Source organism: Carettochelys insculpta, chromosome 5 (genome assembly GCF_033958435.1).
Source record: "Carettochelys insculpta isolate YL-2023 chromosome 5, ASM3395843v1, whole genome shotgun sequence".
Taxonomy (NCBI): Eukaryota; Metazoa; Chordata; order Testudines; family Carettochelyidae; genus Carettochelys; species Carettochelys insculpta.
In genome coordinates, this window is record NC_134141.1 from 46,933,561 (window position 1) to 47,005,649 (window position 72,089).

Here is a 72,089-nt window from a genome sequence, read left to right on the forward strand (position 1 = left end):
ACCACCAGTGAACTTCAACTATATTGCTCATCTTCAATGAATGGATCAAGTGACTGTAGAGGTTGATTTGCATCAAACAGTATTTATATGAAGACTATAATGTAGAGAATAATTCCAAGGAAAACGCTCTAGACGTTGAGTGCAGTTTTTTTGGCTTACTGTGATTGGTAAAGAGTACTTTCAGTCAGCATATTAACAAATATGTTATTCTGAAAGTGCTGGAAACATATTACCACAGTCAGTGAAAATCAGTTTTAGTTGTTTAATTTTGCATTTTTTCTTCCTTCTCAAAATTCCAAGTCTCTGCCTCTTAACTCTGAAAAATCTTCAGGTCCACAAATGAGAAAACAAAGCCCAGCTTTCATCTAGCAAGCACTGTCATTTGCATTACCGTTCTGAAAAGGATCAAAGCCCCAGGAATTCTTCCTTATTTGCTGTCTTGCCTCCTTCTTCAGTACCCGTGGACATACATAAGAAGCATTGCTGACATCTTTCCAACAGCAGCATCTGGCTCTTTGGCAATTGTTTCCACTAACTGTTCTGACCTACTGATGGCTCCAGGACTATTTATGCACATTGTGTAGATTGGCCAGAGTATGCCTGAGACATTTCTTTTCACTCATCTTCTTGGGAGCTATTTTATGTCACTTGAATTTGACTCTGAGGAATTTACTCTAACAACTTTAGTCAATTTGAGAACAAACAGGCAAACTCCTAATTACCCCTTTTTAAATAGTATAAATACATAAAAAGGATTCTCAGCTCTCTAGTATCATTTTAAAGTACTAACACTGCTGATTAGAATTTGTTTCCTAAAATTATTGACACCACAGAATCAGAAATGAGCAAGTTTGCAAAGGCTGAAGTTTTCACTAATAAAAACAAATCTTCAGGATTGTATTTAAAAGAAGGATATTAAAAAGTGCATCTGCTTGTTGAATAAAGAAATGGGCATCCAGTCACTGGAAACCTGAGTTGTCTCTTTTTCATTGACTGCAAAGCAATGCCTGAAGTGCCACATAAGCACTTCTGTGATGTTTTGGCATAATTCTCCGCTATGATTAAGCACTGATTCCTTCTCTTAAAATATATATTAATAGCAACTGTCAGACATGTTATTTACATGGGGCATGACATTCCTTATGCTCTTGTATTCTAAAAGCACAAAATATATCACTGCATTTCATGAATGTCGATTGAGTGCAACTGGCTCAGAAGACCAGCACAGAAGGGGTTAATAGAGCTTAATCATAGAAACAAACATTGCTTCTGATCAGTTTTGACTCATAAATACCTCACATTAAACAAACGTGTTCTCTCATTAACACTAACAACATGGCCAGGCTTTACTGTTATCATCAGTTTGACTGCAAGGGACCTAAATAACTGGTAAATGGGAATACTTTAATAATATCTATGATATGCATGACATGAATTAGCTCAGAGAAAACCCAGAATCATGGTTTTTTGGCAAAGATCACTTGTCAAGAATCATGAGGGGTAAAAATTCCACCCTGGAGAAGAGACTTCTTTACTGACCCAAAAAGTATAACAGCTCTGGTTAAGAATCAAGTCCTGACATTTTTTCTTAATGGTTGGTATGCAGTTCTTGCTCTCTTGAACTATGCTTCCAGATTTTGAATTTCAAAGTAAGCTGCTTTCAGATATATTTATAAAGCTGCATCACTGTGAATGCTTATTCTATCAAATGCCTGAAAACAAGAAAATAAAGCATCTTTGTTTAAGTTAGGACAGCTCAATGCAATTAAGGAAAGCTCCTATTCATTTTCTCTCTTTCCAACATGCAGCATCTGACTGTAATCCAAACCCATAAAATGTGGATGGTGAACAACAGGTTCTGTGAAGAATATTAGCCTGAAGCTTTTGCACTCTTTCTTCTTGCTTTCTAAATATTTCCCCATATGTGCTGCCAAACTCTTGCATTTAATGAATTGCCCAAATCTTTTCCCCATATACCCTGTAGTGCTATCTGTGAAAAAAATGTATAAATCCCTAATATGTGAACAAAAACAAGTCACATGAAGCCTAGGATTTCAAGCCAAATTCCTTTCAAAAATTGGATCTGAGAATATGAATTTTTTTAAAAAAAAAGATATTATTTATTGAGTATCATACGCATTGCAGGACTGAATCTACTCCATCATATTTAGAGAGTGCCAGCCAGTAACAATTTCTGGTGCCAGACAGGCCTAGAAATAATTGATTTGTTATTTGTAATTTTAATAGGCTGTTTCTTTCCTTTTATTTAAAATTTGATCTTTGCCAATGGTGAGGAAAAAGTAATATTCTTCTCTATGGCAGAATTCTAGGGAACAATAAAAACTGGTAATCTAACCCTTTTCTTTGATCAATCTCAATGTGATTTAAAAGGAAGATAAATGAGATGGGTAAATTGAAGAATCAGGTCCCGGAGTTTTTTATTTGGGTTTATCTGTTTAGACCTTGCTAAGATATTCACAGTGTAGATTTTGATCAATTTTATTGTTTTTGAGTTTGCAAAGCTGTCACATAATTGAAAAATCTTGGTTTTACAAAATTGCTCTGTTAAGCATTTTTGTTGCTTTTAAAATTAGTGGAAATATTTTGATAATTTTTTCAATTCCTTTATTGTGATGGATTTGCTGGTTGTGATTGGTAACACAAAGTATTGGTTTTGATTCTGACTTGCTAAACCTATCACATATGAGGCTTGTCTACACTAGCTCCCTACTTCAAAGGGAGCATGATAACTAGGTGTCAGGAGATTATTAACAGAGTACTGCAGTGCATATGCAGCACTTCATTAAGCTAATTCTCCCCTGTGGCAACTCCTAAGTGTTAAACTTTGAAATGCCAGCTCGTGTCTAGTCGCGGCTAACCCACTGGTACTTTGTAGTGGTATTTTTGAGGAATAAAGGGACTTTGAAGTTGCCCAGGCCTTTTGAAGTACCAGCAGGTTAGCTGTGGTTACATGTGAGCTGGCACTTCAAAGTTTAACACTTCGGAATTGCCGCGGGGGAGAATTAACTTAATGAAGTGCTGCATATGCAGCGCAGACCTTCATTAATAATCTCCTGGCACCTTGCTTACCATGCTCTCTTCGAAGCAGGGAGCTAGTGTAGACACAGCATGGGTTAGTAACAGAGAGGTGGCCTTGTTGGTCTGTATTGTACAGAGCCTAGTTTGACTTGATTATAGGGAGGAAGTAGATGTCTTCTTTCAGAAAGGACGTCTTCTTTAGAAAAGTGACTGTAGGGAGCAGTTTTATGCTACTCTTTGATGCACTGTGGGAGGCAGACTGCTTGTCACCCCCCTTGAATACCACCCAGTATTCTACTGATTAGTAGTTCTGCCTGCCATGGGTCCAAAGACACACAAGGTGAGAACATCCAACAAATGTGCCACTGAGCCTCATAACGGGTTTCCAGTGCTTCAATACCACCAGGTAAAAATGAGGAGGGAGAGTAGGCCATGTGGCCTCCTAGAGTCCCTGCACATTTTGATGGGCCTCAAAATTCTGACTCTAGATTTCTATGACATTGCCTGTGTGGTGGTTGGTTTACAGCATGTTCTTATGTATTAGTTTTGTTAGGCTGAACTGGTTTACATATAGGTAGCTGGGATTTGCTTCTCCCTTTATGTTACCCTTCTTTACAATTCTGAGTGGTGGAATGCCCATCTATATGCCTGGTTAGGGCAGAATGTGGACTCAAGATTGAATGATGCCCACTATATTTTGCAACCGCCTTGAAGACAAAGTATGATAAAATGCTTTCGTTCTTATGCGCTATGACAGCTATTGACAAATACCCCTAAATAGAGAAAATAAAATTTGCTGGGGTATTCTGCTCTTGCAGCATCTTGGCAGTGCTGAAAGACTGATGATCCTTGCTTTATTTTCAATGTGTAATCAAAATAGCCATTTGGGGTTTTTGCTGCCCAAACACTGGTGTTCTTATTTTCTTATATCAGAGAGGTAGACACGTTAGTCTGTAGCTTCGAGAACAAGAAGTCTTGTGGCGCCTTATAGACTAACAGATATTTTGGAGCATAAACTTTTGTGGGCAAAGACCCACTTTTCTTAATTTTTTGTTCCCAGACATTTTTTAAGCCTACATATGTACATGGTACATATACAAAAATTAAATTTCACAGATGTGAAAAAAAATAGAAGGGGAGTGTTTGGGGCAGGAGGTGGCAGGAAAATGTGAGAATAGGAGACATTCCAACAGGTTAGCCTTTTAGCTAGCGGTCAATTTTTCTGCATGGAAAGACTGGGAAAAGATATAAGTATGTTGATATGTAGATTTGTAAAAGAGAACTACACAAGAATGCAGATGTTTTTTAGCTGATATTGGAGGGAGCTGTGTCTGCTCACCACTAGTGCACTTCCTCCTGATTGCTCTGGGGACTATCCGATTCTAGGTCCGACAACTCCTTTCTGTCTCTTGTTATATGACCTGCCTTCTCTTCTTGGCTCAGACCTCCAGCCAAGTCAAACATGTCATCTCCTTCCAGGGTATCCAAGTCTCTTCTTATGAATGGACTCAGTGTCTTTCCCTTCAGTGCTCAGCCAGTGTCACTTGCCCTCTACTCCAGGTTCTAGCTCAGGGACTCTCTAGACTGCAGACCATTTCCCCCTACAGCCTCTGCTTTTACCACCATCCTCCTGTCTTTATAAACCTTGTCCAGCTTGCTCCTCCTCAGCCAGGCTCTGTTGTTGGTCAGTCAGGGGATTATTTAAGACACCTGATTCTCCTCAGCTATGGCCTAATGAACTGGCCCCCTCCCTAATCTATATTAATCCCTTCAGGGCAAACATGATGGAGACTTTTCAAAAGTACCTTAATTAAGACTCAAACTAAAAGCATCTCCCAAATCAGAAAAGACAATGAAAGAACCAAAAATATGCCCCTAAGGCAAAGCAAGAGCATAGTGGAGGCTGTTAGAGGCAAACAGGCACCATTTAAAATGTAGAAGTCAAATCCTATTGAGAATAATAGGAAGGATCAAGTAGAATATGGCAGAACAAGAAAGAGTTTGAGAAGCAATTTTCTAAAGATGCAAAAACTAACATTGTGGGGAAGCTAGATGAACTATTTGTATCATTCATCTCTGCAGGGGATGTGGGGGAGAATTATTCTTTTGCGGCAACTATACCGTACTGTCACAATTAATGTGTCGATAAAAATGGTTTTAGAATAAATTGACAAATTAAACAGTAATAGGTCTCCAGGATCATTCATCAAAGACTTCTGAAGAAATGCAGCTATGTAATTGCAGAACTACCAACTGTAGTATTCAAACTCTTTCTGAAATAAGCCTTTACTAGATGACTGGAAGTAGCTAATGTTATAATGATTTTTTAAATGGAGTCATAGGCAAGCCTGACAATTACGGTCTAGTGTGCCTAATTCTGCACAGGGCAAACTGATAAAAGTTATAGTAAAGAATAATATTATCCGACATATAAATTAACACAACTGACTGAGGAAGAGTCAACGTGGCTTCTGAAAAGAGAAGCCAAGCGTCACCAATCTATTACAATTTGTTGACAGTTTCTAATAAGCATGTGGACATGCGTGAGCCAGTGGATATAGTATATTTGGACTTTCAGACAGGTTTTGAGAAGGTCCCTCCCTCACCAAAGGCCCTTAAGTAAAGTAAGAAATCATGCAATAAAAGGGAAGGTCTTATCGTGGATAATTAACGATTTAAAAGATAGTAAATAATAGGTAGGACTAAATAGTTTTCCCAGTGGAGAGAGGTAAACAGCAGGATCCCACAATGATCTCTACTTGGACCTATGCTGTTCAGCATATTATAAAATAAAACAGGGAAAGAACAGTTAATTGGCAAAGTTTTCAAATAATGTAATTTTTAAGGCAGTTAAGTCCAAAGTTGAGTGCAAAGAGTTACAGAGACACTCCCAAAATTAAGTAATGGGCAACAAAATGGCTGATGAAATTCAAGATGGATATTTGCAAAGTGATGCATATTAGCAATAACAATCCAAATTATACATATGCAATGATGAAGTCTAAAAGAGCTCTTACCACTCAAGAAAGACGTCTTGGAGTCACGATGGATAACTCTCTGAAAACTTCAGGTCAGTGTGCAGCAGGGGCACCTCAGTGATGAAGGCCCCATCTGTGGACTCATCCTCAGATGGGACCTCCAGCTTTGGGTCTTGGCACACTGGCCTGGCTGGTGGGTCTGGGTCGGTCCTCGTCTGGTTCTGGCTTCTGCTCTGGGGCAGCAGGGGGCTCTGGGGCTGTCATGTCCAGGAGGCTGCAGGGTAGGGAGTTGTCCTCGCTGGAGATGCACCCATGCAGCTTCCGATAACACTGGCAGGTGGCAGGGGCCTGCCCAGCTGTGTCCTGGGCCCACATGCATGCCTGCCATATTTCCTTGACCTTGCATCGGACCTCATTGGCAGGCTGGGAAGGGTGGCTTTGGACGACCAAGCTGCTAGCCGTTTTGGTGTAGGTGAGGGCATTCCAACCATGGCCCACAGTGTCCTGGAGGACCTTCTTGTATTTCCAGAGCCCCAGGAGGTTCTGAGGCTCTGGCTCAGTACATGAGGGATCCCTCCATTTTGTGCCCTATGTGGGCTTCTGTGGCTCCTCGGCTGCTCCCTGGGGGGCCCCCTGAGTGTTGTGGGGTGGCTGGGTGATGACTATGGTGGTTCCAGAGATGGCTGGAGGGCATGGGTCTCAGCAGCACACATGCTTATTGCCTCCATACTCTCAGCTTCCTGCCATGGTGTTTCTGGGTCCCTGTTGCTTTGGCTGGAGGCAGTGACCATAGAGCTCTGATAGTGCTCGCAGGAGTGTCTCTGTGCTCCAGCTGACCGGCACCATGGAGGACCCCGCTTTTGAAAGACTCTTTGAAAAGAGCACATTTTGTGTGTAAACGCTCCACGTGCTCTTTTGAAAAAGGGCCGGATTTTCCAAAAGAAATTGCAAGAGTAGATGCGACTAGAGGCACACTGTCCTAACCCAGGGAAGTGACTGATCTTCTTTCTATTCCACTGGCCAGACCACACATGGAAAATTATGTGCAGCCCTAACCTCCACAACAGAAAACCAGAATGGCTGCATCTACAGTAAGCCATAATGCCAGCAGCTTCAGGCAAATGAGCACTCTGGAAAATGCAAATGGACACTCCTTTGCATATTTGCATGGCTAATTTGCATACTTGCACAAAATTGCTGCTGGCAGAGGCTGCTGCCAGCAGAAAACCAGCAGTGTAGATGTGTTTCTATGGGCAAACCCCCCCTTTGTTGGCAGCCCTTTATCCCTGCTTTTTTCCAGGCATAAGGGGCTGCCAACAAAGGGGGGTTTTGTTGGCAGAACCTTGTCTCCACTTCTTGTTTTCTGCTGGCAGCAGACTGCCAACAGGACAATCTCACATGAATATGCAAAATAGTCACATTAATATGCAAACGAGCATCTATTTGCATTTTAGGGAGACCTCTTTTCCATCATACTGCCGGCAGCACAACTCAATGTAGATGCAGCTTGACTGACTGGACAGGATTCAGAAAGCTGCATGTATAAATCATTAAGTGACGGGAGGGGTGACAGATTAGCAATGATTAAATAAAGATATATGGACGTACTGGCAAAACCATAAAATCAGAGCAAGGAGAACAAACCTCAAGTAATATTTCCTGCCAATTTGATTTATAATATAGTATGATATGGAAGAGTTTAGTCAGGAAATTATTGGAAATCTTATTGCTTGGGTACTTTAGAACTGGAGTGCAAAAATCACTGTCAGGAGAAAAGAAAGCTCACTTAATAGGTCTTTTCCACCTCTAACTTCTATGATTATTTCAACTGGAAGCCTTTTGTTTTGCTAGGGCATCTCTCCTTTATGGTGAGACCTTTACAGCCTCATACAGCTGTTGTCTGACTTTCCCCTATCTGGCACTCTGCACAATAAAACTGAACACATGGCACTTGGATTACTTAATATGGTCATAGTTTTTCTCCTGTTTTCAGATGTTCCATTTCTACCAACAAAACTGTACTCTAAGAAAAAATATCTGTTTAAGCCACATTTTGTAACACCGTCTAAAAGTGAATTCTGCTTTTTATATTTGATATCTGAAAATAGGAAATAAATTAATATTTCATGCCAGATTTTTAAACACTAGCCTCCTTTTTCTGCTGGTCTACTTCACACTGACTTTACAATAAGCTCACTGTTTTAATATTATGCTATTAGCCATTGTACATAAAATGTAGGTGGGAGGGTGGGATTTCCAAAACTGCACAATAAAATTTCATTCACTTCAATGGCAGCAGAGTTAGACCAATGAATAGTGCTTCTGAAAACCCTAGCTTTGCATGTGTAGTCCAATGTATAGTACGAGTTGCTCTTTGATTAGGGAAGATGTCTAATGGTATATTAATCAGATCCCAGGCATACTACTGTATAGAGCTCTTTAATACACGTTTTATACAATTATTATATTAAATCTGATCCTCCAAACAAGTACAGTTGTCACTATCATGCGTTCATAAGTGGTGTTTAGTATTTGCAAGATCTATTCCCTGATTTTGAATAGTTTGCAATGAGCGACTGCTGCAGATTAGTATAATGTAGACTATGTATACAAAATAGCTTATTTCTCTATTATGCCTAACTTCCAACCTCTCCTTATCCTTTCTTCCATTCTATTCACTCTGTTCTGCCTTCTTTTTCTTTGATAATATTAAACTCCATCCCCTGTGGTATGTTCCTACTATGTAGAAATTTAAGTAAGACTGTCAGAGTAGGCTTATGAAGTTAAGGGCTATATACTTTACAGTGGAACTCTGGGAGGTAACATAGGGTTAACCTCTCTAGTCCAGCACCCTTTGCACCTGATGGGTGCAGAATGAAAGAATATCCTGAACCACAGGATCTCAGTATTGTCTAGAAGCATTACCAACACTTCAACAGCTTATTGGGCTCTTAGAAGACATTGGCCATGTCTACACTAGCCCCAGACTTTGAAATGGCCACGCAAATGGCCATTTCAAAGTTTACCAATGAAGCGCTGAAATGCATATTCAGCACTTCATTAGTATGCGGGTGGCCGCGGCACTTCGAAATTGACGCGGCTCGTCGCTGTGCGGCTCGTCCTGACGGGGCTCATTTTCGAAAGGACCCTGGCTACTTCGAAGTCCCCTTATTCCCATGAGCTGATGGGAATAAGGGGACTTTGAAGTAGGCAGGGTCCTTTCGAAAAGGAGCCCCGTCGGGACGAGCCGCGCGGCGGCGAGGCGCATCAATTTCGAAGTGCCGCGGCCACCCACATGCTAATGAAGCGCTGAATATGCATTTCAGCGCTTCATTAGTAAACTTCAAAATGACCATTTGCGTGGCCATTTCGAAGTTTGGGGCTAGTGTAGATGTAGCCATTTAGGGGTAAAGTAGAGCTAAACAACAGCAGAGGACACTGTGAGCCAGGACCAGTGGCTGTAAATAAACTTTATGGGACCATGGGAAACTTGGCCACATCCATGAGAAGTGGCCATCTGGCTAACTAAAATCATGCCAGATTATGGCTATTGACAGATGAGAGAGTGCTGGATTAGAGAGTTTCAGCCTGTAGTGTGTCTCTCTCTCTTTCTCTCTCTCTTTGATTCTAGTAGAACCACACCTAGAAGATTCCCATCAGTTCTAGGTACCATTAAATTAGCAAAAGTAACTGAAAAACTGAAGGTTATGAAAAGAAGAAAAACAAACTCTGCTATGGGCCTGGAAGTATTGATTTATGAAGAAAAATCTGAAGAGCTAAATGTACATGTATGGCTTGATTAAGTGGTAACTAAATGGAGACATGGTAACAGTCTATAAACAGCTGTAGGATGTAAACATGAAGAAGGGAGAGGAATTTTTAGTGTTATACCTTACACCAGGGTATAACTAGAAATAACAGGGTACAATTAAGAAAGGCAAAATGTAAGTTGAACACCAGGAAAAGCTTCTTGGCAAAGAGAACAGTTAGGCTGGGGAATAATCACTAGGCAAGTGGAGGAAGCCTCACTATATAAGCCCTTTTAAACCAGATTAGACAAAATTCTAGAAAATATATGTAGAGAACAGTCCTGTGTTGGCAGGGAAATGGATTCCATGGTCAAATATGTCCTTTTCCCATCTCACATCTAAAAACCAAATAGGTGGATTTTCCTTAAGTGCATGCCTGATTTTCCCTACATACTTACTTACTTAAACCCCTGTACTCCGTTTGGAGCATAGGTCATCTCCAAATATCCTCCACTTCACAGAGTGATATTTCTTAAGTGAAGTCCAAAATACATATACAAACAATGGTCTTGCCATAGAAAGAAAATTACAGGCCCCTCAGTTTATTACATTTGTCATTTTCTATGCCTGTAAATAAACATATATGTTAAAAAACATCTTTCCAGCTATCTTTAGCCTTCAAGCTAGACAACTGGTACATTTTGCTGCTGTTTTCTGTCTGTGTGCGCTTTACATTTTATCTGTACATTTCTGGAAGATTTACATGGTTTGTGTGGGCTGTGGGATAGAAAGTGTCCATCTGTCCCATGTTCAAAATGAAGGATGACTCAGCTTATTTGTAAAAGATCTGTTTATTAACATTTATCTTATTTATGTGCTACAGTAATAAACACGTACAGATTGTTTACATTTCTTTTCACAGTTATATTCTGAGAGAGTGCAATGTTATTTATAAGATTTGTGCTATGCTAAAACGTTGGCAAAGAGCTTCAGACATAAGCAGAATTGGGCATGCCAAAACAATCATTAAAATATTGTTATAACATGGTCAGTCTAGTGCCAAAGCGAAAAATTAGTTTTAGTAAAAAGATATTACCAAAAATATAGGACTAGGTGCATATCACAGAAATGAACACTGATGTTTCTGGGATTATTCAGCTCAGTCTAAAGGGGTATTTCATTGTCTAATCTATTACATAATGAATTGAGATACGTTTTTCTATCATATATAAAATAGCATAATGTCTTTCTTCTGCAGATGTTGCTTACTTGCTTTCATTACGTACTTGTCTAAAGATTAATTAAACTTAAAGGAAACTGAGCAGCTGGGTGGCCCCTTATGAGACATTCAGGTGCCACCCAGCCGATTAGCAGAGCACCACAATCACCACACCAAGCAGCATGTGTTTCTATTGGTGGTGCAGACCCACACACGCCTGGATGCACATAACAAAATATATTCTACCTATGGGTGGAAAAAATTAGAGGGAACATTGCTGGTAACCACAGTCAAGGATATGACTGTGAAGAGTTCCCCAAATGGTTGGGAATTTTAAATCCAAACACCTTAATTATCTCACATGAAAGGTTAAAAGAGATGATCAGAAGGCTCTTCTTGATTCACATTTCTAGTATGATTAAACCAGTACAAAACTGAATTCTGTAATTATCCACGGGGCATTAAATGACTAAATCTTCTCACACCTCTTTTATATGGGTGATTCACCCATGATTTCAATGGCAATAGTACTAATAACACAGGTGTTAATTAAGGGGAGAATCTGCCCATACTTTATACAGTGATAGATCACAGAGCTCAATTTATTTGGTTTAACAAAGAGAAGGTTGTAGGGTGAACAGATCACAGTCTATAGGTATCTTCATGGGGAACAAATACAAGACTCTCTGGCTATGTCCACACTATGAGATAAATTCAAATTTAAGGCAGTTCGCTCGATATTACCACGTGACTGTCTTCACTGTAAATACCGTTAGCTTGATTTAGGGAGCATTAATCTCAAGATTACAAAATCGCAGTGACCTGACGGGTACAGCGTCAAGCTTGAATTCATAAGTTCAATTAAAGGCCAGTGTGGAAGCACCACATACTAAAAGCAAACCTACTAGCCTCCAGCAGTGTCCTCTATGTAACCCACAATGCCCTCCTCAGTGCTCCACTCTGATTGCTGCTCTCCAGTAAAAGGAAGACCATGACTTTCCAAGTGGGAGCAGCAAGCTTTTAGCTGTGAGCTCATGTTTGTATGAGAGCCTGAGAAATGTCTTTCTTTCTTTGCTATTAGCACTGTGAGTGCATCTACCCATTCAAACAGCCCTGCAGGGAGTTCACAGCATTGTCTCTACACTCGGGTTTTGTTTTTTTTTCTGTGCTGCCTAGTGCCAGCTCATGCTCCGCTGTACCACATGTCAACAAGGCTGTGCTGGGCATCGTGCTTGCATAACATGCCAAGAAACTTCTTCTCAGAGGTTTACATTTGTGGGCAACCCCCCTCCCTCCCCCACAGGTGTCACACAGTTTGGGTCTTTCCCACACTCAGGCACATCACTTGGGTAGCCCTCAACCCAATAAAAGGATGTGCCTGCTGTTCGGTGCTGACCATGCTGCCAGTCATGTGTTTAGGGCTCTGAGGGTGAGAAAGATATTCTGGGGCTTTGCCGTTGCTGTGGGGAAGGACCACTTCAACTGGCCTCCCACTGGAACCCCCCCACCTTCACGCATACTGAGGCTTGCTGCTGCCATGAGGAAGTCTCCCTTAGTGGCTAAGGGGCTTGCTGCTGCTGGGAAAATGTCTCTCCTGGCAGCTAAGATACATGGGTATCTTTGTTGCTGCCTGGGAAAAGCCCATAACAGGGCTTGCTGCCACCAGGGGGAAGTCCCATGAGCTGGGGGGACTGATTCCCTATGAAAGGACCATGTCAACTCGGCCCTCAGCACTTGCCCTCCCACCCCCGAAAACATCAGCTGCTCCCCCTCTGCCAATGAGATTTGGTGCTTCCCTATCACCTTATTATGCCTACTGTGACATTCCTTCTGTGTTGTTCTGTTTGTTCCAGTGATCCCAGTTGAGAACACGGTCATTCCCAGATGAGAACATGGTCGTTCCACAGAAGCCTCATAGTGCACCAGAAAGCCAAAGACTCTTCCTAATACCAACATAATGAACGGGGAAGCCAAAAATTTTTTCCTAAACTTTTCTATCCTTGTTCTTCTCACTTTAAAATGCAGTCTGGGCCCCTGTATTATTTTCAAATATTACATGCATTTAATGATGGGAAGTGGGACAAGTGGATGGCCAGTTGAGAATACAATTGCTGCACCTGTCTTGGCAACGTAATGTGGGGGGAAACCAAAAATTCTTTTTCCCTAGGCTTTTCTATTTTCTTTCTTCTAACTTTGAGGGTCCCTGCATTATTTCCAGGGATTGGCATATTTTCAGGGATTGGGAGGGGAATGAGGAAAATGCAATGGGGAAAGATGACATCAAGACCAGCGAGCATACCCAGAATGCTACAGGAATGAGGGAACTGTGGGACAGCTTCCCCCAATGCACAACTGCAACAGTCAATGTTTGGCAATTTGAGTGTGGCAGCAATGACTCGACTTTGTGAGGAGCACTTGGAAAGTGAGGATGGTCAAATTCAAATTTATAAATCTCAGAATTAGAAAATCAATATAAATAAATTCTAATTTATTTCGTATTGTAGATGTAGCCTCTGTCTAGCAAACAAAGGTATAATAAGATCCAATACAGGGAAGATGAAGTGGGACAAACGCAGACCAAAAATGTGCACATATTTGACAATAAGTGTAATTAACAATCAGAACAACTATCATGGGCTGTGATGAATTTTCCATTATTTGACATTTTAAAATCAAGAGTGGAGGTTTTTTTCTTAAAAGACACACTCTTTTTCAAGCACACCATTTGACGTGACACAGGAATTAATACAGGGAAGTCCTATGGATTGCACTATGCAAGAGGACAGACTATATGATCACAATTGACCTGTCTGGATTAAAATCTATTAATTTCACGTTTGGCAATGAAGGCCGAGCACAAGGTCTCCTTTGGTAGTCCTCGAGAGTGGGGCAAAAAATACGCACAATTTTTCTTCAGAATACATTGAGGAAGCAAGATGTTTTTTACAAGTGTTGTTTTGCTATAATAGGTTCATTACAGTTCAATTTCATTTATGCATCAATGGGAATAGTTAACCTAAATGTCTTTTGTTACAGAGAAGAGAAAGAACACCATGGTCATTTACAGTTTATGCAGTCTCCCATTAATCATTAGACACAGCTGCTATAGAAGGCTCTGAGGTAGACCTCTGACTTTGTTTGGCAGTGAGGTTTAATTTTAGATTTAACCAGTTATATAAAAAGGGAAAAAATGGAAAAGAAAATTAGAATCTCCTGGTGAATTCAATTAATTTCCTTTTTGTTGTGGAGGAATTTTATTAACCTAGAATTTCTGAGTGAATTTTGGTAGTTTTTCTGACTATGAAGCATACAGAGTATTGGTTAGTGCAGTGTTCCCCAAATGTATGTGGCCACAGAACCCTTTTAAATTCAAAAGAATTTTGCAGAACCCCATTCCCAGGCTCTATGCACTTTTGCCCCCCAAACCCACCCCCCATCTCTAGGCTTTACTTGCTTCAGCCCTCAGCCCCCAAATCCGCTCCCCACCTGCAAGCTTTACCTCACATACTGCAAACCCCACCCCCAATCCCATGTTTAAACCCTCTTAGCCTCAAACTGGTCCCCAGGACTGACCCATCAATGGCACTGGGTGGAGAGCCTATGCCAGGAGGCCATGTGCACCCAGCAGAAGGAAGACGGGTGTACAGGTGTTCTGCTGGTGGGGCTGAGCTGACCCACACCCACCAGAGGGATGTGGCCACTTGGACAGCAGGGCATATGAAGTGCTCCCTGCCCTGCCACCACTGGAAAAAATGGAACTAAATTCAGTTGGTTTAATGGCTGGAGCCCTCCCACTGCCCAGCTAGCCATTAAACCAATTAAATTTACTTCTACTGATTCAATGGTAGCAGGACAGGGGGCCGCAGAGGAGTCAGCTATTGTAATGGAATTTTCTCACAGAACCCTTAGTTTCACACTGTGGAACCCTGCAGTTTCTCAGAACACCATTTGGGAACCACTGGGGGTTAGTGTCTGGCATGCAGACATGGACTAGGCAAGTATCTTACTCCAGCTATGGCATTTTTATCCTGATCTGGCTGGTCCAGGCTTCAGCATAGTCATTCTCTTGGGTCAAAATGTTTGTTGGCTCTGTGTTGTGGCGAAATGTACATTAACAACTAGTATAGGGCCACCCAAACAATATTTTGCCTGTAAAGTTAATCATTTTTGGCTCAGGATGCTGCAGGGAAAAAAGTCTAATGCACTTTTGCACCTATTGTAATATCTACACAAAACACTTTTGAAATACCTGGCCTATTATTTGCAAGTACAATAAACCACACTGACGGTTGCATTATCCTGTGTTAACAGGCAATTGCACCATGTCATGGCTGTACTTATTACAGCTTACATGCGTTCTAAATGTATCCTCCCACCCATGCAAACAAGAGATAGCTACATGGTTTTCTTCAGTATAATTTCTACTTTATCTTCTTTTCATTTTTTTTTAAATCTGCTGGAGAAGGATCATGAATTGTACTTCATATCTGCTAACAATCAGTTCCCATATTATCATCTTGTAAACACACAAGAAAGGTTACAATAGCAACTGACCACAACCGCAGCTGCAGAGAGGTGGTAACGTTATTTTTCATACAATTTACATTGATTTAGCTACAGACTTGCATAGCCTAATAGTTTCATTCCCTCAGCTCCAGATATACTGATCTTCTCTTTCTAGCAGGAAACGAGCATTACATTATGTACCAACATCTGTGCTTGCAAAGATAAAAATAATTGCTGCCTTAATTCCTCAGAAAATATACAGGAAGGTTGTATAGTTCTTTGTTTAAGGTTAAGACTCATTGCAGCACCTTCCTGGTAACATCTGTAAACTTTTCATCCTACAAGAGAGGTTCTGTAATGGGGACAGACCATTCCGGACAGAGTTGTGTAAAACTAATGCTATTTTATATGGTCAGCTGTTTATAAAACACCCACAAGCACAAGCAGCATTCTAAAGGTGTGGCTACACTATGGTTCTGTAGCAATGTGTAATCCTCATAAAAAGATACAGATATCCCATTAGGGATGAATGGGTTAGGATCTCTTCTTTACATTGCTATCATGGAATTGTTGCACAACTGTCAAGTCACCTGCAAAATTTAAGGCTTTAAAGCTAGAGCTGATTCTTATGTCATTCTTGTTGCAAATTGTCATTGCTGCAGTGGTTTCTAACTGGTCCTTCTACCATATACAGAGCCATCTCAAAGATATTGATAAGTACTGGTTATAAGAGCTCCAAAAAAGCAGGTGGATTCTGCACAATAACTGACTGCTGAGTCTGGTGATCTGTGTGTCAGCTAGCAATGTCAAACAGAGCCTCATAAGCCCATGTTCTTTTGCTTAGCCCACTCAAATGTATAATTATTTTATACAGCAAAATAAATATACAAGTAAAAATCATTAATATTAAGAGCATCATTCATAGGTGTCAGGATCCCATAATTTGAGAACAAGATTCCTGAGTTTTAATTCTAGACCTGACACAGAAATCTTCTGTAGCCTTTGGGAAATAATCATGGAATGTATTTGCCTGGGTCTCCACATCTGTAAAATGAAGATAATACTTACTTGCTATACCGATATTCTTTAAAGATTAACAGTGCTTTTTTTGTTTAAAGAAAAAAAGAGGAGCTGGTACTCAGCCCCTCCTCTCCCCACCCAGCCAATCCCATTGCTGGGGCTGTCGAGGTGCCAGTACTCAGAACCAGCAAGTACGAGCACAAAAAGCACCAAAGATTAAATATTTAGGCTACACCTACACTAGTCCCTTCCTTTTAGAAGGGGCATGGTAATGAGTAAGTTGGGCAGATGCTAATGAGGTGCTAATGAATATACAGCGCCTCACTAGCATAAATGGTGGCCGCGCACTATTCAATCTGCTTTCGAATTGCATGCTGCCCATGTAGACTGGGGCCTTTCAAAAAGACTCCCCAGACTTTGAAAGCCCCTTCTTCCTAAAACCAAATAGAAAGAAGGGGTTTTTGAAGTCCGGGGAGCTCCTTTGGAAAGACCCCCCCACCATCTACATAGTGGTGCGCAATTCAAAAGTAGCTCTTTTGAATCGCACACAACCGCCATTATACTAACGAGGCATTGCATATTCATGACAGCACGTCATTTGCATCTTCCCAGCTCACTCATTACCACGCCCCTTCCGAAAGGAAGGGGCTAGTGTAGACATAGTCTTAATGTTTGTTAAAGCAATGTCAAGATGGAAGAATACTACATATCAGCTAAGCATATTCTATATTATTATTCTATATTATTTATTATTACAATTATATCTACAAGAGTAAGCTGCTAGAAAGAACTGGACAAATAATTCACAGTGACTATTATATTCAAGAAATTCTACCATCTTTTATTTCCTCCTACTCTCGGAGTAATTTCCATACATGATTTTTCATCTGTAGCTCATTCATGAAGGCTGGGTCTACACGTGCCCGTTTCTTCAGAAAGAGGCATGTTAATGAGCGGGTTTGAAAGATACTAATGAGGCGCTGCAATGAATTAGCATAATGGCGGCTGCAGCAATTCAAAAGTGCAGCTTTTCGAATCGCGCGCCGCCCATGGAGACGGGACCTTCTGAAAGGACCCCCTGTTAGCCGGTGGCCAGGTAATGTGAGGTGAGGTACTCCCCTGGGTCCTAAGCAACCCAGTTTTTTACTGTTAGAGCAGGCAGCTCCTAGCACACTCACCCACAGCCAGGCTGTAGTAACCAAATGGTTAAAGTTCTTTTGTTGTGCCGGCTGTGTTGCAGTGACAAAAGGGTTAACAAAACAGTTAGGCTTGGATCTTAACTAGTTACAAGTTTATTAAGCTACAGTTATAAGCGTGCGGTTACAAAAGGCTATTGTTTACTTCTTATATGCTAGCAAAGTACAGGTGTTTACAAGTTACGTTACAATCCAATACAAAGATATCTGTTACCATCTAACACAATGATATCTTGATACTAGTTACAGAGCTCTAATTCTTTAGCTGTGCACAAAAAAAAGTCAGAGACCTAGCATGGGTGTATCTTACCCTCTCTGCGTCTCTCGATACCAGCGTAGCCAAGCCGGATCGGTCACTCAATTCCGCGGAAAGACGAATACGAGGTTGGGCGTCCCCAGCTGCGGACCTCGGGAGGCAATCACCTGACCCGACCAGCAGGTAGTTGGTGGAGATGCACTCAAAGTTAGAGTTCTGCTGGACCCACCTTTTATACCCCTCTTGGGTTATGTATTCTCTTTCTTATCTATGGTGCCAGATCATACTGGTCTGTCTTTGTGACGCCAGTTTGTTACAAGGGCATTTCTTACTTAGTTTGCACTTGTAAGACAAGAGATAAGCAATTTAGGAGTACAGGACATTCTTTTGTGTGGGCGGGGCATGTCCCCTTCTGGGTGATTGTGTGTGTGCATCATATTGATCAATGCCAGCTGGGGTGATTTCTGAGGGTCCCCCCCGCTCATGTTGACAGTCTGGCCTGTTAGCCTTCTAGCTGTACTTTCTGCTTCTCAGGGTCACGATAAGCTAGCATATCTGGGCCTCAATGAGGGCATCAAAGACTGTGCTGTCAGCAGCCGTTTCCGTGCCCCGTGTGCTCCTCAGTGGGGGGGGCAACGAGCAACCTGGCTTGTAAGGGGGACACTTTGTCTGGCTACACCCCCCCAGTTTTTGAAAGCCCTTCTTCCTATCTCGAAGGGGGTCCTTTCAGAAGGTCCCGTCTCCACGGGCGGCACGCAATTTGAAAAGCTGCAATTTCAAATTCATTGCAGCGCCTCATTAGTATCTTTCAAACCTGCTCATTAACATGCCCCTTTCGAAAGGAAGGGGCACATGTAGACACAGGGGAAGAGTTTATTGTATTTGGTATTTAAAAGCCATGTTGGTTCATTTTCATATATATGCAGTATAACATAGTTCTCTTACTGATGGGGTGTATGTGACTCTTAAGATTCAGGTTTCCTTTGTGTATACTTGCAAAAATAAATTTGAAAGCTACTGTCTACAAATATTCACTTAAAATCTGCTATTTTTGAAAACATCTCTGCCGTTAAACTTTCTTCCTATAATATTAATAGCATGAAAGCAAATGCAAAAAGGCACTGGGTGGGAGGGAGGACACACTCAAAGGAAATTTGCTTACAAATTCATTATATGTTCATGGTATGTTCATTATCACGTATATGCAATATTTGAGCACCTCCAGAATTGAAGCTTCCTTTCATAGCACCCCAATCTTTTCCAGAATTAGTCCAGAGTTACCAGCAAGATCATTCAGTATTCTAACTTCTGAGACCCTTTACTTCTTCCAGTAGAAGACCATATTGTCTGTGCTGTAATATTCCTATGCATATTTCATTATTTGTGCCATTCATTTAAAAATAAGGAAACGCAGATACAGAAAATTTTAGTCCAACACATAAAGAATGATCCCTTAGAATTTCATATGTGAACACTGACAAAAGGAACCACCTATAATCAAAGGAACCAACTTTGCATTCTGGGAATGTTGCTTACCAAAAGTTTTAAATACTCAACTACACGGTTTTAGTGGAAGCGTTTATCAAAGGATACAGACAATCAAAGGCTATGTCTATGCTAAATGGTTTCATTGACAAAACTGGCATCTCGTCGACAAACCCGGAGGGCATCCAGATTCCCAAGGTGTTCTGTCAACAGTAAATCAACAAAAGGCAGCGCTTTTGTTGACAGTCTTACCCCACTCCACAAGTGGATAGCTATAATAATCTTTCCTCTTATGCAGAGTTAGGTAAAGTAATTGGGTACAAGACTGTCATATTACCACTGTTTTGACAATAACACAGCAGTTTACATCTCTCGTTTTATGAGACCATCCATGGACATTGTTAGAGATCTGAGTCTGGTTGGCTGAAACATGTCCCTAGTGACTCATAAGCAAAACAGAAAAACAAGTTTTGCACATCAGCTGGAACTCTCAGACAATGAGCGCTATATCTCATTTCCATGTCATATTTTGACATCATTGATGAAGAATAAATTGCATGTATTAAACAATTTTCTAGCAAGGCAATCTCATACTTTCTGTATGAATGTGTTTAATAACAAGATTTGAATAGACTCAGTCCTGTTATAGAAATCATTTTACATCCTCTTTACAAAAGTAAAGTTATATTTGTACAGCCTTTATTATACTTAACATACTATGTTAGAGGCAGTAAGTGAGCCAAGACTTAACTTGTGTATTTTGGCTTGCCTGTGTCCCTTGACCAATAACATTATCAGTGAGAATTTTGTACAATGAAGATAAATTCCAAAGTGGTAGATACACTATTTTTCACTTTCCAGGCACAGGCAAGGGCTTCATTCCCAACAAAAAAGAATCTTTGCTTTGGTCAAGTAGTACCCTCTTTACAAAAACAGCTTTTTTTTCTTTGTCTTACCTTCATGGAATAGAAGGAACCTTATGTCAAGTCAATATTAAAAAAATATCTATATCTATAGATAGGATTATAGGCAAACTAGGATCTAAAATGGTACACACTCTGTATTTAGCAAGTAGGTCTTTGGTTACCGAGCAGCGTTTGTCCATGAAAAAACACACTTACTGGGGTACTCAATTGGTACTGAATAATTGAAAACACACTTGATATGCGATCAGTGAAACCCCAGAAAATAGTCATGTCTTGTACAGGTTGAACCTCTCATCTGGCACCCTCAGAACCTGCCTGGTGCTGGATGAGAGAATTTGCTGGATGACAGGAGGTCAATATTTTCTAACACATTACCCATACTTCCACTGCTTACTGGGCTCTTAGAAAACATTTAGGAATAAATTACAGCTAAATAACAGCACAGGACACTGAGAGCCGGGACTGGTGGCTGTAAATAAACTTTGTGGTACCAAAGGATCTTGGCCACACCCAGTAAGTGGTTGTCCAGCTAACTAAAATCATGCCAGATTAATGGCATTTGCTGGACGAGGGAGTTCTAGATTAGAGAGGTTCAACCTGTAGTTTGAGTGTTTGCTGTCGTTCTCATCTGGATCAGTACTCATGTTTTTCTGAAATTATATAAAAACTACCAAAAATGATCAGTTTAAAGTGGTTGGCACTGAGGTGATTTCATTTTCAAAATGAACTTATTTACATTCTGAACATCCCAGCACTCCTCTCAATTTTTCTTCATACTGTGCTGCTGTATTTCTATAAACTAGAATATAAAAAAAACTGTAATGGATCTCAGTCTGTATTTCAACATTTGTAACACTAGCTTTTCAAATCACTAGCACAGATGCAAGTCCACTAAGGACATGCCAAAGCCAATCTAATCCCTCATGGAGTATAATACTTACAAGATCTCTGTTCTCTTCATGTAATGCTATTTGGTAACATTCATGCTACAGATCCTAGTTTGTGAGCATTATATTTCCCTGAAGTTCCAACAACACATCCTTGCTGTGCAATAAGAGATCAGTGTCAGTCATAACTGCCTTAGGAAAGTTCACATTCTGTATACCCACATCTCTGATTTACTTGATTAAAAATACTGAAGACACAGCACAGAAAATACTGAAGATACAGCACAGAACTTGTAGACTTAGGGTGGCCAGATAGCAAGTGTGAAAGATCAGGGGAGTTGGACTGCGTAGTAATGGATGCTGATATAAAACAAAGCCCTGAATATCAGGACTGTCCCTGTAAAATCAGGACATCTGGTAACCCCGTGCTGTCCATAGGAGTGGGGCCTAATGAGGTGTTTTATAGCCATCTTTGCACAATTCCAGTTCTGGGCATCCCCAGAAGCATCAGCCTGTCTAAATTCCAGCAGCCTACTCAGGCCGCCCTGTGGACTATATTTAGGGCCCTAACAAATTGACATGCCATTTAGGTCAATTTCATGATCATAGGATTTTAAAAATTGTAAATTTCATGATTTCAGCTTCTTAAATCTGAAATTTCATGGTGTTGTAGTTGTAGACCTCCTGACCCAAAAAGGGAGTTGTGTGGAGGATGGAGGGGATGGTCAAAAGTGCATTGTAATGGAGTAGTTGTGGTACTTTTACCTCTACTTCTGCTGCTGGGGGCAGTACTGTCTTTACAGCTGGGCAGCTGAAGAGCAGTGGCTGCTGACTGGGAGCCCAGCTCTGAAGGCAGCAGCGCATCAATAAGAATGACATGGTATGCTATTGCCACTTCTATTTCTGTATTGCTGCCTGCAGAGATGGGCCCTGTTAACAGCCACCTCTCTCCATCTGCCCATCTTTGAAGGCAGCGGTGCAGAAGTAAGGGTGACAATACTATACCATGCCTCCCTCATTTCTACCCTGCTGCTGGTGAGGCACCGCATTCAGAGCTGGGCACCCAGCCCATAGCCACCACACTCCAGCCACCCAACTCTGATGCCAGTGCAGAAATAAGGGTGCCAATATTAACCTCTTCAGCTCTCTTTTGGGTCATAGAATCATAGAACAATAGAGCTGGAAGAGACCTAAAAAAGCCATTGAGTCCAGCCTCCTGCTCTAAACAGGACCAAACCCATCAGATCAGTCCCGCCAGGGCTTTGTCGAGGCGAGACTTAAACACCTGCAGGGATGGAGACTCCACTACTTCCCTGGGTAGACCATTCCAATGCTTTACCACCCTCCTCAGTTTGAGAAACATTGACTCCCTATGGAACCTTGAAATTAGAGGGTAAAATTACACAAAAGACCAGAATTCACAGGAGGAGACCAGATTTGACCACCCATGAAGTACTTTTCCCGGTTGTGAATTTGGTAGGGCCTTAGCTATAGTGCTGCCTGGAATCTCTGTACCGCTGCATAGTGCAACTGCCACCAGTACACCACTACTCACCCTGGACACTGCTCCCTGGCAGAGTGTATGCTCCAGAACTTGCAATCTTCTGGATCCTCAGAAAGCAGCTTTACAGCTGCCTTTTGCCAAGGCTGCATCAAGTGTATCTACCCACAGCTGCAGAAGGGGCTTTTGTGGCCCTTTTATGCTTCAGTTCTTTTAACTGAAAAGAAATACAACTGTAAAGGGCCAAGAGTAGCAGTGACCTCACCCAAGCATTCTAAGAAATACAGTCGTTCTGTCCTGGGGATCCTTTGTAGTTCCTAGCACACAGCTTCCCACACAGACAGATCAAAGTCTGAATTTCTTTTGTGTGGAACAAAAAGTACATTTTTTCCTTCTGAGTTTTCTAAACTTTCAACACTTACTAAAAACACTGATGGACCACAATTCTGTAGTGATTTGCACTTTTTTTTTAATATTTAAACCTGTCATGTAAAGAGGTTGTGAAATGCTGTCACTGGTGGGAGCATCCCCATCTTGCACTGACTTTGCACCACGACAAATGAAGACAACTGGGTGCAAGATAGTGGAGAATCAGGGCTATTGTATTTATTAAAATGAATTAGCAAGATGTGTATGTAACTTAATCATATCTCATGACATATTTTCATAAACATTCTCTTCCCAAAAAGTATCTTTTCCCATTACTTCCACTGAGCCAATGCTCGGATGTTGCAAAATGAGAAGCTGCATGTGGAACAACATCCATCATGTGAAGAATCAGATTCAGCAGAATGTGCAGAATCTAAACTTCAGTAAAATCGTTTCTAACCCTTCCACTTGAACATAAGTTAATAAAAAAGGCATCCAGTTGTGAACCAAGGTTAAGATGATGTATGCGATTGATTTAATAATAGGAGTGAACTAACATTATTCAGTGGATTGAAGGAACTGGGTCGGGGGGTACGTAAATGTCATGAGTAAAGATGAGGACCACACCATCCTCCTCCATGGCTGGAGACAGAGGAGGATATATTGGCTGTGGCCACCAGAGAGAAATGAAGCAGGATAAAAGTCATGCAGCTAGATGTTTCAAATCAATACCAGAACCTCAAAACTGAAGCTACAGAAACTGTATCTGTAGATGCAGTGGGTCTAAAGGAACAGAGAGATGTACAGGACATTTGAGAATGAAAGCGTGGCCCAACCTATAAAGATACAAGCTTGCTCAAAAATTGTTTGCCAGCTGTCCAAGATAGACAGCTAACACTTGTTGGAGATCCAATACTAGAAGAAGGGAAAGACCATTCCACAGACCTACAGTTCACACTAGTGAACCTAATGACTGCTTCCTTATTCACCTATCTATAATGAGTAGTGGAAAAAAAGTTGCAAAGTCATGGAAGAAATTTCAGTCTGAGTTATATATGCTGGAGGTCTTATGCTGCCAGCACTAAAACATCCTTGCAATTTCAAAATATTATAGATGGTAACTAACTGAAAAGTTGTGACAGTCCACACATGGAAATTCTTTAATAGACCTTTCTGTAACAGAAAAAGAGATACTGATTATGTGCTAAAAATTAATGGTAGCTAAAGTACAAGTGGTCATGACTTCTTCACATTTATAATGCGCAAACATAATAAAAAGTCTAGACCAGTAAAATACATATGCATACACACACACAGTTGGTGCTTTAATAGGGCCAGGTTTGCAAAGCTGACAACTTCAGGTGGGAGGAAGAATTTAATCCAAAAAGTCTGACTGACAACTGGAACTCATTAAGAACACTTTGCTCAAAAAATTTATGAACCGATAATCAATGAAGAAGGTCATCCTGGTTAAAAAACTGACCTGACTGAGGAAAGACGTGAAGGCAGTTGTAATATAACAAAATAATAATTATAATAATAAACAAATGGAAGAAGGGATATGTTGATTGGAATGAATGTTAGGAATTGTAGAACATTGATAAGTGATGTGAAAAGACACACAGACAAATCTCTGTCAGAAGAGTTAATAAGGACAATAAGGAGTTTTTAAAATATGTTAGGAACAAAATAATATTAGTCCATTACTAAATTAAAATAGCATAAGTACACTAAATGTATAATTAATTAATTGATTAATTAATTATGGTATAAATAATAATTATTTTGACTAAAAGTCAAACTTTGTGACTCTGTAATAGCCACCCTTTTACTGATGGTAGTATGGATCGTACAGTACTCCTGTTTTCCTTCTGTTCCTTAGCGTGCATTGCTGTTGAAGCCAAACACATGTGTGGCCATTCATAGGTTGTGCTTGGCACGCATCAAGACACAGAATCCAAGTTCTGGCATGTATTTTTTCCAACCTCAGTATCAGGGATTGTAGCTGTCTTCCTGGCTGGAGTGTTCTGTTCTTCTGGCTGGCTCCATGCTCGGCTGCTGAAACTACTGTAGGAAGTGCCAATGGCGCTGGCATGAAAGTTAGTCTGGTTTAACTGTCCTAACCCTGAGGATAGGATACCATAATCCTTCAATTTCCTTTTCACAGAGAAGAATATTCTCCTTTTCATAGATCGGAAAGCAAGTGTCTAGCAACACTTTTTGCAAGATCCATTGTCAGGGCCCTTTTGTGGTGAAGGAGGAGTAAGTGCCGTACTTTCCTCAGCTGTTAAAACATACAAAACAAACACATTCCAATACAAGTTCTGCCCACGCTGTTGTGTGAGCCACAGATTCATTAAGTCCCTTCTTCCATGGACAGGTAAATGGAACGCTCACAAAAAAGAAACATCCAGGGAAACTTTTTGTCCATTTCAAGATTGGTTTTCTTCAACGTTTGTTAGGAAACAAAAAACAAAGCAACATCTACAGCTTTGTCACAGAGCTCAGAGACAATTAGAGGAAAGATGCTGTGCAGACTGTTGCTGTGGGAACAACAGTAGAAGCAATAGGGAAAAAGTGCTCAAGAATCCATCCTTTCACCTCAAATACATGGGACAGGCCATGTACTCTCCTGACTATCTTAGTGGTAGGCAACATTAACTATTCCCTTCTTGAGCCTTCAGGGTAAGCAGTAATCTTCCCCCTCCCTCTGCCACAAAATAAATAAAAATAATTAAATAAATAATAACAAAAAAGAGGCTAAGCAGGGGGGCAGTTGTCCATCTTTGGCACAGGAAAGAGGTCTGGTAGGTGACAGAAATAAGTGCATGATGTATCCCTTGAACGGGGCTCAGCAACAACCACTTTACTACTGTAGCAGAGCGGTTTAAGAGATGTTTTAGCTCAGGGGTGTCCAGCCCAGAATCTGGCCCACAGATCCCGCACTGGCAGCACCATCATTTTTAAAACATGGCTGGGTGGATCTGAGCCACACGTGGCTTATTTAAGAAGCCATTTGCTGCTCACACCGCTGCCACCTGACTCCTCCTGCCTGCTGCGCTGAGAGCATAACACTTGATTTCATTGGTTTCATGGCTGTTAAACCAAGTAAATTTTTTGTTTCAGCATGGCACGGCACTGAGCCATGGGAGTCCTGTGTGCCACACTGTGCATGTGTCCCTCCCCAGCACTTGAAGGGAGAAGCGTCTGGCAGTGGCGATAATGGTGGCAGTGGCAGTGGTGGCTCTGGTGAGTTGCCAGCATTGGATTAAAGCAGAGAGAGATGCCTCACTCTGGAGGAGGAGGCGGGGATTGGGTTAAAGCAAGGGGATTGGGGGTGCCTGGCTCTGGGGGATGGGAGGGGGGATTGGGTTAAACCAGGGAGCTGACGGTATCTGGCTCTGGGGGAGATTGGTTTAAAGTGGGGGGGGCTGGGGCTGCCTAGCTCTGAGGGGTACGAAGGGGGATTGGTTTAAAGCAGGGAGGTGGGCTGTGCCTGGCTCAGAAGGACTGGTTTAAAGCAGGGGGATGGGGCTGCCTGGCTCTGGGGGAAGGGAGAATTGGGTTAAAGTGGGGGAGCTAGGGGTGCCTGGCTCTGCAGAGGAGCGGGGATTGGGGATTTTGTGTATCTGAAAATTGTGAATACTGGGTACTTACAAATTTTTTAACAGGGACACCTTATAAAAAGAAACAGAAATGCTGGAGTTGGACTCAATTTAATTGGTTTAATGGCTGGATCCCTCCTGCCATTAATGTTTGGGGAGTGGTTTGAGGCTGCTGGGGATTTAAGGCTGGGGGCGGTTTGGGGCTGTGGTGGGGGGTGGTCTGGGGGTATTTTGTGTTCAGTATCCAGAACATGTAAAAAATTGCTCTGTGGCCCCAATGAAAAAGGGTTGGACACCCTGTTTTAGCTAGTCAGGACACAAAGCCTTCTGGCATTTCCATTGGGGTGATATGTTCTATGCTACCTCTGTTCAGGGCCATGTTTGCATAGTCCATAATGTGTTTGTTTATTCCAGTTTCCAGTTATAAAAGTAACTTTCTTATAAGTTTCCTGGGCAGTGCTCACAGACTTCAATACCATTAGCTCAGTTTCGAAATTTCTCACACTTTCAGTGGCTTAAGTCCTCCCTGGAGTACAGCCTGGAGTGGAGTTGCTCTATTTCACATGTGAGACAGAGTGAAACTTCCACAACTCCTCAATCTTTTGTAGAAAGAAAAACTGGGAAATGTTATCATCCATGTGATCGCCTAATTAGTCCCAATTATCAAAAATGAATGTAGGAGGAGGAAATAAATGATAGATAAAGAAAATGAAAAGAGAAGTTTGTGAGCAGAAGGCAATGTATCTCTTGTGAACAAAACAAGGGAAATAAAATTAACATTTTCTGGAGAAAGGAGTAAAAATGCCTCAGCCAGTGACGGGGGGAAAACCCATAAACCCACATTCTTTGTGTTCTAGTGAGATGAAGAATTGGCTCCTAGAAAAAAGGAGAGGGTCTGTAGGAAAATGTTATACATACAGCTTTTTTTTCAAACGGATTATTAAAATATTTGATATTTCCTATCCTTTCCAACAAAGTAAAAATATACAGCTGAATGGAAAAAAGAGAAGCCTTGAAGAAGATTATAGGCATTTGTTGGAGATGGGAATGTTGGCAGATGGTGAGGAAAATGGGGTTTGATAAGAAAAGGTGTCCCTTTATTTCACAAATGGCCTTGCTCTTTTCTGGTTGAAGGCATGAAAAGTGGATGTCTAGTTCAGGATAAATATCACAAGACTGGGAAATTCAGTTAGGGCAACTGTCCAAAAGTTGCTTATCCAAACCAGTTTGGTTTGGAGGGAATAACTTTTCTTGCAGTACGTTTCTACTTCTTCTTGTGCCCCAAATCAGGAAGCACAGATAAAGAAAAAATTAAAAAGAAAAATTTACCACATTTTGGAAACCCTAAACTATTTGTTTTCCACATTGCATTTTGTGTAACTGTTCAAATCAGATCTTTAGCTACATCAATCTACTCATCCAGATATACAAGTACCTAAAGTATATGTGCACATAATGAAGAGTTCAAATGGTAAAATCGCTTATTTTGGTTCTGTAAGTCTGCAATTTAAAGGTCTTCATTTGGGCCAAGTCTACACCAGATTGAACATTCGATCTAAGATATGCAATTCCAGCTATGATAATTGCATAGCTGGAATGATGTATCCTAGATCAGTTTTTCTGACTGTCCACACAGAGGTAGGTTAATGGAGAAACTTCTTCAGAGAATGAGGAGTACCAGGGCTGACTGTAGAGCCCTGGTGGTTCAACTTAGTGCATCCCCAATAGCCACACTAAACTGAACCCCAAAAGATCAACCCTGAAGGAGTCAATCTTCTGGTAAGTGCAGACATACCTTCCTTAATTGTTCCTCATATACCTTTTAGGCAATCACATTAAATATTCAACTAGACAATTTAAAACTGACTTCAGCAAAATGCCTTCAGCTCTAAGTCATTAATGATGGCACAAAACCCTCTTCCAAATATGATATTCTGCAGTATGTTTTGACTCAGATTTCTTTGATATAAAAACAAGCTGAATTACTGGATTTTGTCCCTAATGATATACCTGAAACTGCTAGTTAATTCCAGAGATTAAATACAAAGAACCACGGGTCTACATGGAGCTCTGCTCAGTGCTGCTGCCAGCAGAGCCAAGCAAAGTAAGCTTCTCGGGACTGCAAATGGCTGCTTATTTGGATACTCCCAAGGCTCATTACCATAACCCCATGTGAGTTCGGTGGCGACAGAAGTGTGTGCCAGAACTGCAGAGGCCATGTTGATGTGCCTCTGCTGGCTAAACCCCCCGTCACCAGTCTCTTATTCCTGAAATGTTTCCGGCATAAGAGACTGGTGACCGAGGGGGTTTAGTCAGCAGAGGCTTGTCCACACGGCCTCTGCAGTGCCGGCACTCCCTTCTGCCAGCACCGAACTCTTGCATGGCTATGGTAATGAGCTTTGGGAATATGTAAATAAGCAGCCATTTGAAATCTGGAGAAGCTCACTTTGGATAGTTCTGCCAGCAGCAGCACTGGGCAGAGCTCCGTGTAGACCCAGCCTTAAAGTTTTGAGGTTTCTTCTCCTAGTTTAAACACAGACCTAACAAAGCTCCCCTTTGGTTTATTGACTTACAACAGAGCTCACTGTTCTTAAGTAGTCATAAATTGCAAAGCAGATATTAGTCCCAAATTTGAAAATTGGGTGTCTACAAATAAATATATAGAATCACATTCAGATGTCTGATAGAGGTGGAATAAAATTAGTCAGATATTTCCCCCCAGAAATATATATTGCCAGATTTTGCCACTCATTTAAATTATTGAATATATATGATCTAAAGAGGTCAGAGGATTACCCACACTAAGCCTGAAAAGTACGCCCATGTTGTTTTGGAAAACTTTCTGTACAAAGTGTGTCTTCAAAAAAGAAAAGTTTAGTCAGAGATGCACATTTGTGACATTTGGAAAAAGCTAGTAGAAGAAAAGGTGGCAATGTTGGTATTCTCTGAAAAGCCACATAGGCTAAGGCTCTGGCTACTCTGTAGCCATAACTCGAAATAACTTACACAATTTGTTCAACACAAATTGTATAATTTATTTTGAGTTAACTTACTTCGAACTTGGTTTTGTCCACATGGTACTGAAGTTCGAAACAAATGGCTATTTCAAAGTTTCCACTACTCCTCATACAACGAGGGATACCGGAACCCGAATACCATGCTCAAAATGATGCTTCTGTATTAAGCGTGGTGTTTAGCTGCAGAGTTGCTATTCTGGGATACATTTGTACCCTGAAATAGCAACTATAATGTAGTCATCACCTAATGGATTAAGCTCAGTGCTGGGCATCAGAAGGTCTTAATACTTTCCAGATATAAAGCACTTTATAAACATTAGTGGTGAAGTAGCAAAATATTACTATTCTCATTTAACTGATGGAAAAACAAACTCAGATGACCTAAGAACCTAATCCTTAAAACTGTTTACTATCCCCCACAAATCGTCAAGCACAGTCCTCTTCCAGTAATGAAAACTAGAGCAGAGCAGGTGACTGGAGACAGCAACCCAAAGGAAGGTAGTAGAACACTGGGCTTGCAGAGAGCGATATGGGAGGGCATTCATTGTCATGGCAGGAAGAACTGTTTCCAAAGCGAATTAAAGAAAGAGAAATTTAAAAAACCCACATGCCACATAAGGCAATTTATGCTAAAAAATCTGAAGTTATACTAAAAAGCAGAATACATATTCCTGTGTAGGCAAGCCCTTACACACATGCTAAAGTTCACAGGCTAAATTGCCTTGGGGAGTCAATAGGGCTATTCAAAATGTGCAAAGTTGAACACATGTAACTCTTTGCATGAATGGGGCTCCAGTTTCTATGTAGCCACAAATTGTACACTCATTCCTTGTGGGGCTGTTGAGATTTATAAAAAGAAACTTTTCCCTAATTTACCAAAAAGGTCGTTCCTTTCAGATTTCATTTATTCCAGGTACCTTTACATGTATATCAACGGTGACAAAATGCAAATATTATTTCCAAAAAATTGGTCATGTTAGAGGCCTCCAAATTAGAGAATCAAAGTTCCACTGGATGTTGCTTTTAGACAAGAAAACTTGCATTGTGTTTAATTTTTTAAAAAAGGTGAATGCTACATATTTTCATTTAATAATTCACTTGCTCATGGGCAGTTTCATGTTGCCACCATGTTTACTTACTAATGGGCTCATGTTAGTGAGTGTGACTAAATGCCCAATATGAAGTAGGCCACATTCTATATACTGCCACGAGAGCAACTTTTCTTATGCCTGTTTAAAAATAAATTCTGATATTCACCCAACCAGATTTACACTGTTTGAAGGTCTAGTGGAATGGCAACATCCCTTCACACTTCTAAAAAACTTCAAGCAAGTCCATTGCAAGGCATGAAAGGCAGGATATCTGTGTTTTTATTAACTTGAATCCCTTATTTCTAAAACAATCCCTTTTATTAATTATAGTCCTTCCCCCAATTTTCAGTTAAAATTATGTTGCATTATGTAAAGTTTGCTCACAGTGTGTGAATGAATTGCAGATACTGATATCAGTTAGTAATTGACCTATATTTTGAATGCAAGTGTCTGAATTACAGGGCTTGCGGGGGAGTATGGAAACAATCTCCTGTATAAAATTATTTGCCTGGAAACACGGTGTTGATTAAATGCTAGTATTATTCCTGCTGGTATTATAACAGGCTTATTAAACCCATCCCTGGGACAGTCCATTTTCTTTCCACATTGTAAAGCACAGTGGGCTTTTACAGTACATAATTCAGCTTGAGTTTCACTTTTCTGAAAGTTTCTTCATGCTATAGAATTACAGTTTTATAGGGGCTGTTGTGACACAATATGCATTACATCTCTGTTCCCTGAGTTCTGGGCCAGATGGGATACATCCTCTTCAGGCATCCAGACAGCTATTATTTAAAAGGAAAATCTACAGTTCAGATTTTTCACTGGACAGTAACTGTCTCATTTTAATACCCAGCATTCACAGGATACATTTTAGGCCAAATCATAAATGTACCTCACAATGCTATAATTTAATATGAAGTTGCGTAGTTCTTTAAAAAATAATTTTTGTTTTGTACTAACTTAACTCATACATATAGAAAGGTTAGGTGCACAGGAAGGTATACAGCACACTGTACAAAGGAAGCATTAGTTTTGTTGTGATAGAGAAAGTGGAAGATCACTGTCACTTAAGTCACCTACGAAGTGAAAAGAGGCCTGAGCTGCCAAGCTTGGTTTCAGGTCTCCTTCTCCAGAGTGGTTTGGATCCTAAGTTCCAGTTCAAGACTATATGCACATGAGTAAACCCTTGGGTATTTTTTTTTCAAATTTGCAATTACAAATGGAAATACAAGTATGATTAACTGAGTATGCAGGTATGGTGAACCCAGTTTCAAAAGATCTATCCTGTCAACAGAATAGCCAGATTTTCAGGCTCATAGGTCAGTTTCAAACCATAAAGTCACAAACCCAAGACACTTAGGCCACATCTACACTAGCAAGTTCTTTTGGTTCACACAGACAATGCACTCTTTTGATCCAAAATTGAAAGAATATGTCTCTTCTTCCAGAAGCCCTCTTCTGCTCCAAGATTAGGAACAACGCTTCCTTTCGAGAGCTTCTTTAGTAAAAAAAGCATGGGCTCTGACTCGCGGCTGCCCCCCTGACAGAAAACTGCTGCTGTCAGAGGCAGCGGCCATAAGTCAAGCTGCTGCCCCTGCCAGGAGCGGTTTCCTGCTCTCTGGAGTGGCAGGGACTTTTCTATCCCTGGCCTCTTCTTTCGAAAAAGGGGAGGTGGGGGCAGAAATGCAACCCCCATGTAACTCGAGGGTTTACTGTGTGTATTTTCCGCATTCATGCCATCTTGCCCAGATGAAACTTACTTCCCAACATGCCTCAGCAGCTGGGAATAGTAGTATAGATCTTATCCATCACCTTCAAACTCGCTCTTGCTTTCACTATTCTAGTTGCTATTTCCTTCTTACAATCTAGACAATACATTATGGTGCTTCCCAGATAATGAACTTCTGTGTTCTCTAGTTTCATCCCATCCACACTGATATTCCTTCCTATTTCCTTATCTCCAAGTACCATTATTTTTGTTTTATCAATGTTCATAATCAGTCTGTACCACTTCCCTTACTCGTTTAGCACCTGCACCATTCTCGCTAGCTTCTCTTCATCTTCTTCAGTGACAACTATATCATCCATGAACCTCAAGATGTTGATTCTCATCCCGTGAACAGATATCCCTTCCACTTTTTCCTTGATCTTGTCCATCACTCTCTAGGTGCATGATGAAGAGACTCAGCGATATCGAATCTCCTTGCCTTGTACCTCTACTTGTTCTAGAACCAACTTCCCAACTCTGCATGTTCTCACTGCTGCCTCCACATTGTCATTGATATCCTTCAATAACTGTACCAGTCTGCTATCAACTCCATATGAATTCAACACCTCCCAAGTCATTTTCTGATCTATACCGTCAAATGTCTTCTGAAAATCTAAGTTACTCCCACCCTCTCTAGAAGCAGTTAGAATGTATTTCAAACAGTCCCGTTTTCTTGACAGGAGCTCCTCAGTCCATCTCCTTGTAGATAGACTTGTAGTTTAGGTTAGTTATTGTGCCTCAGTAAGTATCTCCTTCCGATGGCCCGTTACTCCATTTACTCCTACGGCTAAATTCAGCAGGTCAGCCTTCTGATGAGAGCCAACCATCTCCTCTCATTTCTGGTCAGCCCCCAACTGAGTCTGTGTATAGCCCTTTTTAACTACTCCTTTTAGGCTTTACACTTTCTGCAGGTATAGGAAGGCAAGGATGATTGCACCCATCCACTCTCCTTAGCCAATTCAGGTCCAATGGGAAGTTGAACCACCCCCTCAAAAATCTACCTATACAAAGACATGCAAATGTTTATTTTAGTTTCCTTCATGTAAATAGAGACCTCTTGCTGTGGGATGAGCAGGCCTAAGGAAGGAATGCTGGGATACAACATGTGCTGAAATTTATTTTAGTTTTGAGTTATCTTGTCAGTAACATTAAACCCCAGGATAAGAAGGAGTGTTGACCCTCTTCAGTGCATGTAGGCTTTGTTTTGGAACATAGTAGGTACACCAGCTGATCACACTGAGAAAACAAAGGAAAGTGTGGAGAGAAAAGATGGTTTCTCAGCCTTTTTCTGGGAGCCCCAGAAGCAACCGAGTGATACAGGTAGCTTTGCTGTCCATTCTCTTTCTGTCATGTGCCCAACATCACCCACAGAGTATGCAGTTATCTTCAATAACTACCATGCCACCTTGACAGCTGGAGCGTTTGCAGCAGTTAATTACTGCACCCTGACACAAACTCAACTCACATTCCTAGCATGGACAACTGCTTTGACACGCCTTTTCAGGGGCCTCAAAGAATACAGTACTGAAAACATACATTATTGTTATCTTAATGTTAGCACTCAGAGTTCTCACTTTTGTTCCTTTTTGGTATTGTTATGATGTTCTTTTGAGTATCTCTGGTCCAAATTAAGGTGAAGCCCTCTCCAGAGGTAAGAACAGGATCTTGCCAAAGAACTGGGGTATATTAGACAGGCTATATGCTCTCCACAGAGAGTTAGGATCAAGAAAAACACATTTCATTTTCTAGTACTGTCCCCAAGATGGGCAAGTGCTACTTTGCTCAGGCACAGTAGAACCGTTTTATTTATAGCCCTGTAATATACAAGAGTTTAGTATTTCCTTAAACTGTGTTTATCCTATACTATGATCCTACGACATATTAGCTGTGTCTACACGTGCACGCTACTTCAAAGTAGCGGCACTAACTTCGAAATAGTGCCCATCGCGGCTACACGCGTCGGGCGCTATTTCGAAGTTAACTTCGACGTTAGGCGGCGAGACGTCAAAGTCGCTAACCCCATGAGGGGATAGGAATAGCGCCCTACTTCAACGTTCAACGTCGAAGTAGGGACAGTGTAGACGATCCGCGTCCCGCAACATCGAAATTGGCAGGTCCTCCATGGTGGCCATCAGCTGGGGGGTTGAGAGACGCTCTCTCCAGCCCCTCAGCTCACTGGTGGCCGCGTGGAGCGGCCCCTTAAAGGTCCCCTCCCCTTCCCTGCCTCTGCAGGAAGCTGAGGCAATGTGCAGGCTGCAGCCTGCACACGTGGGCAGCTTGCAGCACCCTCAGCTCCTGAGAGCGGCGATGGCTAGCCGGCAGCCCCCGCAGCGCCCCCAGGGGACCCCCCCAAGGGGAACCAGGGCAGCCAGCCCAGCCAGAGGGCCAGCCAGGCTGGGAAGCGGCAGCGGGGCCCCTCCTGGACGGAGGCCGAGCTGCGGGACCTGCTGGGGCTCTGGAGCGAGGAGGAGGTGCTCCAGGTAATGGGGAGCAAGAGGCGGAACGCGGATGCGTTCGCTCGGCTGGCCGACGGCCTGGCTGCCCGGGGTCACGCTGCCCGCACTCCTGATCATGTGAGGAGTAAGGTGAAGGAGCTGCGGCAGGGTTATGCCCGGGCCCGGGATGTGGCCAGCCGATCTGGGGCCGCCCCCGTCACTTGCCCCTTTTACAGGGAGCTCAGGGACATCCTGGGCTCCCGGCACACCTCCTCCCCTCCGGCCACCCTTGACACCTCGGCTGACGAGCCCGAGCAGGCCCTGTAGCCAGAGTCCGCCCCGGAGGCCATCCCTGGGACATCGCGGCAGGAGGAGGAGGAGGAGGAGGAGGGGGGCTCCTCCTCCGCAGAATCCAGCCTGCAGATCCTCCTCCTGCCATCCCGGAGCAGCAGCAGGGCCTCCGACCCCCGGGGCTCTCCGGACCGTGGGAGCGGACCCACAGGTAGGTACCCCTCTCTGGTGGACACCCCTGGGATTGAGGGGCGGGGGAAACAGAGATGTGTCCAGGGCCCCCCACACGCTCACATGGCCATGGCCCCAAGGACAACAGGGCCATGGCCCTCACAGCACTGCAGCCATCAGCCCCTGCCCCCCGCCCCCGCATGACAGTGCCATGCCCCATCCCCGGGCCAGGGGGGAGCGGAACCTCGAGGGGCCCCCGGGCGGAGTTGGTGGGACACCCCGCAGCAGCAGCATGTGATGGAGTGGGGGGAGTGCCAATGGGAGACTCAGGCTACATATGAGCCACAAGAGCCGAAGAGCTCCCAGGGCCAAAGGAGGATCCTGGCGCTACAGCTGGCAGGTGACACCTCTGCCCTGAACAAACAGGAGGGAGGAGCCGAGCTGGCTTGGAATTGGGGGGCGAGGGTGGGGGCCACAGGTAGAGGCTAGGGGAAGGGAGAGCTGGTAGGCAGCCAGCCTGAGGAGGGGGAAAGCTGCATCCCAGAGGGGCCCCCCTTGGGGTCTTCTCCCCACGACGGGTTGGAAGGACTGTCTCTTCCGACAGCTGGTGCTGTCACTCCTGGCAGAAACTGGGCATCTGTGGCCTAAGAAACCTCTCCTGCTCTCAGACCCTGCGGGGTGAAGTGAGAGTCACTCCCACCAGGGGACGGGGTGCAGGGCAGGGGGACCCCTGAACCCCATCCATCACAGCAGCATCTCCCGGGGACGGGGATGGGGAACCTGCAGCACAGGGCGGGGGGGAAAAAGGCCACGGCTCGGGGCCCACACTAACGCCTGTCTCCATTCTTCTTTCCCCCCTCCTCTCCTGTGTCCTGCACCTGCACCTGCACCATCAGAAGGACCGGAAGAGAGCGCCGGTGAGGCCTCAGTTGTCCCGGAGAGCCCCCCGGGACCATTGCTCCAGGGCAGCCCCTCGACCGAGGAACGACCGGCCCTGCGGCGGGCTAGACGGCGGACCCCGCGCCTACAACCGCCGACGGCGACGGACCCCCAGCTGCTGGCCATCCTCCGCCGGCAGCTGGAGGTCTCGGAGCAGCACCTCCAGCTGCAGAAGCGGGCGCTGGCCTGGCGCCAGGAGGCATGGGGGGCCTATATGCAGACATTTAACCGCCTGGTGGACTACCTGGCCCTCCATGCCGCGCCGGCCGACCCATCGCCCGCCCTGCCCGCTCCTGCAGCCCCACCACCAGCTGCTCCGGCTGTCGCCAGCCCGTCTGCCGTCGCCCCACCACCCACCCGCGAGGGCCAGAGCGCCGAGGGACCCCTGGAGCCACCTGAGACTTGCCGGCCCCCATACCTTCCGGTCCAGCCCGCTCCCACCCAGCCGCGGACCAGGCTGCGAGCGCGGCGGGGCTCCCGGCTGGGCACGCCCAGTGCCGGGCTATAGGGGCGAGGGGCCCGGGACGTGGCCCCCCCCTTGTATATAGTTGGACCCTGTTTTTTTGGTCCCCCCGTTTGCCCCGTCCCCCCCCATGTAAATAGTTCTCCCCTTTCTCCTCCCTGGTTTTCTTTTTATTATGTATGGCACACAGTTGTTTCTTTGGATTGTTTTATTTTTGTACATATTGCTTTGGTTGAACGTTTGTACCTAGTTTTCTGTTTGTGGTTCACATATTTATTTACACCCAAAAAAAAAGGTTTGGCCAGAAAAAAAAAAAATTACGCTCAGCCACAAGTTCGTGCTGTCATTTGTCCAGGACAAGTGGGTGGGGGGGGGCGGTGGGGTGCTCCATGGTGTGGGCGTTGGGGCAGGAGTGTGGGGGAGGAAGGGGCGGGCAGTAGGGGGCCTGGGCAGAGTTCACCCCACGGCCTGTTGGTCGAAGTGGGCCCGCAGGGCCTCACGGACCCGGGTCCCCTCGGGGTCCACCTGCCGACTGGGGGCAGCAGGTGGCTGGACGTGTGCCCTGCCGGCCTCCGCAGCCCAGCCCTGGAGAAAAGTCTCCCCCTTGCTCTCCACGAGGTTGTGCAGGGCGCAGCAGGCACCCACAATCTGGGGGATGTTGTTGGGGCCCGCATCCAGGCGGGTCAGGAGACATCTCCAGTGCCCCTTCAGGCGGCCAAATGAGCGCTCCACCACCTGGCGCGCACGGTTCAGGCGCTCGTTGAAGCGCTCCTGGCTAGCGGAGAGATGGCCTGTGTAGGGGTGCATGAGCCACGGCTGGAGGGGGTAGGCCGCATCTGCGATGACGCAGAAGGGCAGGGTGGTGTCCCCCAGAGGGATCTCCCGCTGGGGGATGTAGGTCCCCGCCTCCAGCCGGCGGCACAGACCCGAGTTCCGGAAAACCCGGGCGTCGTGGGTGCTGCCAGGCCAGCCCGCGTAAATATCCTGGAAACGTCCCCGGCTGTCCACCAAGGCCTGCAGGATGACAGAATGGTAGCCCTTGCGATTGAGGTATCGTCCGCCACTGTGATGCGGGGCGCGGATGGGGATGTGAGTCCCATCCAGAGCCCCGAAGCAGTTGGGGAAGCCTAGGGTGGCAAAGGCGGCGACGGTGGCATCTGGGTCCCCCAGCCTCACTAGCCTGTGCAGGAGCATGGCGTTGATGGCACGCACAACCTGCAGAGAAAGCACATGGGACAGCCCCAATGAGGGGTGAGCAGGGTGTGCGTGGCCCTGCCCTGCCCTGGCCTGCCCTGCTCTGGCCCCCCTGCTCTGGCCCCCCTGCCCTGGCCCCCCTGCCCTGCTCTGGTCCTGCCCTGCCCTGCCCTGCTCTGGCCCCCCTTCCCTGCCCTGGCCTGCCCTGCTGTGGCCCCCCTGCCCTGGGCCCCCTGCCCTGCTCTGGCCCCCCTGCTCTGGCCCCCCTGCCCTGGCCCCCCTGCCCTGCTCTGGCCCCCCTGCCCTGCTCTGGCCTCCCCCTGTGGGTTCTCTTACCTCCATGAACACAGCCCCGACGGTGGCCTTTCCGACACCAAACTGCTGGCCCACGGATCGGTAGCTGTCCAGAGTGGCCAGCTTCCAGACAGCGATGCCGACCCGTTTCTGCACTGTGAGGGCACGCCGCATGGCAGTGTCCTGGTGCCTGATTGTGGGGGTGAGCCACTGGCACAGCTCCAGGAATGTCTGCTGGCTCATCCTGAAGTTCCTGAGCCAGTGGTCGTCGTCCCACTCCCCAAGCACCAGCCGCTCCCAACAGTCGGTGCTGGTGGGGTAGCTCCACAGCCGCCGGCGTGTGAGGCGGGGGGTGGAGCGGGGTGCTGCAGGGGTAGGGATTGAGCCCTGCTGCCCTGGGGGCATCTCCTTCCCTGGGGCAAGGAGGTGCTCAGCTGCCTCCCACATGGCATGGGTCAGGGCAAGCCCTGCTCCTGCCAGGAGGGCTGGGTGGACCTCTAGCTGCTGCTGCTGCTCCTGCTGCTGCTGCTGGGGGTCCATGACTGTGGCGCCCGGGGTCTGTGTGCCTATGGCTCCTCAGACCGCGTGCTGTGCAGGCTGAGTGTATGTGGGAGGGGCCCTTTAAGGGAGCGGCTAGCTGTTGCCCCAGAAGCGCTAGTCTGCCCGTTGACCCTGTCTGCAGCTGTGCCTGGCATCCCTATTTCGATGTGTGCTACTTGGGCGTGTAGACGTTCCCTCGCTGCGCCTATTTCGATGTTGGGCTGAGCAACGTCGAAGTTGAACATCAACGTTGCCGGCCCTGGAGGACGTGTAGACGCTATTCATCGAAATAGGCTATTTCGATGTTGCAACATCGAAATAGGCTACTTCGATGTAGGCTTCACATGTAGACGTAGCCATTAAGACAATGATAAGCAACTTAAAAAAGAATCTAAAGAGCTCAGGTTAGGGTTATGGTTCCCAGCAGGTGAGGATAAAACTGCATGAAGACTCATTGAAAGTTCGTCTGTGCTTGCAGTGCCACACCCTCCCATTTTCACATGCGCTAGAACCATCAGCAATGAAAAATGAATGAACAAAAGATGCCAGAATTTTGTCCCAGGCCACTGATGTGAAGAAAAATGGCAAGGATTGTGCAGATTTTGGTATTCAGGACATTGTTCTGATGGATGCCTAAGTGGTGAAATATTAACATTCTTCACTTTCTCTTATTAAAACATTTGCTGCAATGTGTAAATAAAAAGTAGAGAGTTTTTCTTCACATCACTGCGCTGACACATCAGGATTTGTGTTTAAATTGGTCTGCATCACAAGAAATTCCTTCAAGGCAACTGTTTTTTTTTTTTAAATGGAACCTCTCACTTTCAAAGTAAGTGTGATTTTTGTAACTAAGAATTTTTGAATGTGTCAATATTCCTAAATATTTAAAGTGAAAAGACCTTACTTAAATTCTTTGAGCACTTAAAGTATAAACAGGGGTGACACTATGTAAAGTATCATGCACCAAAAAGCTGTGCTGTGACTTATCATGAATGATACAAATGATGCATAAAAATGATACAGCTGGTGGGTCACTAGAATTGTGATAACAAAACCGTCAGTGTGAAGACATCTTCATGTGATGTATACAACCACTGATTTACATCTAATCATTCCATTCAAAAAGTAATACTGCATGAAGTGTTGCAAAATGTTGAGTTAAAATTTCAATTTAACACCCCACAATGTGTCCTGAAGAGAATGTAGAACATAGCTGCAGCATCATTTAAAATGAACCAAAATAATCCAGTTCTCCAGTGCTTTTAGTGTAAATTTAGATAAGAAAGGGATTATGAGGGGAAACGATATAGAGAGAGGATCTAGTACTGGCTAGGAGAAAAATAATATGCTATGGTCCCTTTTTGTCTCGAGAGAAAGTGGTTAGCAGTGGCGGTGAGGATCTACTGGTAGTGTTTGAGTCTGCAGCTTCTCTCATGGCTTTTCCATCCAATACTGGATTTTTACAGTAGACTGCAATAACCGCATGTCAATCTATTTCCAAATTCTTGAGTCTGAGATGTACTTTCTAAGATGAAGTTCTTTTGTGTGGCTTGCACGTATACTATCAAAGGATGATGTGCCCTGTTGTAGCAATTATCACTAGGCATTTTGATCTGATGATGGAGACGCCCAGGATTTTGGATCGATGTTGAATTTTTTCATGGCATTTTTGCATGTATCCTTGAATCTTAGCTTTGGTCCTTCTCTTGTTATCAACCCACACAACAGCTCATTGAAGAGGATTTCTTGGGAAGACTTTCATCATCCATTCTTCTCACATGACTAAGCAATTGTGGTCTTCTGCTGTTGAGGATCACTATGAGTGTGGGTATGCCAGATCTTGACAAGACATCTGCATTTGAAACTTTATGTTGCCAGTTGATATTCATCATTCTGTGGAGGCAGCAAAGATGAAAGCTGTTCAGTTTTTTTCTCCTGGTTTGAATAGGTGGTCCATGCTTCAGAACCATACAGCAGGATACTCAATGCACATGCCTGGGAGATTAACATCTGTGTTTTCACTGTCAGTTTAGGATTATTCCATGCTCATTTTGTAAGTTTGCCAAAAATAGTAGCTGCCTTTCCAATTCTGATCTTCAGTTTTTTGTCCATGGATAGGTTTGTGGTGACAGTAGATCCAAGATAGCAGAATTGTTGAACAACATCTAATGGGCTGTTATCCAAATGACAATGGGTCGCTGAGGTATACCTTGAGTGACTACAACAGTTTTCTTCTTGCTTATCTCAAAGGAAAACAACTTGCAGGCTCTGGACAGAGCATCCATCAGTGACTGTAGCATATCTTCATTATTAGCGACGAGAGCTGCACCATCTGCGAAGAGAAATTCCCTAATGAGGACTTTCTTGACCTTAGTTTTGGCCTTGAGTCTTGCCAGGTTGCAGAGAGAGCCACCTGATCTTGTGTGGAGAAATACATCACTGCATGAGTTTTGAAATGCAAAATTTAGTAGAACTGAGAAGAATATGCCGAAGAGTGGAGAGACAAGAACACACCCTTGTTTCACTCCACTGTTCATTGTTAACGGTGCCATTGTAGATACATCATATTGCACTCTTGCTTTCATGTTTTCATGAAAGGATGTTATGAACTTGAGTTGGGTGAGTGGGCAGACAGGCGTGGTTAATACTCTGTACATTCCTGATCTTCGAACTGTCAAATGCCTTTGTTAAGTCCACAAATGCTATAAATAATGGCTTTCCTTCTTCTCTGCATTTTTCCTGTAGTTGTTGAAGTGAGAAAATCATATCCATTGTTGACCTGCCAGCGCTGAAGCCGCGTTGTGTTTCTGCATAGACTCCATCTGTGAGGTTTTGCAGGCATTGAGAACGACACAGGCAAATGCTTTGTCTGTGATGCTCAGTAACAAGATGGCTCTGTAGTTGCTGCAGTCACCCTTGTCGCCTTTGTGGGACATCTCCTTCTCTCCAACATTTTAGGAATAAATCATACAGGAAGGGGAAGAGCACAGCCTTGCTTTCCTTCAGGACTTCAGCTGGAATTCTGTTGTTTCCTGGTGTTTTTCCACTGGAAAGAGGACCAATAGCTGGAAAAAGTTCCCCCTCTGTAGGTTCTGCATCTAGTTCAGACATTTCTGGAAGAGTAGGAATGAGGTTGTCAAGTTCAAATTGTATTGTACACTTGTGGGAATAAAGACTTGAGTAGTGCTTCAGCCATCTGGACATCTGCAGCTTTTTGTCTGTGATTACCTCTCCATTGAAATACTTCACTGGGGCAACTTTGGTAATGTTTGGTCCAAATGCTTTCTTCAATCCATCACACATGGTTTTCAGGTTGCCCAAATCAGATGCCTTTTGAATATTAGAACATAGAGTGGCCTAATACTTGTTCACACATCACCTGGATTCTTTCTGCAGAACAGATCTTGCATGTCAAAGTTGATTTGTTGTGCTTTGAGATGGGTTCCTTTTGTTATTCAGACGTGCCTAGTATTTTTCTTCAAGAAGAGGCCTAATAATGTCAGCATTTTGATTGATCCAGTCTTTGTTTGAGAATTTACGTGTTCCAAGGGCAGATTTGGCACATTCATATATTGCATCTCTCAGCATGGACCATGTTTCATCAATGGTTTGTTGGTCAAGTTTGTGTTCCATTTTGCGAGTGAGATCATCTTTGAAGACAGAGCATTTCAGCACATCTCTGGTAATGAGGGTATTGATTTTTGGCTTATGGCTTTCCTTTGTCATGCAGAGGTTCTTTAGGATTATTTTCACTCTGCTGATGATCAAGGAGTTATCAGCATCACAATCTGTGCTGTGATATCTGCATGTCATTTTGACAGTGTTGAGATGTTGCCTGCATACCAGTACAATGTCCAGTTGATGCCAGTGACTGGATCTGGGGTGGCACCATGAAACCTTGTGACAATCTTTCAAGTTAAAGAATGTATTAGTGAGGCAGAGATGATTTTGAGTGCTGAATTTGAGAAGACTTTGACCATTTTCATTCATTTTTCCAATATGGTGATGACCGAGGCAGATGGGCCAGGACTGATGGTCTTGTTCATCTCTTGCATTGAAGTCACCAAGGAGGTACAGTTGTTTGCCAGTTGGAAAAGAGTCAATAACTTTCTGAAGATTATAATAAAAATTGATCCTTGTCTTTGGTGCACAATGCCAACATGGGTGCATAAGCACTGATGATGTTGACATATCCTGACTTTGTGCAGAGCTTCCAGGATATAATTCCGATTCAGCTGTGGGCATGTTGATAGATTTCAGCAGATTGTTCCAAACAGCAAATCCCAACTCTGTAGAGGTGGTGTTACTCTGAACTCAAGCTCTTCCAGAAGAAAGTGTAGTTAGTTTCTTTCACTGACCCAGCTTCTGCCAGCAGTGATGTTGGCATTCCATTTGTGTAGCTGTTGATCTGTGACTGATGTTTTGTGTATTGAGCCAGTGTTCATAAGGTCATGGGCAGATTCAAATCCCAGATACATGGTCCACACATTCCAGCTACTGAGATGGAGGCAAGTTGATTTATTATTTTGGTTTTTGGTGGGTATATCATTTACATCTACGTTTTGATTTGTGGTCTATCCCCACGCACCCAATGAAGAAGGCAGATGTGGCAGGACAGCACCTTACTGACTAGGGGCTGCCCAGCTTGAGGCATGCAGTAGCTGAGCAGCGGAGCGTGATGACTCCTCTCACTGATGAAAGTGGCCTGAGGCATTCTCCTCTTCACCGGTTGAGAAGGGCTTATAACCAGTAACTGCCACTTCCTGTGTTGTTTCCTTGCTATCAGCAAGGGTGGAGTGTCCTCTCCATTTGGCACTCCCTTACACGCTGCATTGCCTGGGCTAGTGTTTGAAGCAAGTGTGTTGCCCAAGTGGCACCATCTCCCTCTCGGTCACCCCAGTTGAAGCCAAAAGAAAAGACAGAAGTCCGTATGTTTGGAATTGAGGAGACTACAAGGAGATGCTGGAAAGCAGGTTTGACAAATCATCCCTGTTAACCGCGTTAGGGTCTCCACTCTGGATTTTCTGTCTGGGTTTACTCCCATAGCCTTTGGATCTCCCGAACCTACCCACAAGGCAATGAGGAATCTTCTGGCAGGGTTGTCTTCTCTGGTGTGACGTGAGGAGTCACACTCCCTTGGATGCCAGTGACCCAAATCATGGTGAAGCAGGTACAGAAGATGGCAGCTCTCGTGGAGGAAGTGGTGGCCCGCTCCTCCGGGCTGCACCAGCAGTACCAGCTGGGGGTAGGTGCGGGGTGCCACGGCCCAGGAGGGGAGTGTTTGAGAACCAGGCTGGGGTAGGTGCTGGGAGCAGGCTGGGACAGGGGGTGTGGAGGGAGAAAAGTAATATAAAATAATGAAAAAATTCCAGTGTTCAAAATATGTACAGTAAACCCTCAAGATACTCGCATTCAACATGCACATATCTCACATTAGCACGACTGGAGGGGAGCCTGGAAGGTCCGGCCAGAGACAGCTGCCACTGCACAGGCGAGGGGGGAGGAGATCCCCCTGCCAAAAGGGGCTTGAATCTTCCCATGAGTGCCATCACCAGGGGGAACGGGGGTGGTGTTGGGGGAGCCCCTTGTTAACCGGGATCTCCCCATTAAAAGGCTGCTGGCTGGTGGAGCAAAGCTCCCCCACTTCAGCCACAAACAGCAGCTGTCACCACACAGGCGGGGGGCAGGGAGATGTCTGTGCCAGCTCTTCCCCTGAGTGCCTTCACTGGGGCGGGGGGGCGGAGGAGCCAGAGCCTGTCCCCCTTGCGACAGCACTCAGGGAAAGATCTGTTTCCCTCTGACAGAGGGCATCTCCTCCCTCCTCGCCTGTGCAGCAGCAGTGGCTTGTGGCTGAGTGGGGGGAGCTTCACTCCATCAGCCAGCAGCCTTTTAACAGAGGGGATCCCTGTTAACAAGGCCTTGCCGACCCTCCCCGCTCCCCCCACGATGGCACTGAGGGCACCTTAGGCCAGGTGCAATCCCTCTTCCAGGGGAATTGTCTCCTCACCTCCACCCTGGCAGCAGTGGCCACTGTGGCTGAGCTGGCTCATAGACAGCCAGCCAGCCAGCCAACTTTTAGTACGGGGATCCCTGTTAACAAGGGGATCCCCACTCCTCACCTCCTCAGGGGCTGCACCCCACTGCAGAGGTGACTGAGCAAAGACCTCTGCCAGCTCTCTTCCCCTTAACAGGGGGATCCCCTGCTCCCAGCTGCAGCAGCAGCTGCTGGTGTGACCTGGTGGCCCCACTCCTTCGATTTGCATGAATTTTGAGTTATGCCTGGTTTTCCAGAAACATAACTCTCACACAAATCGATGGTCTACTGTAGCTGCTTAACAGAGCATACAAGAGCACTAAAAAGGAAAAGATAAACAATGTCCAGGTAACAGAGAGGTGGAAACCACAAAAACTCACTTAACATGACCGAGTAACGGTAGTTTTCCACTTCCTTTATTTCAACAGCAAATGTTAGTACCTATAATCTAGGCCAGATGAATAGGGACACATGATGAGGGATGTCACACAAGACACTATCCCTCCAGATCTCACAACACCTTGACAGCAGCTGACAAGCCAGATTTTCTTCTTTCCTTAATTAACACTGTGCTGGGACAGCATTAAGAGGCTGCCTAAAGCCATCACTTTATAACTTCTGTCAGAAACTCAACAGGACATGGCAAACCGCCAGGAAAGAGCTTGCAGTGATTTGGATAAAACTGTATTTTACTAACAACGGGTGACCATACACATTAAGGCAGATGACTACAAGAAGGGCTGACTACAAATAGTTTGTTAAAGATAGATATTTTAGTAGGAAACCCTCCCAAAAGATAGTGTCTTGCCAGCTGCTGGTTAGACTTAACCCCCACTGATTTCAGTGACCTCTGAGGGCACGCAGGCCTCGATACACAGCGAGACCTATCCATTGCAATACTGTGTGTTATAACACTTAATATTCAGGAGTCTAATAAATACATTTATTAGTCTTTAAGGTGCTACAGGACTGCCTTTTTTCTTTTTAAATAGCTACAGACAAACACGGCTACCCCTCTGAGACCCTTAGGAATCTAGAAAATGGCAGGTACAGTGCTGTGATCCATAAAGCCTGAATTAGGTACCAGTAATATGGAGAAGGCACAATAGAATGCAATCCATAAAAGTCAGTTGGCTAGATGGGGAGCTGCCTAACATAGCCCATGGGAGATGCCAATGGCAGGAATGTATCCTAAGTCTCTCCATCTCTAAGATAGGTACCTCCTTGCAGCCTGGGGTTAGGTGCCAATCTCCGCTACCAAGTCACAAAGAGGATCAAGTTGTCTGGAGTCAAGTGGCTTAGGTGCCTAAAGTGTTCCTTGCAGGAGTGAGTTGGGCACCTGCCTTGCTCCCCATAAGACAGCCAGAGGAAAAGGTGGTGGTGGCTTTGCTGACAAATAAGGGTGACCTCCCCAGGCCAAATACAGGGCAGGAGGATGAGCTAGTGTCCTGGCCAAAATGGGACAGACTGTCACCCTATCAGTGAGGGGGTGTCTGCCCTGTGGGGAAAGGAGAAAAAAGCATCAGTATTTTCCAGGTTGTGATATGAACCTCTGGACATGAGGAAGTCAATGGATGTGATATACCTTGACTTTAGCAAAGCTTTTGATACAGCCTACCACAATATTCTTGCCCATAAGTTAAGGAAGTGTGGATTGGACACATAGACTGTAAGATGCATAGAAAACTGGCTTGACAGACGGGCCCAACAGGTAGTGGTCAATGGCTCAGTGTCTGGTTGTCAGTCAGTTTCAAGTGGAGTGCCACAAGGATCAGTTCTAGGACCAGTACTGTTCAACGTCTTCATTAATGACCTGGATGAGGGTATGGATTGCACCTTCAGCAAATTTTGCAGATGACGCTAAGCTAGGGGGTCAGGCAGATAAACTGGAGGGTAGGGATGACATAGGCAAATTGAAGGACTGGGCCAAAAGAAACGCGATGAGGTTCAACAAGGAGAAGTGCAGACTCCTGCACTTGGGACAGAAGAAACCCAAGCACTGTTACAGGCTGGGGACTGACTGGCTAAATAGCAGTGCAGCAGAAAAGGACCTGGGGATTACAGTGGATGAGAGGCTGGATATGAGTCAGTGTGCCCTTGTAGCCAAGGAGGCTAATGGCATATTGGGGTGCATTAGGAGAAGCATTTCCAGCAGATCTAGAGAAGTTATTTCCCTCTACTCAGCTCTGGAGAGGCCTCATCTGGAGTATTGCAACCAGTTCTGGGCCCCACAGTATACAAAGGATGTGAACATATTGCAGAGGGTTCAGTGGAGGTCAACGAAAATTATTAGGGGTCTGGACCACATGACCTATGAGGAGAGTCTGAAAGATTTGGGCTTATTTAGCTTGCAGAAGAGATGACAGAGGGGCGATTTGATAGCAGTCTTCAGCTTCCTGAAGGGGAGCTCTAAAGAGGATGGAGAGAAACTGTTCTCAATGGTGACAGAAGGCAGAACAAGGAGCAATGGTGTGAAGTTACAGAGGAAGAGGTGTAGGTTGGATATTAGGAAAAACTATTTCACCAGGAGGATGGTGAAGGCCTGGAATGCGTTACCAAGAGAAGTGGTGAAACCTCCATCCCTAGAATTTTAAGTCCTAGCTTGACATAGTCATGGCTGGGATGATTTAGATGGGGTTGATCCTGCTTTAGGCAGAGGGCTGGACTAGATAACCTCCTGAGGTCCCTTCCAGCCCTAGAAGTCTATGATTCTGAGATTCTCTGAATGCCCATTCTCTTCCCATCTCTTTTGGGATGGGTTGTATTCCCAGGAGTAGTCCCTCCATTTCACCTCTACCATGTAAACCCTTAGCAGGGTGAATGCAAAAGAAGGTGCGGGAAAGTCTCCTTGCATCTTAATCAGTGAGGTGTTACAGCCTCTCTCCTATACTGTAGGGCCATGCAAAATCTAGTTCTTACTTAGGAAGTGAAAATAATGATAATCTTGATGTTGTGAGCTGGGAACATTTTTGGTAGTCCAGCCCAAACTTTTAGGTACACCCAAATCTGAGGTAGACACATTTTCCTCAAGTTGACAGCATGATTCAAACTGGAGTTTTGAACCAATCTGTACAAGAAATGAAGGCCAGTCATGAATCTGAGTTCCCTACCAAACTTGCTCCAGTCTGCCTAGATCTGGGTCTTTGGTTTGAGTGGTTAATCTGCCCTTTATGAAACTCTGTACAGAGTCTATACATCGTATAAAATGCATAACATTTAATGCACAAATACAGCTTGTAGTTGCCATTCCTGGTTTGAGCAGCTGTAATCAATTTTCTTCCTTTCAAACCCTGGGGAAGGGTTAGGTAGGACGGAGCTGGGCCAGACTACAGCATATGGAATATTATGACAGGCAAATACTGAGGACCAGACACTTGCGTTATCCACTGAAATCATTAAGAGGCAATAATGTACTGCAGGACAGATTTATCCTTTTTTAATATTCATAATTTAGGATGAATTCTAATAACTATAACTTCTTATGTTTATTATTGTTATGGGCTAACACAAACCCCTCACTTATCCTGGCACAAACTGACCTTTGTCTCAAGTCACTGTTGTCCTTCACTTAGACCCAAACACATTCTTTAGACTAAAACCAACCATAAAGAATGACCCCTGAACCTCAGCAAGACTCTGAGCTGCAGCAGCTTTGGTGTTCTAAGTTCAGGGCAGTGAACAATTACTGTATTCATACTCTGGGAATTGCTTATTGAGCTTGTTATGCCTAGGGAGGCTATAATGAGAGTAACAGATGAAGACTGTTCACTTTATACAAATCGCATGGTACTAATGCCAACAATTCACCAGCCTCAGAAAAATTAATTTTGATGTAATATAAGTGGATTAAAAAGAAATCAAAACAAGGTCTTGTGACAGGTCAAATGAGCCACAGCTGAGTGAAAACAATCAACAAACCAAGGGTCAGCACAGAAATTAATGAATTACAAGAAGCCCATTTTTAAGTCCTTTCATTTGAAGCACCTCTTTGTTTTAATTACTAAACTCTGTCTGCAAATAGCCTTATGTTAAAATAGAAAGACGTCACAGCTAGCATGTCTCTCCATGAAAAAAAGGGTTTCAGTCCAATGAAATTCAACAACTCATTGAAAATGACAACCTGGACTAAATGCCCTGGCTAGGAGCTATTCCACCTTACCTATCCTCTCTGCCGATCCAGGACACCATGGAAGCAATGGAGCTGCCTGTAATTTCATTCCCTCCTCCCACTATTTGGGGCTGGCCCAGCCCACCTTTGCCCTCTGCTGAGCTAGGCCACCATGCAAGACACAGACACCCCTGCAACTTTAGCTCTTTCCCCAGCTGGGAGCTCGCGCAATGCCCCCCCCACCCCCACACACACACTGAGCTGGGATGCTGCATGTGTCATGGCACCCCACATGGTCACTCACTCCTCAGGCCAGCCCTGCCTATGAACTCTTTTTAATAGGGACTATATTTTCATTCTGAGTTTGTACAGCTCTCTGCATGATGAGACCTTTTCCATCACTGGTGGTCCTAATCCCTAGCACAGTACAAAGTAACAATAAAGATGGTTAAAAATAGTTTAACAAACCCACCACCTATTCAAGGACTTTAAAGACAATCCCAGATTCAATCTACTTTTAGATTCACTTAAACCGAAGCTATAAAATCACTCAAACTCACTCATCTTATAGTCTGTCCTGGTGGAATCATTTCCTACAGCAGTACCTAGCCATATTACCTTTTGTGGCTGGGGTCTCTGGAAAATAAGAGCATACAGCTGTGCAATATTTCTTATTGAGGGAGAAAGTGGTTAATCCTCCCTTTATCAAACTCGGTACGGAGTCTATAAACCTTATAAAATGTGTAACATTTAATGCGAAAATACACCTCGTAGCTACCATTCCTATTTGAAATTTAGTGGACGTGAAAGATTTCTTTGGCTGATTCAATTGCTGACCACAGTACATTTTGTTTCCCCTCACTCCTAAAATACTTTGTATGGCATTTTCAGGCACTTGACATACATGTATATACATTTTTGTGATACATTTAATAATGTGCTGTTGAGGTCTGGCTGGATGGCTGTTCATTAGGCATATGTATACTGATGCATACAACATTCTAGCATTTATGCTCCATATGGATGGAAAAACTAACTTCCCAGTGTATTTTTTATAAAGTGGATAATTATTGTTATTATCTGAAGAATGAGTATATAAAAATTGCTCTGCTTTTCAGAATACCTGCTTCTTCAATTAAATATGGAGCTATGACGATGACTACGCAGTTGACGGACAAATCCTGCTGACTATCCTGAGAAAACATACACCTGTTTTCCAATCAGTTCAAAAAAATGTTATCTTAAAGAACAGCTTACAATATATAAACCCAGATTTCATTTCTTAGATGCTCTCAAGTCTTCATGAAGGACATCCCAGAGTACTATAGTCATAATTCAACATCCATTAAAATCATTCGTTTCAATATACTTCTAAAGGCTTTGGATCAGGCCCCAGAAACATAGGGAAAAACATGGTAGAATTTCACTACTCGTACCATAGATACAAAAGTTATGTGGGAGTTTGGTTTTTTAAATGCTGCAGTTGGGAGGCCTCTCAGTTGCAGATCATGATTTTAGAAGTGGAAGTGGAAGCATTCAAAATTAAGAGGGCAAAAAAAGGAAGTTCAAGTAAAAATAAAAATATAGGAACCAAATTGGACCTTATTTTCAAGCTATAAGACCGAGGAAGAAACTTTCACTGTCATTTACTTTGAGTGATAGCAGATTCTTGACTTATTTTCTAATTAGTTATAAAGATTTTTTTGCATAAATATGCACCTTTTAGATAGGGCGACCATATCTCCCTCTCCCAAATATGCGACAGGGATATACGAGTGGGGAGGGGTGGCTCCTCCTGGTTCCACCAAGCCCCAGGGACCCAGGAAGGAGGTAGCAGCTGCTGGCCCTCCCCAGGAGCCCCAGGAAAGCAGCAGCTGCCAGCCCGCCCGCTCCCAGAGTCCTGGGGAAGTGGCAGCTGCCCACACTCCCCCTGCTTCCCTGAGGCTCAGGAAAGTGACTCCCAATGGCAGCTGTGCCTGTGGAGCTGCTGGCGGAATAGGTCAGTGGGGAAGGGCCCAAATACGGGACAATTAGTCCCTTTTAAAAATAAGTTGGGATGCCTTTTTGGAGTCCCAAATATGGGACCGTCCCACCCAATATGGGATAGGTGGTCCCCTACCTTTAGAATGATGCTAATACTGAGTACTTACCTTAAATTAATATTGTTGATAGATACAGTGGAGTATCTACAGAGATTAATTGATTTTGGATTGTGGGGTTAAATAATTGGTGTTTTGGTTGCTAGTTACTCCGGCATCTTTGATTAAGTAATCGTGGATTTTAGTTGTTAGATATTTTAAAAATTAATTTTGCTTTTATTTTTGTATGCTGGCTTGTTACCCTGAATAATGGGATACTATAAGCCAAAATTTCAAAATGTGGTCTCTGTTTGTATGTATGTTACTTTGCATAAACAAGGGACTGCATATGCAACATTCTGCAAACAACCACATGTGGAGAAATGACAGAATTTACAGATACAGAAGATAATTTTGTGCAGAAATGGAGTACAGATGGCATTAACAAATGTACACAGTAATGAACTAAGTATGGCTGTCAAAAATCACAATTAATCACAATTTAAATCACACTGTTAAACAATAATGGAATACCAATTTAAATTTATTATAACTAGACCTATCTTGCCTGACTTGGCCCAGCCCTGGCCTCTGGCTGTGCTCCTGGAGGAGAAGGACTACACGGGCTGTCCCATGGTGGTGCTGCTGCTCTGGGGAGCTGGCTGGTGCTCCCCCATGTGGTGCTCCCACCAAAGAACGGGTGGGGATGTGGAGTTTGGAACAGAGCAGGCAGGCCACTCACCTGGGCCACAGGCAGGCAGCATGGAGACCCCTGCTGACCCCAGGGGTCACTCTTCAGTATAACTGTCCCCCTATCAGCCCACTCCCTTCCATGTTATAGAAAACAATCTCATTCCAGGCACATTCCTTTCTCCGGGTACAACCAAACTCTGGCCATGCTTTAATTTATGATAAGAGGAAAGTGCATACCAAATTTGGTGGCCCTAGCTCTTACTGTTCAGGAGGTGTTCTTGAACAAAAGGACTCACAGATGGAAGCAGCTGAGAAGGCCAAAATCTCCAGACATCCAGGGGTGTTCGTGAGGGTTCTGGCACCAGCAACAGTGGTCCAGCTTCCTCCTTCACTCACAGGCAGTAGAGAGGGAATTGGAAGAAATGTGGCTCTAGCTTGCCCTGCTCTCCTGTCTGCACCACTGGCTGAGAGGGTGGCAGCACCCGACAATCACTGTCAGGAAGTGGAGTGACATGACTGGGGAAGCAGAACACACTGGGGCTGTGTTGCTTTGCTTCCCTGCCACTGTGTGTGGGGAGCAGGGAAGGGGCTGAGCCACTGCTCCTTGTGCCAGACCCCCAGCTTCACTATTCCCCCAGGCCTCATTTGTTGTAGGAAGAGGTGGGGTGGAGGTGGTGCAAGGGCCGTAGCCTCCCAGATGATCCTTCACAAGATGCTCCTGTGACAGAATGCAGGTGAAACCAGGGAGCAGGAGACATACAGTTCCCCCCTAGTAATTCAATTACAAATTTAATTAATGCAATTTTTTTAAACAAGCACCATCAGCATGGAAGCATGTCTTCTGGAAAGGTGGTAGACACATAAAGGGACACAAATCTTTAGGATATTTGGCACAGAAATACATTGCAATGCCAGCAACAACAATGCCATGTGAACACCTGTTCTCATTTTCAGGTGCTACTGCAAGTAAAAAGTAGGCAGCATTATCTCCTGTAAATATAAAGTAACTTGTTTGTCTTAATGTTTCATTGAACAAGAAGTAGCACTGAGTGGGTTTGACTGTGCAGTTTTACATTATTTTAATTTTCAGTACAGCTAAGTTATAAAAAAAATTTGTAAGTAGCAGTTTTGTGTCAATCACTTGAGTTCACTGAGATTGACAGGCCTAGAACTAACCATTATTGAGCCCAATTTTATTGTTCGCAGAGTAGCTGGGCACCTACAACTGAACTCCACGACTTTGAAAGATTTGCCTGTGTTTCTATCATATCATACTGGGCCTGACTATGACAGCTCACTACCTCTTTCTTCATGGGAATTTTTTTCCCCTTATACAGTATGGCTATGTCAACACTAGAGAGATTGGTTGACAGAAGTTACTCTCAGAAGATATCTTCTGACAAAACTTCTGTCAACCGACTGCGGCCAGACTGTCTGCCCACTCTCTTGACAAAATGATTAATCAGAAGGACAGCAGGTAAGGCAGCCCTCGTGTCCTGGAAGCCTGGTCTGTCAACAGAAGGGCCCCAGGAACATCCACACTGGCTTTTGGTCTGCAGAGATCAGTTGACAGAGGTGTTCTGTCTTGTGGGGGAGCAGCAGAACACTGTCGACAAAAGTGCCGCGTTCAGTTAATTTCCTGTCAACAGAACACCTTGAGAATGCGGATGCTCTGTGGATTTTGTCGACAAAATGCCAGTTTTGTTGACAAAACTCCTTAGACATGGCCTATGTATTTAGGATATATCTCAGGGCAAGGCTTGTTCACATTTTTTAAATTATGTATACACACTATTTATATTACACACACACACACACACACACACACACACACACAAACACACACACACAAAGGCTTTTCACTTGGTTTGCTGTTCTGTTACTGTACTTGTCACCATATTTTAGAGACAAACTGTTAAATTATAGTTAGTCTAGTAAATATCTATTAGAATTTCCCTCTTGCTTTAATATGAGCAACTAATGCTAGAAAACATGATCTTATACTGTTTTTAAAAGCAGTTTATCATCAGCAGTTCATAAGGAATACTCAAACCTCTTCAAAATAAAGTTACTTTATAGAAAAAAGAGCTTATTTTTCAACCTTGCCCAACATAAAATGCTTGTCCTTGACTTTGATATGGACAGATGCCTGGTTTGAATTTACTTCTCAATGCACTATTTCATTCTGAAATGTTCACAAAGGAAAATTTTCTAGCCATATTTTTCCTTGAGTTTTTTCATATCTTTATGCAGAAATGTATAAAATGACAGGGAAACCATTTCTCTTCATCTCCCAACACCATGCTTACGAGGCACATTCAGTATCCCTCATTAATGTGTAATCTCAATATTTATAGTACCATAGCCACTCTTACAAGAAGTTAAAATATCAGGTTGATATTTTGAGTGCGGGGGATGCAGTCGGTTCACAAGCAGGTCAGTCTTTCTCTGCGGAAATTACAGTAGTATTAGTTGTCCATCAGGCAAAGCAGATTGATGGGACTGCAGCAAAATTGTTTGAGGTTCAGAAAGTCTAAAAAAAGAAGACTTCCAATTCCTAGGGCAGCACTGAGGGAGAGAAAGAGCTCAGCTGCTCAACTGACCTATAGAGCAGGCTTCAGAGAGAAGAAGCAGGATTATACAGCAGGAAGAGGACTTAATACTGTAGCTACTATGTGGCTAGCAGGCCCAACCAGAAGTCCTGGTGATGGGCACATAGGGTGGAGGGAGAAGGCTCACATAGTCTTATTACCATCTACCATTCCACTCTACTGTCTCTTTCTCTCTCTCTCTCTCTGCCAACACTGCATGAATATCAATCAGGAAAAAGCCCATCATCATCCTGTATGAGGTGGGACGAAGGCAAGCAATGGATATGAACGTAGTATCCAACTGCAAGGTCTGGCCAGTCTCTTGCCCCCATATTGAAATTTAAGCCTGTATTAACACTATTAACACATTAACAAGCCAGTACCTGGAAACCCTAGTGGATAACCTCACAAAGAGGGCCACGTGGCATACACAGCCCTCCAAAGTACTTTCAGCAAATGTCTGTTTATGCTAGTTGGGGTGCGGGGAGGAGGAATAGCTCGGTAGTTAGCATATTGGCCTTGTAAACCCAGTATTGTGAGCTCAGCCCTTGAGGAGGCCTTTCCAGGTCCTGTGGCAGGTTAGATTTAAAAAAAATCTGTCAGGGATGGTGATAGATCCTGCTATGAGGGCAGGGGACTGGACTCAATGACCTCTCAAGGTCCCTTCCAGCTCTATGAGAGATGTATTTCTCCGTATTTATGCTCCTGGCACTTAACATCATAACAGCCATTTATGTGGTGCCTCCTTCCTGCTCTCAAGCTTTATAGTACCATAGCCACTCTTATAAGAAGCTAAAATATCAAGCTTATATTTGAGTAGCGGGAGTGATGCAGCTGCTTCAAAAGCAGGTCACTCTTTCTCTGAGGAAATTATAGTAGTAGTAGTTGATTATAAGGCAAAGCAGACTGATGGGACTACAGCAAAGCTTCATTCTCAGAACTATTGAGCTTGTGAGCTAATTACCTCATCTGCTCATCAGGCTCCCTACAGGTATAAGTAATCCCTTTTAAGCTTTGAGACTCAAACTCCTTAAGTCCCTCTGACTCTAACTACAACCCATGAGCATCCAAAACAATTAAGGGATAAGGGACTGGTAACAGAGGGGTGTTTAGCCAGCACAGGCACATCCACACAACCTCTTTACTGCTGGCAGCCCCCTCAGCCAAAAGCAAAATCTTGCACGGCTATGCTAATTAGCAGCGCAAGTATGCAAATAGGAAACCATCTGCACTTTCTAGAAACCTCATTAGCATAACACTGTCAGCTATAGTGCTATGCTTCAGGGTCATGTAGATGTGCTCTAGTAGCTGAGACAAAGAAAAACCACAACATATCACAAAGCTCAGGATAAAAATCAAATAACTGGATAAATCAGGAGAGGGTTTTTTTTAATTATTTGTAACTGATCAGGATTAGTGGGCACAGAGAAGATGACATGGGCAGAGAGAAGATGACACAGTCAAAGACGCCTACAAAGTCCAACTTTTAATATGCTCTTCAGTCCATCACATGGCTATCAGTTACTTACGTTCTATTCAAAAAGCCTACTTTCAATATGTCATGAGTAGGGGCTCAGATTCCCAAATTAAAACTGTATGTCCTATATTACTTCTATCTCTGCACTAAAATATTGCATTCAGTAACACAATCACATTATTTCTCAACCAGAGAATAGTATATTGTCATAATTCCTTACTGAATTCTTAGATACATGGAGCATCTTGCAATACTGTACTCTTTTTCACTGGCTAGTATGCTATTTTCTTTGTCATAATCTAGTATATATTTGACATGCACTTTTCAATATATAACAACAAATATGAGTCTTACAAGATATACCATGTGGACCAATCCCTGAACCCAGGCAGAATCCCATTGAATGTGCATGCCCACAGCAACTTGCAGCAGCTTGTATCAACAGCCTTGGGCCATACCTTTTCTTTTCACCTACCAGGTGTAGCCCTTCCTCAGGTGCACTTCAGGTGAGGCAGCTAACCTATTTTCAGTCGTAAGAGACCTGTATACTGTGACAAATTTTACCTGTTTTACCTCTACTTCTGTTAATTTAACCTATGTTGCAAGGTACAAGAATGGCTTGTTGTATATTTTCCATATGAATGACTTTCACTAACTACCTAGCATATATGGAGTAGATTATATATTCATTGGAGGTAGTTCAGAAGCATAGATATATTTCATAAACATATTTAAGGTTGTACAAATTGTATGATAATATTGCATTATTTGAAAAATGCTATGTGATTAAGTAAACCATATGTCACAAGAAGCACAAGAGACCAGAATTAAGATTGGGCATGATGTAACTTGAACTGGGAGATTTCCTAAATTTTGACTGGTTACTGCATCTCCTTAACATTCTCTTAACTCACTTTTGTTTTTTTCACACTAGGGTCAGTGGTTTTTTACAAATCTTTCTTAGAGGTTAAAAAAAAGCAACTATGAAAAAATAGAAGGGGAAGCTTTGCTCACTTGTCTTTTGAAATGGTTTCTGCTCGCTTTAAAAACAATAGTGGCTATACATTTAAGAAACTGGAGATATTTGGCTACACACTACTGGAATTTCATGCTTTCTAAACCTTCAGTGGTTGATCTTCTGTGATCTTTAGCACCGGGGCTTTGTATTCTCCACCTTCTAAGATGCCTTAGAACAAAGTGCCTACTATAAATCTAACTACAACCAGTGCCCTGAGAATTCTAAATGTCCCTAATCTCTCCACACTATCACACTGGAGAACTGTGAACCAAATTTCAACTTTCTTCCCTCCAACTGCTTCAACTGTTGGAAAAAGTTTTCATTATTAGAATAGTATCCACTTTGCCACTCAAAATGGATGAAGCATGTTCTTTTATACTTCACAAAACAACCCTGCCCAAAAAATGAAAAACCCAAGTAGATAGTAGAGCTTGGAGAATTTCAGTTCAAAGGAAGAGAAAAGGTTTATAATGGAGAGAGAAGCATGCACTCCATAATGAAGCTACTTATTCTCCAAGACCTCTCCCATTTTGTTATATTTCATATATGATATAAGCCATCATACTAAACTAGACTCAGAATTTATTATTTAATCACAAGTCAAATAGTATGTTAGATAGTATGGTTGTTATATCAATATATGAACAGCTCAAAATCAAACCATTTGTATGTTTTTAAAACTGTCTGATTATGAACTGATTTTTCCAAAATGCAACACTTATTGTACTATAAATATTTTTGTCTGTCACAAACTTAATGAACCACTGCCCTCTCCTGGTTAATCACAAATTGCAAATAACTGTTCTGGTGATGTAAAGCTCTTCTACAATGCTGCCTCCTGTTAGAGGTAGCATGGTAATAAGACAATTTGAAGTGGGCTAAATAGACACTAACGTGCATATTCAGCACCTCATTAGCACAATAGAAGAACTAACTGGAGGAAGGGAATGTTGAAGTGGGACACTGATTTTGAAGCTGCCCATCTTCACTGTCAATCTGCAATTCAAAGTCTGCACTTTGAAATTTGCACTGCTGCCATTATGCTAATGAGGAGGCACTGAATATGCACATTGCCTCATTACCATGGCAGCTCTGACAGGAGGTGGCATGTGCAGAAGCAGCCTAGGAAGAAACACGGTACACTGCATCTGATCTTCCAGGGTTAAAGATAGAATGTTGTGTATTTGTGAATTTTTGTCTTAGTATCTAGATGAAGCATGATTGTACAATGCAGAATGCATTAAGCAGTACATAGGGGTAAAAGACAATGGTGCATACAAGAACTTGAGAGCTGCGTCAACACGTGCACGCTACTTCGAAGTAGCGGCACCAACTTCGAAATCGCGCCCATCACGGCTACACGTGTTGGGCACTATTTTGAAGTTAACATCGACATTAGGCGGCGAGACGTCGAAGCCGCTAACCCCATGAGGGGATGGGAATAGCACCCTACTTCGACGTTCAACGTCGAAGTAGGGAACGTGTAGTCGTTGCGCGTCCCGCAACATCGAAATTGCGGGGTCCTCCATGGCGGCCATCAGCTGAGCGGTTGAGAGACGCTCTCTCCAGTCCCTGAGCTCAATGGTGGCCGTGTGGAGCGGCCCCTTAAAGCTCCCCGCCCCCTCCCTTCCTGTGCAGGAAGCTGAGAGAGCGTGCAGGCAGCAGCAGTAACACACGGCTAGCATGCATGCTCCTCCGCAGCCATCCTCACCCCCACCCAATGCGATGGCCGCCCGGCAGCCCCCCCAGCGCCCCCAGGGGACCCCCCCCCAGGGGAGCCAGGGCTCACAGCCCAGCAGCCAGGCGGGGAAGCGGCAGCGGGGCCCCTCCTGGATGGAGGATGAGCTTCGGGACCTGCTGGGGCTCTGGAGCGAGGAGGAGGTGCTCCAGGTAATGGGGAGCAAGAGGCGGAGCGCGGATGCGTTCGCTCGGCTGGCCAAGGGCCTGGCCACCCAGGGTCACCCTGCCCGCACTCCGGATCATGTCCGGAGTAAAGTGAAGGAGCTGCAACAGGGTTACACCCGGGCCCGGGATGCGGCCGGCCGATCTGGGGCCGCCACCGTCACTTGCCCCTTTTACAGGGAGCTCAGGGACATCCTGGGCCCCCGGCACACCTCCTCCCCTCCGGCCACTCTTGATACCTCGGCCGAGGAGCCCCAGCAGGCCCCGGAGGCGGAGTCCGCCCCGGAGGCAAGCCCCGCACCCCGGGGGCACCCCCAGGAGCCCACCCCCAGGGCACCGGAGGAGGAGGAGGGGGAGTCCTCCTCGAGTGACGGGGGGGCTGCACATCATCATGGCCTCGAGGAGCTACAGCTGGGCGTCCACCCCCCGGGTGTCCCCTGACCATGGGAGTGGACCGTCAGGTATGTACCCCCCCGGTGCACACCCCCGGGGTTGAGGGACGGGGGTAATAGATATGGCAGGGCCCTCCACATGCCCAGATGACCATGGCCCCAAGGACAGCAGTGGCATGTCCCTCACAGGAGTGCATCAGCCCCTTGTCCCCCGCAGCACAACAGTGCCATGCCCCATCCCTGGGGCTGGGGGGAGCGGAACCTCTAGGGTCCCCCGGGGGGGAGGGGGTGGGACACCCAGCAGCAGCAGCAGCAGCATGTGATGGAGTGTGGGGGAGTGCAAATGCGAGACTCAGGCTAGATATGAGAAACAAGCTGAATAGCTCCCAGTGGCTAAGGATGATCCTGGGGCTACAACTGGCAGGTTACACCTCTGCCCTGAACAAAGAGGAGGGAGGAGCCAAGCTGGGTTTGAATCGGGGGCAGCAGTTAGAGGCTAGGGGAAGGGAGAGCTGGAAGGCAGCCAGCCTGAGGAGGAGGAAAGCTACACCCCAGAGGGGCACCCCTCAGGGTCTTCTCCCCAGGACGGGTTGGAAGGACCATCTCTGACTGCTGTACTGTTGCTTCTGTGAGAAACTGGGCATCTGTTGCCTAATAAACCTCCTGTCGTACCTGCTGAGTTGAGAGTCACTCCTGCCAGCGGACGGGGTGCAGTGCAGGGGGACCCCTGAACCCCATCACAGCAGCATCTCCTGGGGATGGGGATGGGGAACCTGCAGCAGAGGGGTGGGGGGACAAGGGCCACGGCTCGAGGCCCACACTAACGGCTGTCTCCACTCTTCTTCCCCCCCCTCCTGTGTTCCGCAGTTGCACCATCGGAAGGACCGGAGAGCGCCGGCGAGGCGTCAGTGGTCCCGGACAGCCCTCCGGGGCAATCACTCCAGGCCAGTCCCTCGGCAGAGCAATGACCAGCCCCACGGCGGGGAAGACGGCGGACGCAGCACCACCAGCCGCCGGCGATGGACCCCAAGCTGCTGGCACTGCACCGTCGGCAGCTGGAGGTCGCCGAGCAGCAGCTGCGGGTGGAGGAACGCCACCTCCACCTCCAGGATTGGGCGCTGGCCTGGTGCCAGGAGGCATGGGGGGCCTATATGCGGACCCTCAACCACATCATGGACTCCCTGGCCCCCCAGGCTGCACCGGCCGCCGCAGCGCCTTCCCTGCCTGCTCCACCCGCTGCTCCAGCCGCTGCGCCGTCCGCCGTCGCACCGCCACCCGCCACCGAGGGCCATTCTGCCGAGGGGGACCTGGGGCCAGCTGACACTCGCCGGCCGTATCTACCGGTCCACCCGGCCCCCAGCCAGCCCCGGCCAGGGCTGTGGCCGAGGCGGGGATCCCGGCCGCCCACCCCCAGCGCTGGACTGTAGGGGCGTGGGGCCCAGGACATGGTCCCCCCCTCCCCCTTTGTATACATTCCCCCCAGTTTATTGTTCTTTTCTTGTAAATACTTTGTATTTGTGACCCATTACTTTGCTGATCCTTACCCCTCCATGTAAATAGTTCTCCCCTTCCTTGTCTTCCCATTTCATGTTATCCCAATTTTTATAATGTATATATATTTATCAGTTTGATTTCCCCTGTACATAGTTTGTCTTGTTCAGAATATTTATAATAATAATAATAATAGTATAAGAGTTGTAGTAAAGAAAATGTTTCAGTTGACAAACAACTGTCTGCTTTTATTTTTACAAGAAAAGTGGGGGTGTGTGCTCTTGGGTGCTCTGTGGTGTGGGTGTAGGGGCAGGGAGTGTTGTGGAGGATGGGGGGGTGCAGTGGGGGGCCTGCCAGCGTTCACCCCGTGGCCTCATCGAACTGGGCCCGCAGGGCCTCCCAGACCCGGGTCCCTTCGGGGTCCACCTGGCGACTGGGGGCAGCGGGTGGCTGCACATCGGCCCTGCCGGCCTCCACAGCCCAGCCCTGAAAGAAGGCCTTCCCCTTGCTCTCCACCAGGTTGTGTAAGGCGCTGCACGCACCCACAATCTGGGCAATGTTGGTGGGGCCCGCATCAAGGCGGGTGAGGAGACACCTCCAGCGCCCTTTGAGGCGGCCAAATGTGTGCTCCACCACCTGGCGCGCGTGGTTCAGGTGCTGGTTGAAGCACTCGTGGCTGGCTGACAGATGGCCCGTGTACGGGTGCATGAGCCAGGGCCGGAGGGGGTATGCCGCATCTGCGATGACGCAGAGGGGCATGGTGGTGTCCCCCACAGGGATCTCCCGCTGGGGGATGTAGGTCCCTGCCTCCAGCCAGCGGCACAGGCCCGAGTTCCGGAATACCCGGGCGTCGTGTGTGCTGCCAGGCCAGCCCACATAAATGTCCAGGAAATGGCCCCAGCTGTCCACCAAGGCCTGGAGGACCACTGAGTGGTAGCCCTTCCTGTTTATGTAGCGTCCTCCACTGTGTTCTGGAGCGCGGATGGGGATGTGGGTCCCATCCAGAGCCCCGAAACAATTGGGGACGCCCAGGGTGGCAAAGCCCGCGATGGCAGCATCCGGGTCCCCCAGCCTCATGAGCCTGTGGAGGAGCAGGGCATTGATGGCGCGGACGACCTGCAGGGGAAGCACATGGGAGAGCACCAATGAGGGGTGTGCAGGGTGTGTGTGGCCCTCCCCTGCCAGGGCCCCCCTCCCCTCCCCTCCCCTGCCAGGGCTGCCTCCCCCTCCCCCCGTGGGTCCTCTTACCTCCATGAGGACAGCCCCGACGGTGGCCTTGCCGACGCCAAACTGCTGGCCCATGGATCGGTAGCTGTCTGGAATGGCCAGCTTCCAGACAGCGATGCCGACCCGTTTCTCCACGCTTAGGGCACGCCGCATGGCAGTGTCCTGGTGCCTGAGTGCAGGGGTGAGCCACTGGCATAGCTCCAGAAATGTCTGCCGGCTCATCCGAAAGTTCTGGAGCCAGCGGTCGTCGTCCCACTCTCCGAGCACCAGCCGCTCCCACCAGTCAGTGCTGGTGGTGTAGCTCCACAGCCGGCGGCGTGTGCGGCGGTGGGGGGGGGTGGGGTGCTGCAGGGTTGGGGGTTGAGTCCTCCTCCCCTGCGGGCAGCTCCTCCTCTGTGGCAAGGAGGTGCTCAGCTGCCTCCTGCATGGCATCGAGCAGGGCAAGCACTGCTCTTACAGGGGCGGCTGTGTGGACCTCTGGGTGTTGCTGCTGCTGCTGCTGCTGGGGGTCCATGACTGCGTCGCTTGAGGTGTGCGTGCCTATGGCTCTGCAGACCGTGTGCTGTGCAGGCTGAGTGTGTCTGGGAGGGGCTCTTTAAGGGAGCAGCTAGCTGTTGCCCCGGAAGCGCTAGTCCGCCTTGTGACCCTGTCTGCAGCTGTTCCCGGCACCCTTATTTCGATGTGTGCTACTTTGGCGTGTAGACGTTCCCTCGCAGCACCTATTTCGACGTGGTGCTGCGCAACGTCGATGTTGAACATCGACATTGCCAGCCCTGGAGGACGTGTAGACGTTATTCATCGAAATAGCCTATTTCGATGTCTCTACATCGAAATAAGCTACTTCAATGTAGCATTCATGTGTAGACGTAGCTGAGGTGATATATGGCAGTATTAAAAAAAAATCACAAGGTCCATATTTTATTTTAAAAAGTGATTTTCCTGTTTTGCATATGAGTATGAGAGCCAGGAGCAGTGAGAAATATGGCACAAATGCAATATTTTCTTTTAAAAGGACGTTGAGCATTTGATTATGCCATTTAGGCACAGCTTTCATCACATCTAAATTGGACTACAGCAACTGCAATATTCCTGAGCATGAAGCCCACAGGAAGAACAGAATATTTCAGTGTATCATGTCAGCAACAGAGGTTGCTGTGAGCAAATTAAACCTGTCTTTCACTTTCCACTAGTTCCCTGCAGAGTATCAAATTAAGTTTGTATTCAAAGTGCTTCTTGGCTTGTTCCCACGATTTTAAAAAGACTGCTTAAACCTATGGGATGAAGATCGTATTTAACAGCACTGCTCTTCTGGCACAATGGAGCTCTCTACTGAAAGAGTAAGGTTGTCTGTGTGGGAAACAGGACTTTCACAGGGGCAGTCCTAGACTGTCAAATGAACTCCCCAAGAACTCAGAACCATCACAAACTTCCCCATCTTTCATTCCAAGTGCAAGATGTATATATGTGGCATTGCCTTCTGTAATATAAATGCATAACATGTAGATAAAAAAAAACCCACTACTAAAATCAGACCCTCCATTGCACATCCTACTCCCCCTGAGGAGAGAAAGAGTCAAACAGCTTGTGGCATAATACATTATGGCGATAAGCATAGTACAAGAATCTAGACAGTCCAGGATAGCCCTTTGTTGAGACCCTTTTGAGCATGAATGTTTCTTGGAGAACCCCAATGGTCATATTCAGAGCTCACACACAAACTGAGCCCTTCCTGGGGTGGAGCAAGTTCCTTCTCATGTGGCCTGCTGCCGGCACTTGTAAGAGAGTGGGGGCTGGAAGGATGGGATGAAGCATGACCCTGATTTCTTTTTGCTTCTTTCCATTCTTCATTTGGAGCACTTGGAACCTTCTGAAGAGAAGTGAGGAAGAAATCCCTAGAATCATGTACTGCAATTCTTGCCAGCACTTACAGGAGCTGTGCAAAAATTGAGGAGGGCTGTACATTCTTCCTCATCTCTGTGACTCCACACAAAGGGCAAGCAGAATCTCACCCCAAGTAAGCGTTTCAGGTTTGCATAAGTAGAACAAGTGAATAGAAAGAAATTATTTTAAAGACCTTGCAAGATGTATTTAATTCTAGCTCATTATTATTATTCAACCAGCTGTGACCAACCAAATATCCACCTACAGTTATAGTGAATGTAATACGCTGTGTACTTTTTTATTCATTGTTAGTTCTATAAGGATATAAATGAAGTTTATATTTTGCTGCATTTTGGATTAAAACCTCCTAGTTATCTGCCATCTTCAGGGTATGATTGTTAATTAGGAGCCATCCAATATGTGTCCGTGTTATTGAGCTTGATATATCAATATCATATACTGATATATCATATATAATGATATACGGTATTCTCTCTCATGTCAAAATTGTTACTGAACCATCTGTGATCAGTTTCTATTGCTAAATTATAGTATGTATATGGAGAGAGAGAGAGAGAGATCTGTGTCCATTGCTGACCATTAGCGTGATATCTTGAGCCAAAATACAAGATTGAGACTGAATATGATGGAAAATAGTTTTTACTCCCAATCCCTGACAACAGCAAGCATTAGAATGTGACTCTTTTTGTCATTTTGCAAGTAACTAATTATTTTATTTTCACATACTACATAATTTTAAGTTATCTGTTTGTGAAAGAATAGGTAAAGTGAAAGATATTTTTTATGCCTAAAAATTGCTAGTAAGAGTGCAAAACACTGCACCTAAATTGGCTACTTAGGCCATTGACCTTTATTCTCCTGAATGAAGTCTTATTCTTACCAGGGTTACTAAGGATGGACTATATTTTATGAACTTGAACTGCTATTCTAAGTTTTTTTATGCATATAAAGACTATTGGAAAACATTTACATTCCTAGACTCTCAAGTAATTTATAAATCTGTAAATCACACAAACTACAGAGAAATGCTGCTTCTCTTTTAATGTGTGAATTCATGCTGTAAATACAGACACGATATATATGATATATAAAGCAGGGGGCAGGGTGATGAACATGGTTCCACATGGCTTTGCATGCTGTAGGGAAGGCAGAGGCAGTCACCACTCCCCATCTCTCCCATTGGCCACAATTCAGACAATGGAAGAGGTGAGGGTGGGGCTGCATGGAACATTTCCCTGTAGCACACACAGGCATCTCCCACTGCCTGGCAGAGCCTGAAGGCTGAATCAGGCCCATAAGGATTGGGGGTGCCCTTCCCTGTTCAATGGTGTGACCTGGTAGGCACTAGTGCTCCAGCTATGGCACACCCCATGTGGCTGGTGCTCCAGTACAAGCTAAAACGCTCTGGAAAGGGGGAGCCCTGAGCCTCATGGGCCAGATCCAGGCAATTGGCAGGCCAGATCCAGCCCATGGGCCATAGATTCCCCAACCCTGGTTTAGATAAATTATTTGATTCATCATGGACAGAGCTGACAAAATGTCTATTGACTCTCAGATAGTATTTTGTCCTGTTCATAAATTTCTCATATTTGTTGATTATGAACCAAATCTAGAATGTTACATTGGCTGAGTCACAGGAGCCGTGTCTACACGTGCACACTACTTCAAAGTAGCGGCACTAACTTCGAAATAGCGCCTGTCACGGCTACACGCGCCGGGCGCTATTTCGAAGTTAACTTCGACGTTAGGCGGCGAGACGTCGAAGTCGCTAACCCCATGAGGGGATAGGAATAGCGCCCTACTTCGATGTTCAACGTCGAAGTAGGGACCGTATAGTCGTTGCGCGTCCCGCAACTTCGAAATAGTGGGGTCCGCCATGGCGACCATCAGCTGAGGGGTTGAGAGACGGTCTCTCTCGAGCCCCTGCGGGGCTCTATGGTCACCGTGGGCAGCAGCCCTTAGCCCAGGGCTTCTGGCTGCTGCTGCGGCAGCTGGGGATCCATGCTGCAGGCACAGGGTCTGCAACCAGTTGTCAGATCTGTGTATTTTGTGTTGTTTAGTGCAACTGTGTCTGGGAGGGGCCCTTTAAGGGAGCGGCTTGCTGTTGAGTCCGCCCTGTGACCCTGTCTGCAGCTGTGCCTGGCACCCTTATTTCGATGTGTGCTACTTTGGCATGTAGACGTTCCCTCGCAGCGCCTATTTCGATGTGGTGCCGCGCAACGTCGAAGTTGAACATCGACGTTGCCAGCTCTGGAGGACGTGTAGACGTTATTCATCGAAATAGACTATTTCGATGTCGCTACATTCGATGTAGGCTTCACGTGTAGACGTAGCCAGGGTGAGTTGGCCCTTAATAGGAGTTGCTTTTCAGCTGCACCTGGGCCAAGCACAGCTCACTGTCCCAGGTGGAGGGCAAAAGTCATAAGTGGCACTAAGAGCCAGGCCTACCAGGGAACATGAAGACTGCATATGTTCAGTTGGAGAGAGATATTGCCGGGCAAGCTGACTGATGAACAAGTGTCCCATTACAGAGTGGGAAGAACATTAAGGATAAAGCCTGTCAGGAGACTTGGGATCTTTCTAGAGCTTGTAGGTAGAAGGGCTGAGAGAGAAACCCACAGCAAGCAGGAACCAGCTAAGAAGATTTATCTTCTGCATTTTGAGCCATTAGCATTAACGGTTTTCAAACATTTTTCTGCAACCATGAGGGCTAGAAAATCTCCTATTTTCTTTTTTTAAATGGAAGCTGAGATTTTCACATAAGCTACCCTTTATTCTCCTGGATGTAGTCTTATTCTTACCAGGGTAACTAAGTGTGGACTATATTTTTGCATGCTTGAACTGTTAGCCTAACTTTTTTATGCAAATCCAATTTGTTATCTAAAAATCTTGAGGTTTTTGAGCCAATTCCTTATTTTGGAGAGCCTGACTCACAATGTTTGAATGCTTGTGTGTATATTTTATATATATTTCACATGTGGGTATTTCTGTGTGTAAAACAGTCAACAATGATCATATTTATTACCTGCTCTTCTTTATTTACTGTTAATTTCTCCTTGAACATTATTTCCTAATTTAAAAATAAATTGGGAGTAGAAATAATAGCATGTAAATTTGGTGGCCACTTATATACCAAAAATAAATATTAGCAAGCACTCAGCATGAATGTGAGATGAGCACATGGCCAGAAAATTGTCTTCTCTAAACAGTATGACAAAAGTTTATGAATAAGAAATAGATTCTCAAGAATCAGAATAGTTTATCATCAATTAATGTCTAGAAAGAGTCTACTAAATCAGACACTATAATTCATAAAAGTGAGTGTTTTCAGTTCCAGTAAATAAGCTAACAATGATTTATTTGAAGTCTCTAATTTTTTGACAGTGCCTATGATAATTTTTTTTAAACAGAGTGATATATCAAATATAGCTGGTGTAGCAGCTATTCCAATTGCAAAGTTGGGGATGGGGTGGGGTGGGGGGACTTCTGCCTAGTAATTATTTTTCCACTCACACATTAAATTTAGGTAATTGGGTTGATCACCAGTATTTTATGCTTCAAATTTTGGGCCAATAATATTCAGTCTGATGTTTAATTTCCAATGTCAGTGTAACATCCACAAGACATAGAACTTTCACAGAAGGTGTTAAACATGAAACATATATCCAGATCAATGTGAAACTGATTTATTTACAGCCCTCTGTGCATCAGATCCTGCACACCTAAGAAGGAGGAGTGAGTGGAGAAACTGCCAATTGTTCTTCTAAAAAAAGAATGCTCTTTACCAAACTACCATTCCGGTAGGACAAATGCAGATGAACCTCCCCTACACCAAAATAAATCAGACTGTCCACAAATTAAAGAAAGGACAAAAGAAATTACTTGATTAGTCTGTCTTAGTTGCAAAAAAGCCCATTCCAAGGTTCTAGAGAAGAATATCTCAGAGCTCATTGACTCTTAGGAACACAGCTTATTTCTGACCATGTGGCAGATCATATCTCAATAAATGGACAAAAAAATGCTATTGAGGCACGGAAGAGAAAAATCAGAAAGTAAGGAGTTGTGGAGTTACAAGAGTTATTGAAATGCTAAGGCCTGGTTAGGCCTCAGCTGGAGTATTGTGTCCAGTTCTGGCACCGCAGTTCAACAAAGAGGTGGAGAAATTAGAGAGGGTCCAGAAAAGAGTGACAAGAATGATTAAAGGTCTAGAGAATGTGACCTATGAAGAAAGGCTGAAAGAACTGAGCCTGTTTAGTTTGGAAAAGAGAAGATTGAGGGGAGACATGATAGTGGTTTTCAGGAATCTAAAAGGGTGTCAGAAGGAGGAGGGAGAAAACTTGTTCCTTTTGGCCTCTGAGGATAGAACGAGAGGCAATGGGCTTAAACTGCAGCAAGGGAGGTTTAGGCTGGACATTAGGAAAAAGTTCCTAACTGTCAGGGTGGTCAAACAGTGGAATAAATTGCCAAGGGAGGTTGTGGAATCTCCATTGCTGGAGATATTTCAGAACAGGTTAGGTAAATGTCTATCAATGATGGCTTAGACAGTACTTGGTCCTGCCATTGGGGCAGGGGGATGGACTTAATGGCCTCTCGGGGTCCCTTCCCGTCCTACTGTTTTATGATTTTATGCTTCTATGATAAGCAGCAGCAGCCTCCAGAGCCACAAGTGGAGCCAGTGGCAGCAGACCTCAGAGCTGCAAGTGGCTCTTTAATGATCCACATGCAGCTCCAGAGCTGTGACTCCTGGGGGGCAGTGGCTGGCAACAGGCAGCACAGTAAAAATGGCAGCTCGCCGGGGTGTACACAGAACCACAGACTCCACAGACGCTCTACTAGCAAACAAAAAGAAAAGAGATTTTTCAGCTTTTCATGGCCCTACAGCCAAAGGCCTCCAGGTGCCAAACTGTAACAAACCATCTTCCTGTTGCCTAATTCCTCCATACTTGAGAGCAGTGGAGATGGAGGAGGCCAGAGCGGAGAACTGTGGGGCATTGTGGGGCACATACAGGACATGTTTGGAGGCTAGTGAATTCGATTTAAAGACATGGTGCTTCCTCACTTCCCTTCATTTGGAATTTTAAATTTGAACTGAAAGCTACACCCATCAGGTTGTTGCAATATTAAGATATTGAAATTATGGCAATTTTAGTGCACCATAAATCAACCTAAAGGCATTTACAGTGAAGACAGGCACTTGTTTAAATCAGGCTAAATGACTTAAAAATCAATATTATCTCGTAGTGTAGACATAGCCTTAGAGAGCTTGGAACTCAACAGAGGCCACATTAAAACCACATCTAATTTTTTTCCAATACTACTATTAGGAAAAGAAGCATATCTTAGAGAATACTTGCTAGAATATAAATTTAGGTCCAGCCTAGAATACTACTGAAAGAATCTCTACGAAACATGCTTATTTCTAATTTTATTATTTCTTTCTCTATATTGTACCAATATATTAATTCATTTAAATCTACTTAAACTAGGAATGTGAAAATTTACAATTAGATTCTGATCCAGATTCAGGAGAGTTTCTCTGAGTTTACATTGGAGTATATGAGATCAGAATCAGGGTCTAAGATGAGGCAGGGGTACATCGGCATCTCAGAGACAGAAACCGAATTCTTGTTTTATAATAAATACATCCACCTTTAGCCTAAATAAAAATGTGTGGCCTGAATTCCAGCAGCACATCAATGCATATATTCAGATGCAGATTTATTTCTGCATAAAAATTAAAAACAAATTTAGAAAAACTAAGAGATCAATCATTCACGTGCATTTCCTAATTATTTTGGAAAACCTCTCTCACATTTGTCATTTGCTGTCTGACACTGCACCTCACTTACTGAACACACTAGTACAAAACCAGCTACAGAACTATTTAAAAAACAATATATTAAAGCCACACACATGAACTGATGAATAATTTTGAATAGCCAGAGTCCTATATAAATTATTCAAGATGAAAGTGGGCTGGGAGGTGGAATGGAAGTAATTAAGGATGAGTGAGATGTGTGTAAATGTGGTGCCCCATGACTTAACTGCTTATGCCCTTACTTTCTAGAGCTTTTGTTGGTGGGAAATACAGCCAAGCAGCAACCTTGACTTGATGTTCAAATGTTTTGTTTTTGTGTGCAAATGGTATGTCTTTGTATTGTCTGTTATTTCTCCTTCAAATTCCTGTTTCTTAATTTTCATTTTACATTTACTTTTCAAAAATATTTATTCTGTTAACATCACTTTGGTAACACTTTCATTTTCTGAAGACAAGCTTTTGACTTATGTGAACTCTTGTTCTTTATTTGACTGCAATTATATTCCTCCCCTTTCTCCCTTTTTATAGATGTGTTCTGGGTAGTTCTACTTTCTATAAACTGTAATATGGTATTTAGAAGTAGCCTTTAGCTTGACTGGATGGATTACAATATTCTAACTTTTCCCTTTCTGAGTGTTTCAGTCTACCTCCCTTTTAAAACCTTTTATTGAATATACTAACATATTGTTGTGTATCAGTAATATATCTATAACTATTTTCACCATCACCATGTTATGCATGTTGCTTTCTGCAATTGCCATGAGAGTCAGAACACCAGCTGTCACTTTCATGATAATTTTTTCTATATTTCTGGGCAGACCTAATCCTCTTCAGGAGGCAGAGGAGAGTACAAATAATAGCATGAGCAGAGAGAGGATGGGAGATATTTCACTGACTCATATTGTATACAATAAGGCAGGGAGGTCTGATGTGGTCCCACAACTTATTAATCATCTATGAAGGGAATGTTCACACCTACCAGCATTTGGAGTGGAGGAGTAAAAGCTTGAGGAAACTTTCTGCAAAAGGAAGCTCTGAAAAGAGGGGCACCGCTCTGCTGATAAGCAATGAACCTTATTTCATTTCTGTGTGGTTGGGACTGGCCAAGATGAGCAGTGTGATCATTTTCCTCAACTTAAATATCCACTTCAGCTCCCTCCTGCACTATGTTTACAACTATAGCACAAAGCCATTACAAAAGAAGCAGGGCAATCCTGTGTAATTTGTGAACTATTTTTACATTTCACACTTTTTTACTGGTTTATGCATAAAAAAGGCAGAGAAGTTTTGGACTGCACACACAAAGACATCACAGGACAAGGGTGATTACAATTCTGTTGCAACTTTACTTTGTTATATCTTCCATTTCTTCAACCAAAAACATGAGCATAAGAACAACCATCAAGCACGGTATTCTATCTTCTGATGGCAGCCAATGCTAGGTGCCTCAGAAGAATGAGCAGAACAGGTATTAGGTAGAACACCTATTCCCAGCCCTGACAAACATAGGCTAAGGACACCATGGATTTTAAATTTGCAGAAGTGCACATAAATTAAATTAGACTTTACCCAGTCTGGGAGTTTTCTCCAATTACAACCATTAGCAAATCTGTACCTGTAGAGTCCCTTATGTAAACAGGCAAGATTTCCATTTCCATCATTGGCACGTATCCTAGGGTTTCAAGCAGCATTCAACTTCACCAGTTCAAATAGCAGCTTTCACAATCTATGCTAAGGTTGCTGCAGTACTGCTCTACTACTGATGACTGAGCACAATAATTTGGGGTCCTCAGCTCTCTGACATAATTCTGCGACCTGTATCCACTCTAAGACAAAAAACTATAAGCTTCTGCACATTACCAAATACTCTGGTTCCTAATGCCACCTCTCAGTGATTGCTTCCCTTTTCCCTTATGAATTAATTGGCTTTCACTTGAAATACAAACTTACCTTTAATCAGGTGTGCTGAGTCAGGTGCTGGCTCTGCCCACCACTACTATGCATTAACTGGGGCCTTAACTGAAAGAGAGACAATTCTCAAAGCATGCCAGTTACCTGAGTAGACAATACAGCTGAGGGATTAATGACATAGAAATAACTCTCCATCCCCACATCAGATGGGACTATATAAGTAGATAGGGAAGAGAGTAGGGAGCTAAAAGGAAGGCAGCACTGAGAGAAGTGTCTGCCGTTCATAGAGGCTAATCAGTGACTATAACTCGTTATGCAAATAATGCTATGACCTGCTGAAGGGATATAATGAAGCACTGTAGTTGGGAACATTTGGAGCTGTGCTGGTCAGTTACTGAGGCTGGGAAAGACTTTCAGGGTACAATCTTATAATACTACCCGTTACATTAAATCTGCCCCCTGCCCCAGATCTTCCACACTAATAAATTAAATTAATTAAATCTCC